The 72,089-nt window shown below is 46.5% G+C and overlaps 1 protein-coding gene across 1 annotated transcript; it reads right to left on the bottom strand.

Annotated features, from left to right (window-relative positions):
- Positions 1-10,923: 10,923 nt before the first annotated feature.
- On the bottom strand, positions 10,924-57,064 carry CENPQ (centromere protein Q). Its single transcript, XM_082266804.1, has 8 exons — positions 56,965-57,064; positions 55,198-55,258; positions 27,059-27,170; positions 25,195-25,269; positions 18,717-18,846; positions 14,744-14,857; positions 14,599-14,664; positions 10,924-11,126 (listed from the first exon to the last, which is right to left on the bottom strand). Exons 1-8 carry the CDS (start codon positions 57,019-57,021, stop codon positions 10,992-10,994), a joined length of 750 nt encoding a protein of 249 aa, XP_082122930.1. The 5' UTR covers positions 57,022-57,064; the 3' UTR covers positions 10,924-10,991.
- Between the last annotated feature and the right edge of the window lie 15,025 nt (positions 57,065-72,089).

A 72,089-nucleotide genomic window follows, 5' to 3' on the forward strand; every position in this document is an offset into this window, starting at 1 on the left:
ATATTTTAGATTACAATTTTATGATTAATGTTAAGGAATTAGATCAATTTTAGGATTCGCATCATATATGTCTTTGAATATCTCCTGTGATTATAGATTGGGAGGTGCCTACAAGTCGGATATACTTCCCTATTTTTATATAATCTAGACGGATATAGGGATTTTTTAAGGAATCGGATCAGCCTACAAGAGTTGGATTTTATATGTTTCATGTTTTTTGTTTTAATCTGGTGACCTTTTATCTGCTTTTTAGAGTATTTATTTGGTCGTTCTTAACATTGGTACATATTTATGGTGAGACCCCGTTTTTATCATGTTTTAAGAAGTCTCGCTGCGATTATGACATTGGTTGAATCGGTCTGAGTTCCTTCTGAGATCTTTTCTATTGTGCGCCAACTCACTGTGTTTTTTAGATTATTATTGGTATTTTAGTGAGAAATACTAGAGTTGGCTGCATGTAGAATCGGATTGAATCCGAATCTCAGAGTCTGAGAGGAATCCTCCCACTCGGATACACACGTGACAGCGCATTTATCACCCTATACTTTTTTCGTACTGTATATGTATATATGTCACGAGTATATATAATCAAGTTACCGTTCATTAAAGCAACTAGAGTGCTCCTTTAAAAGTTGATAAGAAGGATCGGCTTTCCCCGGAAATGGATGAATTGGATTGTGGGAGATATAGTTTGGTGTGGAAGGTGGATTGTTACATGGATGGCAGGACTATACTCCCAGGGAGCGATGGGAGAGTGAAGGATCATGGGAGAGTGGATATACCTCTGGGCGGGGCCGAGCGCGCGCTCTCTGGCTTCTGGGACTCATGGAGGATGGATCGGTCTGAGAGGTGCCGGAGGACGCAGTCAGTGATGGAGGCCTGGGGGTGCGGCCTAGATAGAGAGGAGTCCATCCTCAACGGTGCAGAGGCTGGAAATCACAGGGAGGTCACAGATCCAGTTGAGCTGAGAGCAGAGAGGGTAAAGCTGAACTGACTGACCAGAACAGCGTGAGCCGAACATTCCCAGCGATGCAGCATCGCAAGGAGACATTCTGCCTGGGGACCGGATAGTCACATGTGGACGCTGCTGCTGTAAAAGAGTGCCTGGTGACATCTGAAATTGCAAGTATAAACCTGCATCCATCATACACTGACTGCAGATAGGATTTCATAGACACCACTACATTTGGATTACAAATATCACATAGAAGAATGATAAAGAGCTCCAACTGCCGGCAAAGATTCTGCAAGGCCTTGCTAGAGCAGGAACTTCATTACTCACGATTCTTAAAAGGGACCCATTGACATAATGATAGATTCTCATTAGATAAACATGAGATATTGCCAGTTCTGATTTTAGTAGAGGTCAATACATTCATTAGTTGCCCTGACAGTTAAAGCTGATAGTTCTTTCAGTCACTCTCACTCATTGAATATATTACTTTGTTGATTAAGCATTTACTTCTGCAGTGTCGATCTTTTGAACCCTTTTTGTAGTAATTGGGGTTTAATGGAGTGACACTGCAATATCTGTTATTACAGAATCCTATTTGTTCTTATTAAGTTATTTGATTTACCTTTTATCTCAGTAAACAGTCAAACTTGTATTTTGTTGTGTCAGTGTATTTTTTGGAGAACATATCTGAAATGTCTGAACTAATAGTGCCTAGCGGGTTGGATACTTCTCAGGGTCAGGTGAGTGAAGAGGAACTTCCACTAACCAGCAGCCCCCAAGGAGGTCATGCTACACGCTGAAGAAATTGTATATTCATTTCACCATATTCTTGCTCAACCACATTTACAATGGGAGAGTCACTACATTTAATAGTGGCCCCAGGGCTGTTTCCATAATGTGCCATAAAAATCTGCCTAACATTTCATCTCTAGGGTCAATGAGAAGTAAGATTCTGGATTGACAGGAATGTGCTGTATATGTTACTGTCAATTTGTGAAGATCTATAGAATGCCTAGGGCATCTGAAGAATGAAAAAATGGGACAGAAAAATGTATTAAAGGCTTAAAAATGAACACTTCTAGTAATGCCAAAAAACAAACTGTCAAAGTATAAAATGCTTGCGTTTTTATTTTCATGTTGCATAGAAGGCCAGGACAATTACTGTATGTGTGAAATCTATAGAATGCCTAAAAAGGATGTCAAAATATGAAATGCTTACATGCATACATTTCCTAGGCATTCTATGCAATGTCAAAAGGCAAACTGGCAAAGTTCAAAATACTCGCACTAGGAATGTTTTCCTTATTTTACTTCTGCCATTTGCACTTCGGTCTTTGTTTGGCAGTGACAAATGTGTGCAGCAGACGCTAGGCCATACTGGTGTACGTTTATGAAACTGTGAATTTTTTTCTCCGTTCACTTCTCGGCAGTTCTCCGATGAAAATTATCTCCTGTGGCATCCTTTTTATGGAGCGGAGAACTTCAGTTCTCACAGGGTGGTCAGAGAAGTGTTTCCTCGGTGAACGGCCGAGATCTGTGTACAAGTGAATGGGGCCGCCTGTAATCTCGTGAGTTCTGGCCTCGGGGGTGAAATTTAGAATTGTGTAGAGAAATGTAGAAAAATACCCCCGGGACAGTGAGGGCTAGTACATTCCATGATGGATAGCCTCTGAACTGTCCCGGGTCGCACTTACCTTTTAGAAGAAATACTTACCTTGAAAATTTCTTCTCCAGCGCTGCCATCTCGGATGTGGGCAGCTGAAGCCAGCGCGTCCTCCCTGGGCATGCCCAGAAGCTGTTTAGAAGGGAATGACGCGCCTGCACTGGAAGTGACGAGCGGGGCCGGTGCAGGCGCATCGATTCCTGGGAGCGATGACGTTCAGCTCCCAGGAATCAATGCAAGGAGGAAGTGACGGCGCGGGCCGCGGCCGCATAGGGAGGCGGAGGAAGAAAGGGGGAGAATATTTTCTTCAATATCAAGGTAAGCAAACAAAAAAAAATCGTGATTATCCATTTCTTTTTCAGGTGACACTCAGCAAGCGGATGGGCCAAAGTCAATTTTGAGGCAGGAACTCCGCTTTAATGCTGAATACACGTGCGTTCGACCCCCCACTAATGTTAATAAAATAATTAGTCCCCCTACATAAATATATGTATATACTGCATACACACACACACACATATTATATATATATTCACACACAGTGCCTTGCGAAAGTATTTGGCCCCCTTGAACTTTGCAACCTTTTGCCACATTTCAGGCTTCGAACATAAAGATATAAAACTGTAATTTTTTGTGAAGAATCAACAACAAGTGGGACACAATCATGAAGTGGAACGAAATTTATTGGATATTTCAAACTTTTTTAACAAATAAAAAACTGAAAAATTGGGCATGCAAAATTATTCAGCCCCCTTAAGTTAATAATTTGGAGCGCCACCTTTTGCTGCGATTACAGCTGTAAGTCGCTTGAGGTATGTCTCTATCAGTTTTGCACATCGAGAGACTGAAATTTTTGCCCATTCCTCCTTGCAAAACAGCTCGAGCTCAGTGAGGTTGGATGGAGAGCGTTTGTGAACAGCAGTTTTCAGTTCTTTCCACAGATTCTCGATTGGATTCAGGTCTGGACTTTGACTTGCCCATTCTAACACCTGGATATGTTTATTTGTGAACCATTCCATTGTAGATTTTGCTTTATGTTTTGGATCATTGTCTTGTTGGAAGACAAATCTCCGTCCCAGTCTCAGGTCTTTTGCAGACTCCATCAGGTTTTCTTCCAGAATGGTCCTGTATTTGGCTCCATCCATCTTCCCATCAATTTTAACCATCTTCCCTGTCCCTGCTGAAGAAAAGCAGGCCCAAACCATGATGCTGCCACCACCATGTTTGACAGTGGGGATGGTGTGTTCAGGGTGATGAGCTGTGTTGCTTTTACGCCAAACATAACGTTTTGCATTGTTGCCAAAAAGTTTGATTTTGGTTTCATCTGACCAGAGCACCTTCTTCCACATGGTTGGTGTGTCTCCCAGGTGGCTTGTGGCAAACTTTAAATGCCACTTTTCATGGATATCTTTAAGAAATGGCTTTCTTCTTGCCACTCTTCCATAAAGGCCAGATTTGTGCAGTATATGACTGATTGTTGTCCTATGGACAGAGTCTCCCACCTCAGCTGTAGATCTCTGCAGCTCATCCAGAGTGATCATGGGCCTCTTGGCTGCATCTCTGATCAGTCTTCTCCATGTATGAGCTGAAAGTTTAGAGGGACGGCCAGGTCTTCGTAGATTTGCAGTGGTCTGATACTCCTTCCATTTCAATATTATCGCTTGCACAGTGCTCCTTGGGATGTTTAAAGCTTGGGAAATCTTTTTGTATCCAAATCCGGCTTTAAACTTCTCCACAACAGTATCTTGGACCTGCCTGGTGTGTTCCTTGTTCTTCATGATGCTCTCTGCGCTTTAAACGGACCTCTGAGACTATCACAGTGCAGGTGCATTTATACGGAGACTTGATTACACACAGGTGGATTCTATTTATCATTAGTCATTTAGGTCAACATTGGATCATTCAGAGATCCTCACTGAACTTCTGGAGAGAGTTTGCTGCACTGAAAGTAAAAGGGGCTGAATAATTTTGCACGCCCAATTTTTCAGTTATTTATTTGTTAACAAAGTTTGAAATCTCCAATAAATTTTGTTCCACTTCATGATTGTGTCCCACTTGTTGTTGATTCTTCACAAAAAATTACAGTTTTACATCTTTGTGTTTGAAGCCTGAAATGTGTCAAAAGATCGCAAAGTTCAAGGGGGCTGAATACTTTCGCAAGGCATTGTGTATGTATATATATATACATACATATATACATACATACATACATAGAACACTCCTAGATAGGTGCCAGGTAGGGAGTATAGTTTGCTCTGCCTGCTTATCAGGAGAGCGGTAGGTAAAACCTAGTTGCTCTGTCTGCTTAACAGGGAAGCAGGATTTCTAGTCAGGCCTGTTGCATGTGTCTATGTGTGATTCATCTGGTCTGAGGGAGTGTCCCCACTGTGTCCAATAGGAGAGCCTGTTGGACAGTGGAAGAAACCCAGCCAGTGACACACAGGCTTTGTAACTGTCCCAGTGGGTTGGCACAGACAGTGGTGCATACTGGGATAAGTGATAAAAGCCAAGGACACATGTGACAGGGTGTCTTTGGGTTGGAAGCCAAGTCCCAGGAGGAGGGTGTCGACTGTCTAACCTCCTGTTTGCTGAGGAAGGTGGTCACAGGCAGTCAGCCTAGTGAACCAGTGGTGTGGCTGAACGTAGAGGTCCAGTGAAACTGACTGTGGAGGTGAAGGCAAAGCAACTCTGGAAAAACAGTGTCTGTGAGTACAGGGGAGCTTGCCAAAGGGTCTGCCCAGGAAGGGGAACACTACAGTGACTAGAGTCTGTGGACGGGTGTCAGCACACAGGCAGTGATAGTAAAGGGGGTGCCAAGTTGTTAACCCTGAAGAGAATATTCAAGCAGGAACAGTCTATTTATCTTAACTTCTGTGGCAAGGTGAAGCAGCGGCCTTGCCGCACACTACAGATCATTGTCCTGTGCATAGTTCATAGTTGGAGTATCCCACTCATCCCTTCTCCCATCCAAGTTCTAAATAAAACACAAAAACCAAATCCCCTGGACTGATTATTGTCTGAGCCAAGAAATGATACTGCAGTTTATCTACTGTCAGTTGCTAATGGTAACCCAGGGGACCCAAGAAAATATAATTCTCAGCAGCGCTATATACATACACATATATATAACTATATATTACACACATTATATATATATATATATATATATATATATATATATATATATATATATACACACACACACACTGGGGAACATAATTATTTGATTCCCCTGCAAATATGTTTGCCCACTTACAAAGAAATGATGGGTCTTTAATTGTTACCATGGGTGATGATAAAGACAGAATATCAACCAAAAATCCAGAAAAAACTTCACTTTTTCCACATTTTGTTATGTTACAGCCTTATTCCAAAATAAATTAAATTCATTATTTTCCCCCAAATTCTACAAACAATACCCTATAATGACAATGTGAAAGAAGTTTGTTTGAAATCTTTGCAAATGTATTTAAAAAAACATATACATTAGTATTCCCAGCCTTTGCTTAATACTTTGTTTAAGCACCTTTGGCACCAATTACAGCCTTGGGTCTTTTGATGCTACAAGGTTGGCACACCTATTTTGGGCAGTTTCTCTTGTTTTTCCTTGCAGGACCTCTTAAGCGTCATCAGGTTGGATGGGGAGCATCAGTGCACAGCCATTTTCAGATTTCACCAGAGATGTTCAATTGAGTTCAAGTCTGGGCTCTCGCTGGGCAACTTAAGGACATTGACAGAGTTGTCCCGTAGACACTCCTTTGTTATCTTGGCTGTAGGCTTAGGGTCGTTGTCCTGTTAGAAGATGAACCTTTGCCCCAGACTGAGGTCCAGAGAGCTCTAGAGCCGGTTTTCATCAACTATGTCTCTGTACATTGCTGCATTCATTTTTCCTTCAATCTTGACTAGTCTTTCAGTTTCTGCCACTGAAAAACACCCCTACAGCATGATACTGCTACCACCATGCTTCACTGTAGGGATGGTTTCAGCCAGATGATGAGCAGTGCTTGGTTTCCTCCAGACATGATGCTTGCCATTTAGGCCAGAGAGTTCAATCTTGGTTTCCTTAGACCAGAGCATTTTGTTTCTCATGGTCTGAGAGTCCTTCAGGTGCCTTTTGGCAAACTCCAGGCGGGCTATCATGTACTGAGGAGTGGCTTCTGTCCAGCCACTCTACCATACAGGCCTGATTGGTGGAGTGCTGCAGAGATAGTTGTTCTTCTGGAAGGTTCTCCTCTCTCCACAGAGAAACGCTGAAGCTCAGGGAGGTGACCAAGAACCCGATGGTCACTCTGATAGACTAAGGTCCTTCTCTGAGATCACTCAATTTGGCTGGGTGGCCCGCTCTAGGACGAGTCCTGGTGGTTTCAAACTTCTTCCATTTACGGATGATGGAGGCCACTGTGCTTATTGGGACCTTAAATGCTGAAGAAATTTTTCTGTACCCTTTGCTAGATCTGTGCCTTGATACAATCCTGTCTCGGAGGTCTACAGACAATTCCTTGGACTTCATGGCTTAGTTTGTGGTCTGACATGCGCTGTTAACTGTGGAACCTTATATAGACAGGTGTGTGCCTTTCCATATCATGTCCAATCAACTGAATTTACCACAGGTGGACTCCAATCAGGTTGTAGAAAGATCTCAATGATGATCAGTGGAAACAAGATGCACCTGAGCTCAATTTTGAGTGTGTCATGGCAAAGACTGTAAATACTTATGTCTATGTGATTTTTTTTTTTTTTTTAATAAATTTGCAAAGATTTCAAACAAACTTCTTTCACATTGTCATTATGGGGTATGAATTTTGAGGAAAATAATTTAATCCATTTTGGAATAAGGTTTGTACCTTAACAAAATGTGGAAAAAGTGAAGCGTTGTGAATACTTTCAGGATGCACTGTAAGTATTTGATATCCAAGCAAAACATGACTAAAGCCCCGTACACACGCAACGAATTTCCGCCGACCGGTCGTCCGTCTTTTGTCCAGAGTGGTGTCTGTTGGTTGGAATGTGCTCTAGACTGCACACAAATTTTCCCGCACGACAGAATTCAACTTCAGAAGTGATGTCATGTGTTGGATTGCTTTGTATTTGTTCTTTCATCTCTGAGTATGCCCAGTCTTGCTCATTAGATTTTTCCCCATCGCAATCTGTACTAATGAGACGAAAATCGGACGTGTTTTGACGGTCGACAAAAATTTTATAGCCTGCACACCAGGATTTTTTCGGCCAAAAAGTCAGAGTCAGTTGTCGGAAGCACCATACTAACAAGCCGAAAATTGGCAGATCGGTCGTCGGACGAAATTTCCCGGGCCAAATTTCTACTCGTGTGTACGGGGCTTTAGTATTTGGTAGAAAATCTCTTGTTGGTAAGCACTGAGGTAAGGCATTTCTTCTACTTAGTTACCAGGTTTGCACACATCCCAGGAGGGATTTTGGTCCATTCTTCTCTACAGATCTTCTTTAACTCATTAAGGTATCTTGGCTGTCACTTGGCAACTTGAAGTTTGAGCTTCTTTCATACATTTTCTATAGGACGAAGGTCTGGAGACTGGCTAGGCCACTCTATGACCTTAATGTGCCCCTCCTTTGTTGCCTTATGTTTTAGGTCATTGTCATGCTGGAAGACCCATCTTCAGTGTTCTGGCTGAGGGAAGAAGGTTCTCATCCAATAATTTACAATACATAGCCCCATCCATTGATTAGCCCCCTCAACGCAGCAAAGTCAGCCTGTATCTTTAGCAGAGAAACAGCCCCAAAGCATAATGATTCCACCTCCGTGCTTGACTGTAGGGATGGGGTTCTTAGGGTCAGTCAGCTTTTTCTTCCTCCAAACATGGTGAGTCGAGTTCATGGCAAACAGCTCAATTTTGGTCTCATCTGACCACAGCACTTTCTCCAAATCCTTCTCTGAATCAGTAAGATGTTCATTGGCAAACTTTAGACAGGCCTGTACATGTTCCTTCTTGGAGGGGGGAGCTTGCGGGCACTGCAAGATTTCAATCCATGGTAGCGTATTGTGTTACCAATGGTTTATTTGGTGACTGTGGTCCCAACTTCCTTGAGATCATTCACAAGCTCCTCCCGTGTAGTTCTGGACTGATCCCTCGCTTTTCTCATGATCATCCTTACCCCATTAGGCGTAACGTTGCATGGAGCTCCAGAGGGCGATTGATGGTTAATTTGTATTTCTTCCATTTGCAAATAATCCCTCCAACAGTTGTCTCCTTCACAACAAGCTTCTTGCTGATGGCCTTTGTAGCCCATTCCAGACTTGTGCAGGTCTACAATCTTGTCCCTGACGTCCTTTGACATCTCTTTGGTCTTGCCCATGATGGTGAGTTTGAATGGAAGAAAGATTCTGTGGACAGTTGTCTTTTATAAACATAAGTTGTCGTTAGAAGCACCTTCTTGAATTGACAGGACTAATCTGTGTACCACATGAGCACATACTGTAGCCAGTCTGTGGGAGCCAGAATTATTATTGAGTGGTAGGGGATCAAATACTTATTTTACTCAATGAACTGCAATTCAATTTATATTGTACCATGTGTTTTTTCTGGAATTTTTTGTTGAAATTCTGTCTCTAACATTTAAATACATCTAGGATATAAATTATAGACCCTTTTAACCACTTAAGCCCCGGAGGATTTGGCTGCTAAACGACCAGGGGGTATTTTGCGATTCGGCACTATGTGACTTTAACGGATAATTGCGCGGTCGTGCGACGCTGTACCTAAACGAATTTGACGGCCTTTTTTTCCCCACAAACAGAGCTTTCTTTTGGTGGTATTTGATCACCTGTGCGATTTTTTGATCATGCGCTATAAACAAAAAAAAGAGCGTCAAGTTTGCAAAAATAACAATATTTTTCACATTTTTTATATGAAATTCCCCCCCCAAAAAAAATGTAAAAATCAAAATTTTTTAACATTTTCGGCCAATTTGTTTTATGCTACCTATGTTTGGTAAAAAAAAAAAAGCAAAAAGCGTATTTTTATTGGTTTGCGCAAAAGTTATCGCGTTTACTAACAAAGGGAAAGATTTTTGTCATTTTTGTTGTTTTTTTTTTTAACACGTAATGGCGGCGTTCTGAGATTTTTTTTTTGCGGTACTGCGACATTGCGGCGGACAGATCGGACCCTTGACTGAAATTTTTGACACTTTTGGGGTTACCAGTGACATTTCTACAGTAATCAGTGCTATACATATGCACTGTTACTGTAAAAATACACTGGTAGTGAAGGGGTTAACTTTATTTGAGAGGGAGGGGCTGTGTGTGTACCTAGGGGCGTGATTCTTACTGTGATTGGCTGTCTGTTGAGCTGTAGGGACACTGATCAATGGTTCTACATTGTAGAAACGTGTGATCAGTGTTTTTACACCGAGGAGAATGACAGGCAGCTTGTTTACACAAGCTGCCTGACTTTCTCCCTCTCCCCCGCCGATCGCCGAGTGACCGGCGGACATCGGGTCCGCCGGTCACACGCGCGGGGGGGGGGGGGTGTCTCTCGCTCCCCAGAGCCTCACAGGCTAGCGACGTAGACCTACGTTGCTCTGCCTGTGAGGGGCTGACTGCCGCAGTAAATATACTGTGAGCAGTCGGCAAGCGGTTAAAATCAATTTAAAGTGATTGTAAAAGGTAATAAAAAAAAAGTAAAATTACAAAACAGCTCTATATTTACCTGCTCTGTGCAATGGAATTGCACAGAGCGGCTGTGAACCTCCTCTTTTTGGGTCCCCCGCCGGCGCTCCTGGCCTTCCCCCTTTGTCCAAATCCCCCATAGGAAACGGCTCAAGCGTGCTCACAAACAAGCCCCGCTGCTGCCTCCATTGACACAGACAGCGGGACTCGGCCCTGCCCCCTCATCAATGGCTCCGATGCCAAAGAAAACTCAGCGAGGCCCAGAAGTAAGGGGGAACAGAAAAGCTGCAAACATGCATGGCGATAAATCGAATGAAGACTCAGGTAACTAAAAGGGGGGGATGCTGACACCTAAACGATTTTAACCTTAATTCAAGGCATGCATTAAGGTAAAAAATGTTTAGGCTTTACAACCAGTTTAAAAGAGATTAAAAGTTAAAATAAAATTAAAATAAATGAAAAAAGTAAATACACTCACATGCATATTTATATATACACAGCATGGTCTGTAAAAAAAACACATTTAACACATTTAATGCACAGTAAAACATAGCACAATGCTTAAAAGAGTATGTAAATGCACATGCATGAGTTTTTGGGTGTGGTGTGAATAAGCCCTTAAAGAAAAAGCCATTAACCTAGTTATATAGAAAAAGACACAAGTTCAACAATAACATATAAAAACATTTATTGTATATAGTTAAAAGGAAAGACAAAAAAAAAAAACACAGCTAGGATGTAGAATTAGAAATTTCATTGAAAGACTTCTCAATCAGTTTACACATGCCTCTGTAGGCTGGATTTTCTTCCATCAAGACAAGTTCTTTTAAAACAGCGTTTGGGTTCTTCAGCTTTTTTACTTTTTCCTGGAATTAAAAAGTTGGTTAAGTGGGGAGTGACAGACGGCTGAAATCCATGGCAATGGTGTTTAAAAAGCCTGTGATGGGTCCTTGCTAATATCAAAAGGTAAAAGCAGACCATGCATCATCAATTTTATCAGTATAAGCCACTTTGTTTCCTCTGCTGGAAAACATGTACAATCATTTTTTCTAGCACAATCTACTGCAGGCTGCGTGTAGACAGGTGCAGTCTGCCTTCTCCACTGCAAGTGATGCTCAATCGCAGGGTCAATGCAGAGAGAGAGGAAGTAATGAGGAACAGGGTTCCTCTATGATTTCCTAAGTCACTGTGGCAGCGATCCGATTGGCTGGTGGCCGCCCATGTGACTCTGGCAGCCATCTTAGGGGATGCAAAGTCTATTTAAAACCCTGACCCCTGGTTTTGGCGCACTTTATGTGAGTGGGTAGTGCGGAAAAGGTACCTTGTCTGTTAGGGAGAGTACTAGCGGAGGGGAAAGGTTCCTGATATGGAGGGAAAGCGAAGGGTTTAAAACCTCTCTGGACCTTTGCCTACTTGCGTTTAAAGACAGCCAGGCCACTTACTGTCCCTCTCTACAGATGCTATTAGTTCGGCTAAAACCTGTTCCCTACATTCTGTTGGAAATGTGAGTGATCCTGGCTGTGCTGCCTTCCCACCGTGTGTTGGTTAAGAAAACCAAGCACACCAGAGGAAACAAGCTGGAGCCCAGGTGGGAGCGCGCCCCGTGCAGGGTGGTGGGGCAGCCTTCCACACCTACTCCTGTCTGAGATTTGGTCTCCGAGGGGCCTTACCCCGTGAAAAAGAGGCTGCATCTGAACATGCTGAGACCTTGTTTGTTAGAAGGTGACTGCCCCAGGAGGCCCACCCATGACCAGGAGGTGTTTGATGCTGTGGATACTCCCCTGATGCATGAAACTCCAACTGACTGGTTCCTGCCTCCCCTTGTGCTCGAGCCTCTGACCTACACTCACTAAGAGACTGACAGTTCTGGTGCTGGAAGTTCTGGAGATTCCGCCACCCTATCCAGTACAATGGACTGTACTGATACGTCTGAAGATACAACTTTGGGCACAAGTGAGGGGCAAGTGGAGAATATGTGAGAACCCTCGCCACCTGTGGCCCGAGTCACTACCTGAAGATGAACCTTTGCCAGGTGACTTGGCTGAAAGCCAAGAGAAACGTCACCCTTTGTCATCTAACTGCGGGCAACTTCCTGCTAGATATTCGGACTATGTTTAAGACTTTTTATTGCTCCGCCTTAACCTGGTCTCTGTTTTCACTTATATTGCATTTTTTGCTCTTGTTGTATTGAGATGCCGAGGACAGCATCTGTTAAAGGGGGGGGGGGGGGGCAGGTGCAGTCTGCTGTCTCTACTGCAGGTGGTGCTCAACCGCAGAGGCAATGCAGAGGAAGAGCAAGTCATCAGGAGCATCTTTATGGTTTCCTGAGTCAACGATCCGATTAGATGCTGGCTGCCAATGTAACTCTGGCAGCCATCTTCGGTGAGGCAGAGTCTATTTAAGAACCTGACCCCTGGGTTTGACGTGCCTTATGAAAGTGGGTAGCATAGGGAAAGGTACTAGCAGTAGGAAAAAGTTCAAGACGAGGAGAGAAAGTGTAGGATTCACAATTTTTCTGGATCTCTGCCTACTTGGACTAAAGACTGCCAGGCTGCATTTTGCCCCTCAGACGTCAGTTCAGCTGAAACCTGCTTCCAACATGCTGTTGAAACTGTGAGTGTTTCCGGCCCAAAACATCAAGAATAAAAATGTAATACATTGTAGATTACCAGTCCATAGATGTGGTGATGACATTCTTTTTTTTTCATTTTTTTCCCCTTGTTTTAACCTGGCGATCCTGTTAGTAACACACTTCCTAGAGTGACAACACTCACCATAGTATATCCATGGAAAAGCAGCATTGTCACTAAAGGACAGGATTGCAAATACCACCTTCTCTCCATAACAGTGAGGATGGGTTCTGTAATCCTCAGAAATTGCTGGAAATAATGTATTGATAAGAATACCACACAGGCAGAGAGCACAGCAAATTATTAGCAGGATTTTGTATAAAGTATATTGGTGAATGGTGTATTTAAAGAGCATTATGATATATTAAAAAAAAAAAAAAAAGGGATGTGAAATCTCTTCTGTGACAACTTTCAAAATGCTCCTGAAGAAGCGCATGGCGCAAAATGGGCGTAGAGCAGGGTTACATGTCAGAGGTCCATTAGCCACCATTCTTTTTTTTTCTTTTCATCCAAACTAGCCACCATTCTTGATCCGAGTCTCGTGGCTTTATATGCAAGTGCATTATTCACATTCGCACCGAATGAATCTCTAAGTGATTTACTTTCAGCTTGTATTAGCTTTTTTGATGTTTTCATTAATAAATACTACACCACAAGGAGATCTTTTTTCTCTTATGTCTGGTGATTCCCACACCTGTTTTGGTTATAACAGCTGAGGAGAGTCTGTCCTATTGAAGAATAAGAAGATCAAGAAGATCTATCTGGCTTTATCCAACACGCATTAGCTGTCCTAATAAGACAGCATATCCATCTGGTGAGTTTGCACTTCTTACCTTGGTGAAGGATCACATGGTGGTGTCTGTTTAAATTAGGGATGCACCGATCTGGCTTTTTTTGGAGCCGATAGCGATACCTGGCGAGGTGAAATCGCCGATACCGATACGGAACCGATCCGGAGCTACACACAAAGCAAGCGGCTGCAGTACAGAGCAAAGCTGCTGCTTCGTGTGTGTGGCTCCTCCATTCACAGGCGGAGTGCATCTGATATCACTCCGCCTGTGAGCCAGACCTATACAGGAAGTAGCTGCTCCCATCCCATACTACTACTGCACCTAGTAAGGGATGGCTGAGCCGTTACTCAGCAAAAACCGGATCGGCCCGTGGGACGGCTGAACTTTACCAATCTCCAATCCAGCTATTTTGTCCGGATCGGGGCCGATTTCAGATCCGAATATCGGATCGGTGCATCCCTAGTTTAAATGACACTGAATATCATCACTTTGATGGATTTATTGTTCGATGGACTTTATGTTTTTTGATGGACTGGATCAATCTACATAATCTGTTATATTAAGTCACTATTTTAGCGCTGCAACCTTATTTATTCATATTCTGTTGGTGTTTGTATGTTCATACTGTTTGCAATCTGCTTTCACCCGTTAATAATTTAGGCACGGACATTTTCTCTATTTTATTTTCAAAAGTGGGCTTTCCCCTAATTTTGGGGAGATCTCAATTTACTTCCTGCTGTGCCTCTCGCTAAAGAATTATAAGAAATTTCACTGTCAGGGAAGTGGATGTAAAACAAAAAAAAAAAAAAACAATGACAGTGATTCCAAGCTTTCCCGGCATCATAAAAGTTTAGCTAGTTTCACTTTAAATATAAAAAAAACACTTAAAGAAAAAAAAAAAAAAAAAAAAAACTTACTTGGAATGGGACAGCTTTAAAAGTAGCTTTTGGAAGCTGCAAGGAGTCTGAATTGGTGACATTTCCCTGTAAAGGAACACACGTTTGTATAAGAGTCAGCACATATATCAATGACAAACTACCCAGAGGAAATGCTGGCACACACCAGGGTTTGAGCCTCTTCTGTTGCTTGCTGCGTCAAAGACTCAAACTTCTCCTCTAAAGCCTTTGTAGACTCTTCTATGGCAAAGGACTCCTCCACAGCCTTTTCAACTTCATCCTAAAGAACCAAAAAAATAATTGAGCTTACAGATTCTGATACTTCAATATCAGTCCAATGAAGGTAAACAAGGTTTTTTATATTTTTGAATGGTTTATATAACAGATATTCTCTTTTGTTTAAAATATTTACTTTACAAACTAATATTACATTTGTAGTGTGTATATATGGTAGGACACTGTTTGCAGAACATGGTATAGTAAGAAAAGCCCAGCAAAGGCACCACATGTACTGACTGCCCTTACAGAAAAATGATTCAGACAGTACAATCTCTAATGTGTGGTGTCAATCCTCAGGGTCGGTTCACACCGTGCAATTCCCATGCGTTCCTGTGTTGAGCTTTTTGACAACCTATACATTTGATTGGGCTGCAAAATGCACTGGAACGGGCAACAAGTAGTGCTTGCACTACTTTAAAAAATGCACGGCACCAAACTGCTCAGTACTGCAGTACCATGTGATTTGGTGCCCGCAAAACCCTCTACATTTGGGGTGGCGTTAACACATTGGCACCCACATGAGGATGGCAAGGGCAGTGCGTTCACCTGTGGTGCTGGAAACACGCACTAATTGTACCTTTCCCACACCACGCTCTGGTGTGAACCGACCCTTAATAAGCTATGTGTATAATCTGGTAACAAGGTGATATCGACTATCGTGCTGCGGGCGTGGGCGATAGTCACATCGCCGTAGATACGATAGTAAGGCATAGGCATTAGGCAGGGAGAAGTCGGGACTCGGGAGGACACACAGTGGTTGTAGCAGAACACAGCCCGACATCTGTCTCACACGTTCAGTCTGCCTGCCTGCAGCTAGCCTAATTCTCCTGACTGAGCGGTGAGCAGTGTGCCTGCACACCTGATTGGTTCGCTGTGCCGCTTACTCACGGCGTGATTGGTTCGCTGTGCCGGTCAAGAGAACTAGCTGCAGGGCGGCAGACTGAACGTGTGGTACTGGACGGATGTCATGTCAGGCTGTGTTCTTCTACCTCCTGCCACCACTGTGAGTCCCTGAGAAACAGAAGGGTAGAGCCGCTCAGGTGTATGTCTAAGACCTGGTGCTGGTCGGACCCGTCATCCGAAGACATAAGAAATTGGAAATATGAGACCGCACTCTGGTCACAAGTTGAAATCAAAAAGTAATTCCTTTATTCCTCAAGGTGAAGGCAGACAGACAGTGTACAGACAGACGTGCAAGGTTGACGCGTTTCACGACATTCCCAGTCGCTTACTCATAACCACACTGCCGATGTGGCAGTGTGGTTATGAGTAAGCCACTGGGAATGTTGTGAAACGCGTCAACCTTGCACGTCTGTCTGTCTGCCTTCACCTTGAGGAATAAAGGAATGACTTTTTGATTTCAACTTGTGACCAGAGTGCGGTCTCATATTTCCAATTTCTTACCACTGTGAGTCCCGACTGTGCCTAATCCACACTGACTGTCACTGTAAATCCCTACAATAACATTAACCCTGGCCTGCCCTGGCTGTATGGTGCAATCTGCAATCACAATCAGAAGAAGGCTGCGCTGCTGCAATACTTCCATGATTTCCTCTCAATATCACAATATATATCGTTGGAAAAAAAAAAATATCGCAATGTACTTTTTTTCCAATATCGTGCAGCCCTATAACAGACAATACTATACCCACAGTTGATCCAGAGGAAGGAAAACAAACACCCAGTAAAGCATAATCCAATTTGCTTAGGCGAAAACAAATTGTCTACTAAACCTCCAAGAGGCAATCAAATAGAATACCCACAGATTAAAAGTGTGGCAGTTGCATTTTTTTCATGTTGCATATTATTTGTACTACCGTTACATCTATATTTTCAGTAAAAAAAAAAAACCCATAAAAACCACTTCCCAACCACCGCCCGCCTTTTTACTGCGGCAGGGTGGCCCTCCTGCGCAAACCGACGTAGACCTACGTCGGTCGCGCGCGGGAAGCTAGGGGGTGAGCGCACCGCGTGCTCCCGCCCCCACTCGGCAGCGGGGAAGCCGATGCACGGGTCAGGCGGCTCCAATTGCCGCCTGACATCCGCGATCGTTCCCTGCTGAGAGAGAACGATCAGCTGTTGTAAACACAGCCGACCATCCTTGGAATGATCACAGAGCTCCTGTGATCCTTCTATATAGGATCACATGTCTCTATGGTCATTTCACAAGCCCCCCCCCCCCCCCCCACAGTTAGAATCACTCCTCTAGGCTCACATTTAACCCATTGATCACCCATAGGGTTAACCCCTTCCCTGCCAGTGTCATTATTACAGTAACAGTGCATATTTTTAGCACTGATTACTGTAGTAATGTCACTGGTCCCCCCAAATGTGTAAAAAAATGTCAGTTAGGGGTCCGATCTTTCCACCGCAATGTCGCAGTCCCGCAAAAAAAAAAACAAAAACGCAGATCGCCGCCATTACTAGTAAAAAAAAATAAAAATGACATAAATCGTTCCCGTAGTTAGTAGACGCGATAACTTTTGCGCAATCAAAATACACTTATTGCGATTTTTTTTCACCAAAAATATGTAGCAGAAAACAAATTGGCCTAAAATGTTAAACAATTTAGATTTTTTTTTTGAGAATGTCATAGCAGAATGTGAAAAATATTGTTTTTTTTTTTCCAAAATTGTTGCTCTTTTTTTGTTTATAGCGCAAAAAATAAAAATCACAGAGGTGATCAAATACCACCAAAAGAAAGCTCTATTTGTGGGAAAAAAGGACATCAATTTTATTTAGGTACAGCGTCGCACGACCGCGCAATTGTCTGTTAAATAACGCAGTGCCGAATCACAAAACATGGCCTGGTCATTAAGGGGGCAAATCCTTCCGGTCTTAAAGTGGTTAAAATGCTAAATTTTCTGTTAAATATAGAAGGTGATGTTGAATTGAGTAAAGAAGATACCATATGGAATATGACCAGACTCAAAACTGAGTGCGTTTGTGAAAATTGCATCAAATTATTAAAAGCATGTCTGGCAACACCCAACAGGGGGTGCTTTTAATTTTTTTTTTTTTAAATGTTATTTTATTATTAAAAAAGTGAGGTAAAAACATTTTATTGCTATTACAAGGAGGCTGGCATGCCCCATACTGTAAATAGAGGCTGGCATGCCCCATACTGTAAATAGAGGCTGGCATGCCCCATACCGTAAATAGAGGCTGGCATGCCCCATACTGTAAATGGTAACATGCAGAAGACAGGTTATTCTTGAGGAAAAATCAGAGGTCTATAAAGATCCTTAATGTCATCCCCCTGCACTCTGCCCAAACTGTGCCTGATCTGATTGTTTACCCCCTTCCAGGTTTACACTGCATAGGGCAGATCAGTGAATTGAAGACTGCGGATCTCCTGTTGCTCATTATGCTGATGTCTGTTTTGGAGGTTCTGGTCAGGACACAGGTGAACCCGGGACACATGCTGGGGGTAAAGCTCGGGTAAGAGATGAACCATGATAAAGATCTAGAAGTACTGTAAAGCTGTCCAAATCACTGGCAGCAATAAGCCAGCAAAAAAAAAAAGGGAAACGTAACAGGCAATTATGGGATGTCAACAAACTAATGGCAGCCATTGGTATTTTTTTTTTAACAGAAGGAGCTGCTATAGGTTTACATGTGTATTACCTACAGCAGTGGTCCTCAACTGCGGTCCTCAGGGCCCACTAACAGGCCAGGTTTTAAGCATTACCTTGGGGAGATGCAGACTAGAGTACTGCAATCACTGAGCAGCAAATGAGATCACCGGTGATGTAATTTAGTTATCTTGCAAACCTGGTCTATTAGTGGATCCCGAGGACCGGAGTTGAGGACCACTGACCTACAGCATCCGACTCTGGCATTCTGAAATCCACACTTACGTTGAGGGACTCCAACATCTCCTGGTTATTATCCAACTTGCGCTTTTCTTCTGCCAAGTCTTTTCTTAAGCTTTTTAGATTTTCCAGTTTGATGGATGGAAATTTCAGTTTCTTATAGTGCTGCAGCAGCCTAAAAAACATAAAAGGGAGACTATATAATCATGTTTTTTCAAGAGGCAGACAGCTAAACACATAGCAGGGGAGCTACTGGCCATTTTTGTTGAGCAATCAATAGTTTTTTTTGCATATAAGCTATATTCACAATTACATGTTATACTGGGATTTGCAAACGTGCCCTCTAGTGGAGAGCTGGATAACAGACGTCTTCTTGTTGAATAACTGCTGAGATAAAATTTAAAGCGGAGTTCCAGCCACAAAATTGACATAGTCGATTTTGGGCCATCCGCTTGCTATAGCTCACCTGAAACAGAAATGGATAGTTACGATTGTTTTTTTTTTTTTTACTTACCTTGTAATTGCAGAAAAACATACTCACCTTTTTTCCACTTCCTCCCTCTGCGGCCACGGCCCGCGCCGTCACTTCCTGGCTTGCATGGATTCCTGGGAGCTGAACGTCATCGCTCCCAGGAATCAATGCGCCTGCACCGGCCCCAACGTCAGTTCCGGTGCAGGCGCCGTCATACCTTGCTAAACAGCTTCTGGGCATGCCCAGAAGCTGTGCAGGGATGATGATGCAGACCCGGAAGTGATGGCGGGGCCGGTGCAGTGCATCGTGGGACCGAAGAGGACGGAAGAGGATGCAGAAGAGGATCGCGCTGGCTTCAAGCTGCCCACACCTGAGATGGCAGCGCTGGAGAAGAAATTTTTAAAGTAAGTATTTCTTCTAAAAGGTAAGTGCGAACCGGGACAGATCAGAGGCTATCCATTGTGGAATGTACTAGCCCTGACTGTCCCAGGGGTATGTATGTTGACATTTTTTTTTTTGTGGCTGGAACTCCGCTTTAAGAATAAGTCCAATCAAAAACGAACGCTAAACCTGCTCTGTGCCACATTCTAAACCTAACCTAACCCTGAAAAGCAAAAATCGCTGTACTTGCCTATTCTGCAGCCGATCCGGTCTCCAGCGATGGAAGCTGTGTGCAGGAGAGGACCGACAAAGGCTGTGAAATGAATGGGAAGTGACATCACCCATAGAGTTACTATGGGGCTTCCGTTGTCGAGTGCCTCTCCTGCCCCCGCCCCCATGTTGAAGCCGCCGCTGCCAGCTCAGTGTGGGACCAGACCGGATCGGCTGCAGAATAGGCAAGTGCAATGATTTTTGCTTTACAGAGTTAGATAGATTAGGGTTAGAATGTGGCACAGAGCAGGTTTAACGTTTGTTAGGTTTTGCCTGGACTTCTCCTTTAAAGCACAGGTGTCAAACACAAGGCCCGCGGGCCGAATCCGGCCCTCCAGGTCATTTTATGTGGCCCTTGCACCTCTCCTGTAGCTGCAGGAGAGCTCCAGTCCTCCTCCAGACTTTATACTTTCTGCTTTCCAGCAATGCCTCCAGCTTCTTCCCAGCAGCACTTCATGGTAAGGGAGGTGCACTGTGATGTAAGGGAGGGTGGGGGACTCAACTTTTGATGGTGGAGAAGTTCTTGACGTCTTATGTAAGGGTAGGGGATGCTCTTGACATCTAGTTTTACAGATACAACCGGCCCTTTTGAGGGCAATCATAATGCTGATGCGGCCCGCGATTAAATTGAGTTTGACACCCCTATAAAGTATCAGTACACCAAAAACTGACAGGGTCTTAGCTCTCAGGATCACAATTGCTAAGAACTGTGTGCGGGGCTTCCAGCTCTGCACACCTACTGTACGCATTATAAGGGGTTTCCACCATCTCTGCTAGATTTTTATTTTACATTGTGGAGAAGAAGCATCCAAACTTTCCAGTTGGACTGGAAGAGAACTGGGAACTATGAAAGGGAGGAGATCTTGAGTTGGGTGTATTCAAGACATAAAAAGCCATGAGCTGGCTCAGTGGATTAGAATCCACATATTACTAAAATATCACTTTTGGGTAGATCCTTTAACTCCACTATCCTTTTTTATTTTGGATAAAATGAGAAAAACCTTAAAGTAGAACTAAGGTCTTCCGATCTGTAGCAAAGTTCTACAAATATCTGTTGAGTTGAAGTCCACCTAATGCAGCTTCCTGTAATGGTGTGGCAACAGTGCAGCACTGTTCCTGAATTCAAAGTTGTGTTCCTCTCCCATGTAGGCTGTGCCTGCTTGCCCTACAGTGGGTGAAATGGGGGGCGGCGGGCTATCAGCAATCTCTTTTGTGATATGCAAGTCTGTGCTTGTCAATCAGCACCTAGATGGTTGCCTTGTTTAATCTGGAAAACAGAGGGTCCACCACCAGTGGCACAGTCCACTTCTTAAAAAGGAATTCCTCATAGAGGTAACGCCTGGTAAAGCACTTAGGGACCCCACAGGGATGCTTGGTTGTCCCCACTCTTTAGCGACAATTCTGTCAAAATAGGCAGGGAAAGGAAACACCTTTGCCGCTCTGGATGGCTTGTGAGTGCCAAAGGGCACCTGCACCTCCGTCGCAGCTTCAGCTGGGTCCTCCATCTTCAGGGTCTCACACACATACAATCAGTGCATCCACCAGCGCCATTTCCTGCATGGTTGCAGACATGGAGGAATCATCCTCACTATCAGAGGATTCCAGGTGCATGGTTGCAGACCCAGCAGGGTGACCCATGTCCGCGGTGGCCAAATAAGATTCAGGATCGGATGAGACCGATGGGGCAGGGGTGCTTTTTGCTAGCCCGTTGCCAGCAAGCCACCTTCACCCAGGACACAAGGGACTCCAGGACCGCCAACAGTGCATGGATGGATGGATGGATGGATGGATAATTGGGACCCGGAGAGCCCCGCAGTCTCAGAGAGGAGATCAGGTGGGGAAATGTGCTCAAAGACTTCATGAGTCACCGAGAGGACCCCACAAAAAAAAAAAGTGTAAAACACTGCTAAGGGACAACCCCCACCATGCTGGCAGCACCACCTGGTCGCCAGGCACAAAGTACAATGCGATCCTCAGCAGAGAGGGAGAGGACCTCACTAGACTTACCACCCACAGAAACAGGTACCTGCAGCCACCAAAAGAATCTGCACTACACGTGCGGCAATCAGGAAGTAAAATAATCCAGGAGTCAGCACCAGGGAATGAGGAGGGGCTCCCACCACCGAAATCGCCGCCCACAGGGCTCCACTGTCATGGCCGCTGGTTTTCCCAACAGACAATCCACAACAAAATGTCCACCGGACTACACAAACATGGCCGCCGTGTATAGAACACACAGGCTACAACAAAATTGCGGCACCACGAGGCTTACAGGGACCCAGGAGGGAGACCACCCCCTGGCCCCCATCGCCAGTTAGCACCCTGCCCCCATCCCAGGAAAGTGGCTAGACCACCCACAAATAGCCCCAGCGTGGAGGAGGGAATGCCTGCGGGAAGGAGGGGAACCCGGTGGTCCGACCGTCCCAAGGAGGGCCCCACGTCCACCCCAAATACCCTCCAGGGGGAGGTGACATCTGCTCACCATACTAGAAAACAGGCGGGCACCGCTCCAGACAGAATCCCTCTCCATCGAGAACAGGGGCCGTCGGCCAGGAGGAACTCTGAGACCCGGTCATATGCGACCTCACGAGGCGTTTAATTTGCAGGCCAGCCCCCATCCAGTGGGGCTATGTCACGACCCCCCTATATGTCACGACCCCCCTATTGCGAAGCCGAGGTCTGTGTGCGCTCGCTGGCCAGACTGAGGTAACCACTGGATCTAGATTATCCAGCCCGTCGCCCAGTCCGGCAGTTGATTGTAGATCTCACAGGACAAAATCCAGGAGGAAAAAAATGTTCCTATCTAAAAAATTTTGCCAGGACCAAAGATCCCAGCAAGGAACTAGGTCCTTAGTCCTGATTAGGCAGAAAGTGGCTATAGCAGAGAGAGGGAATATACCCCTTGGGACTGCCCATGAATATAGCCAGAATTATTTTCTGCCTAGTGTCCTACTCCTGTAGGGGGCGGTATAACCCAATGGTTATGAATATCAGGAGCTGTGTCCGTCAATGAAAAAAAGAGAAATGTACGTTTGTTGCCGTTGTGTGGGTGTGCAGTTTTAAAGTGTGACATGTTTGGTATCTATTTACTGGGTGGGACATCTTTTATAGCTTACAAAAAAATTGGGTTATGTAATGAGTTTTTTTTTCATTCTTGCATTCAAATTTTAAAAAAGTCTATTTTTTTTCCTAAAAACTGAGTTTGAAAAACTGCTGCGAAAGTACCGGGTGACATTAAAAAATGGCAAAACCCACTAATTTATTCTCTAGGGCCTCTGCTTTAAAAAAAATGTATGTTTGGTGGTTCCAACTAATTTTCTGCCAAAAAAATAAAAAATTGATTTTCACATGTAAACAAAAAGTGCCTAGTCTTTAGGTGGTAAGTACTGTATATAATAGGCTGTTATTACAGTAGTTTATTTGAGTCTGTTTGATCACTGACAGGCGTGTACTGAGAGAAAGTATTGATAAACTGAGAACACTTAAGGCCCATTCACACAGCAATAGACACCTGCCAGACACTAAACCACAGTGATTTAGTGTCCAGCAGTTGTCTGTTCTGGCTGCAGGGAGCCGGCGGTAGGGGATGGTATGGTGTGCTATTGTGCTGGTGTGGTATTTCAAACAGCTCCCTTTATTTTTCTTTCCCAAACAATTTTTTTTTGAAGTACACAAAAGTGACACTTCATTCATGTCACTGTACAGCAGTGTGGTGTGGTGCGGTGCACAGCTGTACAGTGAAATGCGATCCCGCACAGTGCACTAAGATGCAGCATGTCTGTATTTTATTGCAGATCACTGCAGCACAGATCCGGGATGGATGTTGTGAATAAGACACAAAGAAAACAACTGTTCTGTGTGTCCTAGCGGTGACAGGTGTGCTTCCAACACGGAAAGACGTTGGTTATTACATGATGTGTGAAATAAGCCTTAATCCAGAGCTTCTGTCACTGCAGGGATTCCCAACTCCTCCCATCCAAGTATTTCTGCAGTCCTAATGCCATACTCTTCAAGACATCACCTCTAACTAAGAAAAGGCTAGGCAACGTCTCTGCACTTTATAAGAACCGTTACTTGCAAACAATGGCAGGTCTGAGAGAGTTGTACAACACACAAAGAGTGATAAAGAGCTGCAATCCCACCAAAAGGCTCCCTGTACAGTTAAGACTCCCTAGCAATGGAAACCGCTTTAACCACTTGCCGACCAGTCACTGGGACTGTACTACGGCAAAGTGGCTCGATTCCGTCCAGCGATGTAGACCTACGTCGCTGGACTCCTCCCCTTGTAGGCGGCGCTCGCGCGCCGCCGGAGGCGCGCTCCCGCTGTTTTCAGTCACAGCGGGAGTCGGGCCAGGGGAGGAGCGGCGGCGATCGCCGCTGCTCTTCCCCGATCGTCGGGGAATCGAGTGTGGAGATCCGCCTGCTTGTGTAAACAAAGCGGGTGGATCTCCTAAGTGACAAACAGTGACAGACTGCAGGGTTCTGCATTGCTGAACATGCGATCTGTCCCTGTGTCACTCAGTCACCTCCCCCCACACACGTCAGTAAGCACCAGGCATACATTAACCCCTCCCTCTCCAATAAAATTAACCTCTTCCCTGCCAGTGTCATTTTTACAGTAACAGTGCATATTTATAGCACCGATTACTGTAGAAATGTCACTGGTACCCCCAAAAGTGTCAAAAATGTCAGTCAAGGGTCCGATCTGTCCGCCGCAATGTCGCAGTCCCGCAAAAAAAAAAAAAAAAAAAAAAAAAATCGCAGATCGCCGCCATTACTCGTTAAAAAAACACCAAAAATGACAGAAATCTTTCCCTTAGTTAACGCAGTAACTTTTGCGCAAACCAATCAAAATACGCTTAGTGTGATTTTTTTTACCAAACATATGTAGCAGAAAACAAATTGGCCAAAAATTTAAAAAAATATTTGATTTTTACATTTTGTTTGGGGGGAATTTTCATATAAAATTTTTTTTTAAAAATTGTTATTTTTTTCAAAATAAACGCTCTTTTTTTATTTATAGCGCAAAAAGTAAAAATCGCACAGGTGATCAAATACCACCAAAAGAAAGCTCTGTTTGTGGGAAAAAAAGGACGTAAATTTGGTTTGGGTACGGCGTCGCACGACCGCGCAATTGTCAGTTAAATTCGTACAGCGCCGAATCGCAAAAAGTGGCCTGGACGTAAGACAGCAAAATCCTCCGGTGGTAAAGTGGTTAAAGTACAGTAAAGCAAGCAATATTGCACTCATAGGGGGTGATTTATGAAAATGGAGTGTAAAATCTGTTTTATTGTCAAAGCCTAATTGAACAAGCTGGTTGGCTACTGCTGCACTCGAGTGCATCAGTTTTAGTAAATCTCACCCATAGAGTCTCTTTAACTACAATACTAGAGGGCTTACCTTTTCTTAAGACCAGCGAGTTCAGCTTGAACATTCTCAAAATCAGCAATTTTTTTTTTTTCGCTTAAGACTGACCTGTTAAAATACAAACAAATAAGCGATGTAAATAAAGTGAAAATTAGGGTATAAGGAAGGGATACAGAAGGCGGGGAAGCTTACAGTCTATCAGGGTTTAACCACTTCCCTACTTGGCACTGATGAGGCTGCACTGATGGGCACTGATGAGGCGGCACTGATAATCAGTGTTGATGTCCCTTTAACACAAGCCGGTTATTGTTTCTCTTTTTATCTCCAGGAAAGAAATGCCCATAACAGACTTCTGTTTAATTATGTGATCAGCTGTCATTGGTCACAGCTGATCTTGTGATAAAGGGCCGCTGTGAAACTTCAGAAGCAGTATTCAACATATGGCATACAAGAAGTCAGTCACTTTTGACTGGACTGGCCCTTTAACCACTTAAGCCCCGGAAGATTTTACCCCCTTCCTGACCAGGGCCTATTTTGCAATTCGGCACTGCGTGACTTTAACGGACAATTGCGCGGTCGTGCAACGCTGTACCTAAATGAAATTGACATCCTTTTTTTCCAATAAACAGAGCTTTCTTTTGGTGGTATTTGATTGCCTGTGCAATTTTTTGATCATGCGCTATAAACAAAAAAAAGCGACAATTTTGCAAAAATAACAATATTTTTCACATTTTTTTATATGAAAATTCCCCAAATAAAAAATGTAAAAATCAAATTTTTTTAACATTTTAGGCCAATTTTCTTTTTTACCATGTTTGGTAAAAAAAAAAAAAAAAAAAAAAAATCGCAAAAAGCGTATTTTGACTGGTTTGCGCAAAAGTTATTGCGTTTACTAACTAAGGGAAAGATTTTTGTCATTTTTATTGTTTGTTTTTTTTAATGAGTAATGGCGGCGATCTGCAATTTTTTTTGCAGGACTGTGACATTGCGGCGGACAGATCGGACCCTTGACTGACATTTTTGACACTTTTGGGGGTACCAGTGACATTACTACAGTAATTAGTGCTATGCATATGCACTGTTACTGTAAAAATTACACTGGCAATGAAGGGGTTAACTTTATTTGAGAGGGAGGGGTTAAGTGTGTCCCTAGGGGCGTGCTTCTAACTGTGATTGGATGTGGCTGTGTGTGTAACAGCAGAGATCTACGGTCCTACATAGCAGGACCGTATGATCTGTGCTGTTACACAGGGGAGAATGACAGGTGGCTTTGTTTACATTAGCCGCCTGTCTTTCTCCCGCTGTCCCGGAGGATCGCAAGTGAGCGGCAGAAATCGGGTCCGCCGCTCACTCGCGCCCGGGGGGGGGGGGGGGTCCGTGAGCGAGCGGGAGCGTGCCTCCGGCGGCGCTCGCTCCCTAGAGCCTCACAGGCTAGTGACGTACACATACGTCACTTTGCCTGTGAGGGGCTGACTACCACCGTATATAGTCGTGCGGCAGTCGGCAAGTGGTTAAATAGTCATTTTGAGATCTGGTATCATTAAAATAAGCTCCTCATGAGTGTAATACTACTGGAGTTATTACTGACCTTCTGAAAGAGGGTCTGCATGAAAGTCAGGCAAATAGTATTCCCAGTAGTAAAGGCATCAGAGTAAGGGCAACTGCGATTTTCAGCAAACAGATAGGGGGGGAAAAGGGTGATCTGGTCAGTGCAAAAAGTGTGCCATTTGGATAGTTTTCTCCAAGTTAAGCCAGCACTGAAGTGGTTCACAGGCTCTTAAATTTAAGCAGTACCTAAAGACTAAAAATTTTGGATGGCTAGACCGTGCCTACTTGTCAAACCATCCTCTCATGTCTTTCCCCCTTCGATGAAAAACAGTAATACATAATTACTTACAGCTCAGCAACATTCATCAAGTTCTCAACATACTGCACTGTATCTGGTGAGATCGGCTTTTGAACTTTCTCTTTTGGCACGTTGACCGTTTTGCTCTCCCCTCTTTCAAGACCTGTGTGAGATATACTTAAAATTAACACACTAAGTATACCGTGTAGCTACAGTGGCCACTTCAAGAGTCACTTAACAAGAAAAGCTTTAAGCAAATGCAGTTTGGAAAATCCTCAGTTTTTTGTATTTACCGTATATACTCGAGTATAAGCCGAGGCCCCTAATTTTACCACAAAAAAATGGGAAAAATGATTGACTCGAGTATAAGCCTAGGGCGGGGAATGCAGCAGCTACAGGACCCAACTGGACCACCACGAGACCCAAAACAGGGGCTGCGGACCTGGTACAGGAGATGCAGGGCTGTGGGAATGGGACAGGAGGATGCAGGGCTGCGAGCATGGTACAGTAGAATGCAGGGCTCGGGGCATGGTACAGAAGAATGCAAGGCTGTAGGCTCGGTACAGGAGAATGCAAGGCTGCAGGCATGGTACAGGAGAATGCAAGGCTGCAGGCATGGTACAGGAGAATGCAAGGCTGCAGGCATGGTACAGGAGAATGCAGGGCTGTGGGCATGGTACAGGAGAATGCAGGGCTGCGGGCATGGTACAGTAGAATGCAGGGCTGCAGGCATGGTACAGTAGAATGCAGTGCTGCGGGCATGGTACAGGTGTACCATGCCCACAGCAATGCATCTCCTGTAGTATGCCCGCAACCCCGCATAATGGCAGGTAGTGCGGCTGTGGAGGAGTCTCACTTACCGAGGCGCCGTAGATTTAAAAATGGCACCGCCCGGCGCCAACACATCACCACGCATGCACCGCTGCCGCTCGGGAAAGCCCGTACACGTTCAGCTATTCCCGGGAATAGCCGAACGTGTACAGGCTTTCCTGAGCGGTGGTGGCGCATGCGCGGTGTGCATGTCAGGCCGGCCGCAGACATTGTAAGCCGAGGGGGACTTTTTGAGCACAAAAAATGTGCTGAAAAACTCGGCTTATACTCAAGTATATATGGTACTTAGGCAAGTCAAAGCTGCAAATAACTGAATTTTTGTAAAATCTTACCTGTAAAATTCCTTTCTCTGAGTCCTCCGACAGTCGCCGCCTCCTCTAAGTCATCACTGTTGGGTATTGACTTCCTCTCCGCAGGAGTAGCTAGGCATATAGACTTAGTCAAAAACAAATGGCATTTGCATATACACACCCATGGGGGCTGTCCCATCTGGTCAATACCCCCTGCAGTGATCACTCCCAACTCAGTTTGGTAGCATAGCAGTAGGTAATAGGAACCCCCAAAGAGGGGCGGGGGCGGCGACTGTCGGAGGACTCAGAGAAAGGAATTTTACAGGTAAGATTTTACAAAAATTCAGTTTTCTCTTACGTCCTCAGACAGTCGCCGCCTCCTCTAAGTCATCACTGTTGGGATGTCCCAAAGCAGTATAGACATGAGGGGTGGGAGACGCAACCGTAGAAAAGGCAACGCAGTACCCAAATCAAAGAAAAGAATCTTACATGTACCGTAAGAGAACCTACTGGGCAACAGAAAAAAACAATGCTCAACAGGAGCAACAGCCCAGGAAAGCAAATACCAACAGCCAGGGACCCAGAAAAAATTCAAGGGTCCTTCATGGCACTGCCGCACTGAGAACCTTGCGGCCAAAGGAAGCATCAGCTGATGCCAGAACATCTACTTTGTAGAATTTGGAAAAGGTGTGCACCGACGACCAAGTCGCAGCCTTGCACACCTGGGCCACCGAGGCCCAATGCCAATAGGCCCAGGTCGTACTCAACGATCTGGTAGAGTGCGCTTTAACAGGGAAGGGTGGAACCCGTTCCTTCAAAGCATAAGCCTGCTCAATGGTCTGTCTGATCCATTTGGCAATAGTTGCTGCAGACGCAGCCATGCCCTTCCGAGATCCCTCAGGAAGGACAAATAGGGAATCCGTCTTCCAAAAAGGATTCCGTAGACGACAGGTAAACCCTGATCGCCCTGACAACATCCAAGGAATGCAAAGCAATCTCCCTCGGATGCTTAGGCTTCATACAAAGCGAAGGCAGGACAATGTCCTCATTAAGGTGGAACTCAGCGATCACCTTGGGAAGAAAGGACGGGGGTGGTCGCAAAACCACCTTATCCTTTTGAATTATCAAGTAAGGGGAGTGGCAAGACAACGCCGCCAGCTCCGACACTCTGCGAGCCGAAGTGATCGCCACTAAAAAAGCAACCTTGTTTGACAGCAGAGGCAACGATATCTCCCTGATGTTTTCAAAGGCAGCACGCTGTAACACGGACAGAACCAAGTTCAAGTCCCATGGAGGTAAAGGCTCCTTCCTGGGAGGAGCCAAATGTCGCACACCTTGAAGGACGGTGCGAATCAAGGAATGAGACGCCACAGGGCGTTGGAAAAGGATAGCCAGTGCAGACACCTGACCAGGCGCTGGTCCACTCCAGACTGGAAGAATGCCAACACTCTCGACACCGAGTAAGAGCGAGGGAAGAACCCCCTGGACTCACACCAGGCGAAATAAGCTTTCCATGTACGGTAATAGATTTTACCAGAGGAGGTTTTCCTAGCCTTGAGTAGAGTAGGGATAACCTCAGGGGAGAGACCCTTGTTCCTCAGGACCTGGGTCTCAACAGCCAGGCCGTTAAAGCCAGCGACTGTAAAGCAGGATGGAAGATCGGTCCCTGAGACAGTAGATCTTCCCGCATTGGCAGTCGCCACGGAGGCGCCACTGCCAGGTGAACAACGTCGGCGTACCAGGACCGGCGGGGACAGTCTGGCGCCACCAGAATCACTAGGTGCGGCTCCGAGGTTAACCTGTGGAGGAACCTGGACAGCAACTGAATCGGAGGAAAGGCATACATCAAACGATACTGATGCCAAGGGGCCACTAACGCATCCGAGGCGTCCGCCAGCGGATGGCGCGTTCTTGCCACGAACCTTTCCATCTTTCGGTTTAGCCGAGATGTGAACAGATCCACATCCGGGGATCCTCACTTCGCACACAGCATTTGGAAGACCTCCGGGTGTAGGGACCATTCCCCCTGGTCCAGGGTCTGGAGGCTCACATAGTCGGCCTGCCAATTCTCCACACCCGGAATGTGAACCGCGGAGATCGCCGGGACATGAGTCTCGGCCCAAGACAGAATGTCGGTCACCTCCCGGGCCGCCCGAGCACTCCTGGTGCCCCCTTGGTGGTTGATGTAAGCCACCGCGGTAGCATTGTCCGTCTGTACCCGGACAGGACGACCCCGAAGACGGTCCGACCACTGGAAGAGACAGAGTTTTATCGCTCGCAATTCCAGCACATTTATCGGGAGGGAGGATTCCTCCTCCGACCAAGTGCCCTGGGCAGACAGGTTGCCCAGGACCCCACCCCAGCCCGACAGGCTGGCATCCGTGGTAATCACCGTCCACACCAACGGACGGAAGGACTTGCCCTCCGCCACCGACGGGGACTGGAGCCACCACAGAAGAGCCAATCTGGTCTGACGACTCAATGAGACACTCAGGTCCAGAGACTGAGGCAGTCTGTCCCACCTGGCCAGGATCTCCGCCTGGAGAGCCCGCGTGTGAAACTGAGCAAAGGGTATCGCCTCGAAGGCCGACACCATTAACCCCAGGCCCCGCATACAGGCCCTGAGTGATGAGGACGGGTTGTCCCTGAGGGACCTGAGCTCGTCCTGCAAGGTCCGGAGCTTTTCCTCCGGCAAGAACACCCTTGCCTGAGCAGAGTCCAGAATCATTCCCAGATAGGGAAGACGAAACGATGGAGACAACGTCGATTTCTGAACGTTGATGGTCCATCCGAACTCCTGGAGCGTCTGTACCGTGGTGGACAGATCGCGCACTAGGTCCTGGCTGACACGCTATCTCAGAAGTAGATCGTCCAGGTACCCCAAGACCGCAATGCCCTGAGCCCTCAGCAGGCCCAGAACCGACCCCAACACTTTGGTAAAAACCCTTGGTGCCGAAGCAAGACCGAAAGGTAACGCCACAAACTGGTAGTGGTCCTCTGCGATAGCAAACCAAAGGTACCGCTGATGACCCACGAAAATGGGGATGTGCAGGTACGCATCCTTGAGATCTATCGAAGCCAGGAATTCCCCTGGGCTCAGAGAGGCCACCACCGAGCGGAGAGACTCCATACGGAATTTCCGAACGCGCACAAAGCGGTTCAGCGCTTTTAGGTCCAGAATAGGACGCACTTTGCTCTCCTTTCTGGGCACAGTGAACAGATTGGAATAAAACCCCCGAAACCTGTCCCAATGAGGCACCGGGACAATCACCCCCTGAGCCAGAAGGTCCTGAACCGCTCGGTGCAGGTCCTGCAGACGCCCCGGGGCAAATGAAGATTTGAGGGAAAGAATCTGTCCGCCGGCCGGGAAAGGAATTCGATCTTGTACCCTGATCGAATGATTTCCTGAACCCACCTGTCCGAGATCCGGAGCAGCCAAGGTTGGAGGAAACCGCGCAAACGTCCCCCCACCCCTGAAACTGGTGAGGGCGCCCCTTCAGGCAGAGGCGAATTGGCCCGCCGAGCCGGCATTGCCGGACTTCTGCTTACCCGCCCAGGGCTTCTTCTGGCCGCCCTGGGTCTTGAAGGGCTTGCCCTTGGATTGGTTCCGAAAGGCACGAAAGGACCCCTGATTTGATCTAGGGGCAGAACCCCGCTTGCCCCGAAAGGACTTGTTCTTCGGGTTCTGGGGCAGCATGGTGCTCTTGCCCCCCGTGACACCTTTTACCAGGGTATCCAACGCCTCGCCAAAAAGGCGAGAACCAGCATAGGGAAAATAAGCAACTGTTTTCCGCGAGGACTGGTCAGCCGACCAGCTCTTCAGCCATATCAGTCGCCGGTTTAGTACCGAGACACTAGACAGGCGTGCTACTAAGGGGGCCTCATTTAAGGCCGCATCACACAGATACATGATTCCTTGGTGGATTTGATCCACCATCTCCAGCCGGGCAGGCAGAACATCATCAGACACGAGGTTGCACCGAAGCACCTTAGTCCAATCAGCAACCGCCTGAGCCACCAACACGGACGCGAAAATGGGTTTGAGCAAGGAGCCCGCCACCGTATAGGAACGGCGGGCCAGAGACTCCAACCGTCGGTCCGTGGGATCCCGGAAACCCGGGGAATCCTCCGTAGGAACCAAGGTAGCCTTGTTTAACACGGCCACAGTGTGATCCACCTGTGGGGGCACACACCATCGCGATTCCGTAGCCGGTGCAAAGGGATAAAGCAATTTGAACTGACTAGGCACCACGAATGGACGTTTTAAAGTGCGCCACATTTCATTAACCGTGTAATGAAACTCAGCAGGACAGGGAAAAACCTGCGCCGACTTGTGGGTCCTGTGCGTCCCAAATGAGGACACAACGCCCGGAGGACTGGGCTCATCCTCCAAATGTTTCCTTAACAGAAACAATTAATTCATCCATGGTCGCCCGCTCTTCAGGCGACCCCGGGGAGGAGTTATCAACCCCCTCCACCTCTGCCTCCCCCTCAGACCCCAGCGGGTCCACGGATGAGCGGGACCCTGAAAAGGGCACGCTCGCAGCAGCAGCAGCCATATCACCATCTGAATCAGAGGAGATAGATAATCTGGGCCTCTTTCTCGCAGCACGTTCAGCCATCAGCATTTCCATATTTGACACCAAAGTTGCCACTACAGCGGCCAAATCAGGTCTCAGAGGGGCAACAGGAGAACTGGAGACCCCCACTAGAGCTGGGGGGGGGAATTTGCTATCCTGAGAATCCATTGCCCAATGTGAGAAAAAAAGAACAGTGCAAGATTTTGTACTGCCCCTTTAAGATCGCTGCGGAGTGCGCAGCCCACCGCTACAGCTACAGTGACAAAAGACCCCCAAACAGGAGAAGAAAAAACTGAGCTAGAAGCGACAATACAGAAGAATATTGAGAGCGATAACCTGCAGAGCTCCGCAGAGTGTTGCCACCGATGTCTGTTCCAGAGGAAGAGGAAGCGCTACTGAAAGTAGGCTGAACTTATAGGCTGCTTGACCCAGGGAAAGTTGCTGCCCCATAGGATTGCATGGAAGGCTCCGCCAAAATGGCCGCTGAACATGCGGTTGAAACGATCGTTCGTCTACCGCAAAATGGCAGCGGATGGCGCCAAAACAGCATGTAGAATAGCCCATAGAGAAGCCAACATGCCCGCCCATAGTTAAAATGGCGGACCGTGCGGTTTTCCCCCGCAGCGGTCGCCACAAACAAACAGTCTGCACCCCCAAGCACCAAAGTGAAACAGGAAAGGGGACCCCCAAAAACACACAGCGCCGCAGCGCATGTACAAGCGATCCCCACAGGGAGCGCATCAGGGAGTCACACAGGCACAGACATGGGGACACACAGCAACACAGACTGCCACCCCACACAGAGGCCCCACACAAAAGTACTTACCTGTACCAGATGGCGTGGGGAAGCCTCTCAGAACGGAAAACTGCTGTCCTCATCTGACAGGGAGTGCCGTGAGCCAGGGACATTGCACTGCAGCATCGCAGATGCATCCAGTGAGGTAGCCACCTCACGGCTGCATCCCTGCAGCGAGCAGGGATGGGTCGTTCATAATGCCAGGGCGAACCATAGATGAACGCTCAATGGCAGGCTGGGGGTCCATCTGACCCTCTGTGCCCTGGAGAACCAGGGCGGTCAGTCCGAATCCCAGCACCGCATGAATCCATCTTCTTCCGAAGAGTCGACTAAAACTAAAGCTGACAAAATAAACAGCTAATAAAGTAAGAAAAAAACTGACATTTTCAAAGAAAATCAAAGAAAAGATTAGATAGGCTGAGACTGTAGCCCCAGCACAGGGAAGCCTTACTACTCCTGACGCTAGGCAGATTAAAACTGAGTTGGGAGTGATCACTGCATGGGGGTATTCACCAGATGGGACAGCCCCCATGGGTGTGTATATGCAAATGCCATTTGTTTTTGACTAAGTCTATATGCCTAGCTACTCCTGCGGAGTGGAAGTCAATACCCAACAGTGATGACTTAGAGGAGGCGGCGAAACCCCCTTCTAGGCAGGGCTTCAGTTTTTGTAGCAAGCCATGAACCACAAACAAAGAGGGGTGAGATCCCGGTGTCCTGTGATGTACCCAAAGTAAAGGTTTTTACAGGTAAAGCAAAAATCCCATAATCATACATCCCTTGAGACATATTGATTATAATAAGGATGTCCCGAAGCCCTGAATATAGGGGGGAGGGCAACACAAAGTAGGAAACAAAGACCGGGCAAAAAAACCTGATGACGAACAGCTAAGATTTTTAAGTTTTGAGGTAAATCTTCCTAGTCACCTTCCTAGCCTTCAGCAAGGTAGGAATAACAGAATCAAATACTTCCATGTCTTTCATGGCATTAAAGCCACTAAAGGATGGAAGATCAGACCTTACAACAGATGCTATAAGCCATGATTAAGCACCAGTGTTAGCTGCTGCTGTCTTTTGTGTTCTCTGATGCTGTATGGATTTTAATACATCAATAAAAAATGTGTTGCAATTGGGAGTGCGGCCGTCCAAGAACTATTTATTTCTTCACCAGTTGCTCACAATGTTGGAGTACCAGGTTCTCCTGGGAAAGGCTGGAGTGTATAGGATCACCAGAATTCCTTCCACTCAAATCCTGCAAAGCAGACGAAGTAGAAGCCATGGTCTCACCAGAGCATCCACTGCAAAACATTTGAGGATCCCTGGTCCTGGAGAGGAACCAGAAATATGGACAGCAGACAGGACAGGGACATGAAGTTCCACCCAGGAAAGGATGAGGTCCACTTCCTCCTGCCCGACTTCTGGTGACTTCTTGATGACTTATGTACACTAGGGCTGAACGATAGTCGATATGATATCGACTATCGTTCAGTGGCTGTAGGCGATATTTATATCGCCGAGGTCACGATATTTGCATAGGCAGGGGGAGGGACTCGGAGGAGGACAGGAGGACTCGCAGACTTCCGTGTTAGGCAGGGACTCGGAGGAGAACTCACACATCCAATCCACTGCAGGCTGAAGCCCGCCCCACACGTTCAGTGAGTCTCACTCTCCGCCCTAGTTTTTTCAATGGCACATTCAGGCAACCAATCACGCCGTGTGCAGCTGCACAGCTAACCAATCACGCGTGCCTGCACACCTGATTGGTTCGCTGTGCCGCTACTCACGGCGTGATTGGCTCCCTGAATGTGCCATTGAGAAAACTAGGGCGGAGAGTGAGACTCACTGAACGTGTGGGGCGGGCTGCAGCCTGCACGAGTGAGTAATGTAATGTATGCGGCTGTGCTCCTTTCTAATCCACTGCTCCAGCCTCCTACCACCACTGCCAGTAGCAGTATATATGGGAATTACAATAAATAATCTATATTGACATGGTGTGTATACATACATGTATGTATGTATATGTAGAGGAAAATAAATTATTAATATATAAATCACCTCTGAATTATTAATAATTTATTTTCCTCTACATATACATACATACATCTACTTTTCCCTTTTTGTATACACTCCATGTCAATATAGATTATTTATTGTATTTCACATATATACTGGCAGCACCAATCCCTTCCTCTTCCTTTTTATAATCTATTATATAACCCCTTCCAGGGTTATATTCTGAAGTGGGCTGCAGCCAACCTCCTTTATATTTCTCCATATAAAGGACGGGTCCCACAATATCGCAATATATATCGTTGGAAAAAAAATATCGCAATATATTTTTTTTCCAATATCGTGCAGGCCTAATGTACACCACCACCATGGATTTGTCCTTCTGAACCCTTACAGGATGGACCTTCAGCTGCATCAATCAATGCAGCAGGGTTAGATAAAGGGTCTTGAGCAAGTCTTCATTATTTCTCAGAGCAAGACATTTGTTGGAAGGAGGATCACTCTCGAGTTGGGACTAAAGTCAACTTCTGCAAATTCAGGACACATCCAAACCTCCAGGCTCCAGGGCATTCCAGGAAGCATCTTGCCATTGATTGACTGCCTATTTTTGCAACTCATTTGTGAGTATTCTTGCCTGCTTTTGATCAATAAACTATTTATACAGTACTTCACTATGATCTCTATTTTAATGCGGCTGAGCCTGTTAAGGCACCATTATCCGTCATCTGAAGAGAGCACATTGTTTGGATGATATTGTCATCAGATACCCAGGACCCTGTACTCACCTCACAATAGACACATTCGACCCAACAGAGGGTTTTTATTTTTGGTGAGTAGGGGTGCAAGAGGGGAGTGAAGCACTTTGGCACTGATGAGCACTTTATTCACCACAAGGAAATTAAAGGAACCCCAACACAGTTTGAGCACCTTTGCTCTGGTTGTTGGACAATATATGGACGTTTTTATTGAATTATTGTAATATTGATGAAATTTGGAACACTTTTTGGATTTTTGCATATTTATCGTATATATTTTTGCACTTTGATTCTTATATGGATTGTATGCATTTGGCATTTTATTTTTAGAATTTTGGTTACTTTATATTTAGTATATACATCATATATTTATCTAGCAAGCACTGTTATTATTTATTTATTTAGTCCCACATCCCCTTTGGGTGAACAGCAGATGCTTTTTGTTTCTTCTTACACCATCCAAGCGCGGGTTTTCCAATACAACCTAATCATTCAAAAGCAGGACCAAAAAAAACTTTAAACAGAGCTTTAAATAAGTCCTCCAGCAGTTTCATCCACTGGTTTTGGTAGCTTCTTAATGAGATAGGAGAACCACCGGACCAACCAAAGGCATACTCCATTTTTTTGTGAAGTTACTCTTCATGAGGTATTGCTGAGCGAACCTCTCAGGCAGAACAAACACCTTGTCAGGGTGAGCTTGAATTATATGTGCAAAACATCCTTTGAAAAGGAGGATCTACATGAAAAGATTGAGAATGTAATGGCAGAAGCCATGATCCAAAACCTGTGATCTTTTCACGATTCAGCATGCAACCAAGATGGCCCAAGCTGAAAAAACAGGGACCAGGGAAAGCAGATGAGAATTCTTCCCTAGACACATAGGAACTAGAAATACCAGATAGGCGTAGGGAGTCAGAACTGTGACCGCATTGCACATGCAGGCACTCGGCCAAGCCAGTCTAGAATGAATGGGCAGAGGAAAACAAAACCCCAAAATTTTTTCCACCTCTTGCATTTGGTGTCCTGACATTCCTCGACTGCCACTAAGTTCCACTACTGCTATGTAGCGCTCAGGGCAGCGCAGGAGGTCATATAGTAAGAAGCACACCCAATTCAAAATACAATTTTTGGAGCCATAATTTTTTCCTTGTCCTGCACCAGGGTGGGATCATTAGTGAAGGATAATGGTACCAGCAGGCACTACCCCAGGGCAATCATGATTCCATGCCACAGATAACCTGGGGGGTTCAGTAATACCATGGCAAGGCAATACATCATTATGCAGGGTTCTATTCTGCAAAGTCCGTTGCTGACCCACAATATTACTGGCTGCCCTCGTATGTCCAGTGTGGGGGTCTAAGTACCATTCCTCGGAGCATAACAAAGCCATAGGAGATGGACCTGGAAAAAAAATTTGATTTTTTTTCCTACAGCTTACCTGTAAAATCCTTCATCACGGGACACAGAGCAGCCATAAAAATTACTATCTGGGTATTACGCCACCTATAGGTTAATGGACACTGGCAGCCAAAAAGACAGGAAGTCCCATAAAGGAAGTACCTCAGTTTTGTAGCAAGCAATAAACATCCCAGACAAGAGGGGAGGGACCTCTGTGTCCCATGATGTACTCCAAGAAAAAGATTTTACAGGTAAGCTGTAGGAAAAATCAAATTTTCTTTATCGTACATCACAGGACACAGAGCAGCCATAATGATTACTATCTGGGACGTCCCAAAGCAATGTAATTGAGGGGAGGGGGACTAAGCACGAAAAAAAAACGCCATCAAATCGAAAAGATCTACATAGCTGCCTGCAGCACACTGCAGCCAAATGCAGAATCCTCTTGGGTCCTAACATCCACCTGATAGTATTTAGTGAACATATGTACTGAAGGCAAAGTAGCAGTCCTGCAAATCTGAGTCATAGAAGATTGATGGCGAACTGCTCAAAAAGCACCTACTCTTCTGGTAGAGTGTGCCTTTACCAGAAAAGGTGGCACCTTCCCCTTTAAATCATACGCCTGGATAATGACCTGGCGAATCCACTGAGATATTATAGACCTAGATGCTGCCTGCCCTTTGCTGGGCCCTTCTGGCAGCACAAACAATCTGAGCGGACATCTTCAAATAGACCTTAAATGCATGTACTACATCGAGAGAATGTAACAACTTTTCCTCTGCTGTTTGAGGATTTGGAAAGAAGGAAGGCAGTATAATATCCTGATTCAAAATGAAAAGCGGACACCACCTTGGGCAAAAACCCTGGGTGTGGATGTAGAATCACCCTATCTTGATGCAAGATCAAGAATGGCTCCTTACAAGAAAGAGCTCTGATACTCTTCTAGCTGAAGTAACTGCAGCCAAAAAGACGAACTTTCTGGTCAAAAGAACCAGCGGAATATGCAGAATGGGCTCAGAAGGCTGTTTCTGTAGAACCGCCAGGACCAAATTTAAATCCCAAGGACAGAAAGGTGGCCTAACTGGCAGAAGCATACGTAGCACCCCTTGTATAAAGGCTCGGACCAAGGAATGCAAAGCAATCGGTCTTTGAAAAAAGACTGACAAGGCTGAAATTTGACCTTTATTAGTGCCTAAGGCTAGTTTCATATCTACCCCTACTTGCAAGAAGGCTAGATTTCTCCCGATTATATATTTAGGGGGATGACACTTACTGGCCTCACACCAAGAAATGTAATAAATGCCCCTAGAGACTGGTTTCCTAGTGTTTATCACGGTAGAGACTGCTTGACCAGATATACCTCGCTCCCTCAAAACTCAGGCTTTAATAGAAAAACTGTCAAATTTAGAGATTGTAAAGCAGGGTGGAATATCAGACCCTGAGAGAACAGGAACGGATGCAGTAGGAGATCCCATGGCCTTCCCACTGCCAACCTTAGAATTTGCACATACCAAGTCCTCCTGGGCCAAGCTGGAGCCACCAGGATTACTGGTTTCCCTTCTTCCTGAATCCTGCACGGAAGTCATGGCAGCAGCTGAACTGGGGTAAAGGCATAGATCAGGGAGAACTTCTTCCAGGGAGTCACCAAGGCATCCACTCCAACTGTGAGCGGATCCCTGGTCCTGGACACAAATTTCTGCAACTTGTTTTTGAACCTGGATGCCAACAGATCTACGTCTGGGACACCCCAGCGTTGACAAATTAATGAAAAGATCTCGGGATGCAAGGACAATTCCCCCTGGAAGCATCTGCTGGCGACTCAAAGTCTGCCTGCCAGTTCTCTATTCCTGAAATGAAAACCGCCGACAGGCATGGAACAATTTCTCCGCCCAGGATAGGATGTGACCCCCCTCCTTCTAGGCTGACTGACTCTTGGTGCCCCCCTGATGGTTGATATAGGCTATAGCCATGGCATTGTCGGATTGTACCCTGATGGGGCCACCCAAAGTCTGGGAGTCTATTACCTAATGCTCGACAAACTGCTCGGATTTCCAGGATATTGATTTGGAAGCTCCTTTCTAACCAGGACCATTTACCTTGGACAGTGGCTTCCTCCAGAACTGCTCCCCAGCCAGAGAGACTGGCATCTGTAGTCACTACCTTCCAGACTACTGGAAGAAAGGATTTTCTCCAAATTCCTGGCTACCAACCACCACCCTAGACTCTGACGTACCTTTGGTACTAGAGACATATACGACAATCTAGGACCTGGATCTTTTTGCTTCAGGCTGACAGAATGTTGTAAAGGTCTGGCATTTAATTGAGCATAAGGAATTGCTTCGAAGGAGGACATCATCTTCCCTAGAAACCTCATACAAAGACATACAGAAGGATACTTTTTCCCCTCTTAGGATGTGAACCAGATTCTTCAGAGTTATGACTTTTCTTGGTGGCAAAAACACCCTTGTCTGTACGGTGTCCAAAAGGAAACCCACTCTAGACTCTGAACAGGCTTCAAAGCTGACTTTGACAAATTCTGAATTCAACCCAGACGTTCTAAGGACTAAATAAAAAGAAACAACTGCGCTAATCCAGCAAAAATTGTGTGTAAGCAGCGACTTCAAGTGTGACTAGCACCCCAAAAACGAATAATAACAAATCGCGCTAAAAATGATCGAACAATATTAAAATTGTATCAAACATAAAATGAATAGTCCATAAAGTCCATAAGCCGGATGTTATAAAGATGACTTGTGGAATAACCGTATGAATGGGAGGCTTACCAGAAACCAATAGACACGTGCCAAATGAGGTCACAGACTCCAGAGATACAACAAGGACGGTAGACAGTGGATCTCGCAGTCCAAATAAATCCTCCTCAGTGTTGTGGTTATATATGGGATAAAAATGGAAATGCCATAGCGTAAAACCAAAAACAAATGTGGGGTAATACAAGAAAAGATAGCACTATATAAAAATGTAAAACACCAAAAGTGCCAAAAATAATGTTAAAGGGGTGAAAAAGTGTGAACCTCCACCATGAAATCTGATAGGTACTTCTTACCAAAACTGAAAATGTAAATATCAAACTGAATATGCTGTGAACAGATCCCTCCACCGATAGGAATGCAGCTTACCAGATAGCTCTATCCAAAACGCCCATAGGAAATGTGAGAATCACAAGCATGCTAAACTGTGTCACCGTAACTCCTAAATACCTTACCAGATGATGATAAAGGGTGGGCGAATAACAATGGCTGGCGTATACAGGAATAGAAGACCCATATGACCGCAAACAGTGGCTCAGGATACGGTGGATAATAAGAGTAACAAATAAAAAGCACTTTTACAGGTTACATCAGCCAGCTCTCCACTCTCTGCAGCGGCTGTGGTAGCGTGACGTCACGGGCTCGGCTCCTCCCCCTAGATGCGTAGCGCCCTCTGATTGGGCTTCCTCAGTCTTAGTTCTAAGGACTGAACTGCCCAGAACACATTCTGGCTTGGAGTAGAAGCCAAAAGGTCTATAAGTATTAGATCGTCCAGGTATCCTACCACAGCTATCCCTTGAGGCCTTAGAATAGCCAATTCTGGAGCTAGGGTTTTTGTGAACACTCGTGGAGCCGTGGCTAGCCACAGGGCAAGGCCACAAACTGACAATGACACATCTCTGGCTTGGGGACTACGAGAAAAGGTTTGCGTAAAAACCCCTGAATTTTTAGTCGTCCGGAACTTCTGTAATCACTGCTTGAGACATCAGATGGTCCAGAGCCAGAAAGAAGGATCTTCTTTTTAGAGGATCTGTAGGTATGTTTGACCTTACAAACCGAGGATTAGGAAACACCCAAAATTCTAGTTTGTATTCCTGCGAGGCAAACCCAGTTGTCCTGAATCAATTCAACCCAGGCCTCCAAGAACTGTAGCAGCCTTCCTCCCACCCGACTGAGTGGGGTGTTCCTTCACAAGGTAGATTTAGAGCTAGGCTTGGTAGGCCTCTGGACCCAGGGTTTCTTCCGCCCTTGACCTGAAGGCTTTGCTCTAGATCCAGACAGCTGAGGCCGTCAAAACTGCCTGGGATTTGAAGTACTGGGAATCTGAGTGTTCGACATCTTAAAAGAAGAAAGTTTACTTCTCTTAACTGGTAGACCCCCTTCTCCCCCAAAATCTTTTGGATATATTTGTCTAGATTGTCACCAAATAGGCGCTGTCCATGAAAGAGAAAGCCAGGTAGCAATATTTTTTATACGGTAATTCCGCAGACCAACTTTTTAGCCACAGGATTCTGCGCATATGAACTGGCAGAAGAGCAAATGGTGACATTTTCTGTATGGAGTCCTCAAGAGTGGAGTCCTCAAGAGCATCTCCTGCAAAACACAAAGCCCGAGGTAAATTTGCTAAATCTTCAGCAGACTCTCCCTGAGAATGAACACTCCTGGACACCCATTTATTACAGTCTTTCAAAGATTGACAAACTCCTATAGCTGCCACTGCCGGTTGTATTGCAAGACCCTGCAATAGCAAAGGAAGCTTTTAGTGCCGGTTCACACACTATTGCGATCACAGACATCGCATATGATTCGGAGCGCACTGATATCACATGCGATGGCTGAATTCGCACCGCAATTGCAGTGAACTCGCACAGGACCCTTTTTATGGTCCGCAGCAGAATCAGATCGCATGGTGGTTCACACCAGTGCGATCCGATTCATGTGCGAACTGTCAGATTGCACTGCCATATGCGATCTGATCTGGGGGTGTCGTTAATTTTGAATTACCGACACCCCCAGCCTATCACATATGGCAGTGTGAACTGCCTGTGCTGCAGATGCGATGCGGGAACACGCAGTGTATTCGCAGTGTTCCCGCATCGCAATAGTGTGAACCATCACTTAGTAAAGATTCCAATTTCTTATCAGCTGGATCTTTACAAACCTAGGCATTATCTACAGGACAGGTTAACTTTCTGTTTACAGAAGAAATAGCAGCATCCACTGTAGGCATAGTCCATTTTCTTGTGAATTTTTCCTCCATAGGATACAACAAAAAAAAAACCTTTTGGAAGGAATAAAAATCCTATCAGGATGATCCCAATCAGCATATACTAATTGCTCTAAAAGCGGATGTAAGGGAAAAGCCTGAGAATTTTGAGGAGGGCGTAACGAGCCTAATGAGGAAAAAGAGACTTCAGACATCTTTAAGGGAGGTAATTTAAATCCAGACCGGACCATTTTAGTGAGAGACTGAATTAACAATCTCTGGGATTGAGAGGCCAAGAATGGCTCCAAAGACCCTGAATCCCCAGAAGTGGAATTCTCTGCTTGGCCTTCTTCTAAGCCATTTATAGCTACTTCTTCCAAATCATCTGCCCCAGCATGAACTAAAACGGGGGGGGGGGGGGGGGGGGGTTCAGGTGAGGGAGATCCATCACGTTTCCTCCCTCCTTGTGACACTGAAGGAATCATGCCAGCAATTTTTCCCTCAAGGCCGGCTTAAGCTGATGCCAAATCGTCCTTAGTGACGTAGGCGGAGACAAAAGCACTAGATGTGCCTACAATGCTTGACAACCATAGTGGCTCAGATCGGCCATTTCGCCCCTGGCCTCTCTGGGGAGGTTAACACAGAGGATGCATGGCTAGGATCTTCCAATCCTGACTGCGGCACACTTGTGCCCAGTGGCGGCCGGTGTATATGGGTCGCAGGGTCGCAGGGTCGCCCCCCCCATCCATGTGTCCATGTCCCTAATCTGCATGCAGGGCGCCGGATGCATGGAGCTTAATGGGGATTTTTTTTTTTAACATCACCTGATTAGAGCCAGAGGCTCTAATAGGGCGATGCAAAGGGTGGAGCCGGGGCGCAGAGCAGTGTGTCCCGACTCCACCCATTTTGTGACAATAGCGAATGAAAATTTGCTATTGCCACACGATCCTCCTCCTGGCCATAAGGAAGCGCGTCCGATACGCGCTTCCTGATTGGCCGCAAGGCAAACCCCTTGCCATTGGCCGAGGAGGAGGCGGGACCGGAAGTACTCGTGGAGACGCGCCGGGGGACAGAGTGAGGAAAACCGCCGCCGGGACTGAAGAGGAAGCCGCCGCCAGGTAAGTGCATTGGTCTCGGGGGGAGCCCACACTGCATTGAGGGAGGCACGCTGTGGCGCTCTGCAATGATTGGGGACAATGCTGTGGCGCTCTGCAATGATTTGGGACAATGCTGTGGCGCTCTGCAATGATTGGGGACAATGCTGTGGCGCTCTGCATTGATTGGGGACAATGCTGTGGCGCTCTGCATTGATTGGGGACAATGCTGTGGCGCTCTGCATTGATTGGGGACAATGCTGTGGCGCTCTGCATTGATTGGGGACAATGCTGTGGCGCTCTGCATTGATTGGGGACAATGCTGTGGCGCTCTGCATTGATTGGGGGGCAATGCTGTGGCGCTCTGCATTGATTGGGGGGCAATGCTGTTGCGCTCTGCATTGATTGGGGGCACGCTGGTCAATCATTTATCTGTTTGCGCCCCCCCCAAAAAATTTTGAGCACCAGCCGCCACTGCTTGTGCCCCTTCCTGCTGTGCCCCCCCCCCCTACTCCTTTTCCGGGAAGATATTGCTCCAGACAAGAAAACTTGAGGTACTTACATCAGTATACTCAAAGCTTGTGTCAAGCTGTAACAGTTTATTACACAAACAACACAGTTATCCCAAAGTAACAGAACCTGTCAGAGCCTGTAAACATCCACCCACAGTGACTCACGCACACAACTGCAGTTTCTTTGTGTCCCATCCAGCTTCTGACAGAAGCTCACACCGCTGGGAACACTCCTCAAATACCGCCTGCCATCTCCGCCCCTACTGTGCATGTGCGGCGTGCTATGTCCACATGCCTCATGCATGCCCGTTCCCGGCTCCACGCGCATGTAAATGGGTTTACCTTGCGCATGCGATCTCCTGCCAAAGGGATGGCCACCAAAGGTGCTCCCTGAACCTAGAGTCACAGAGGGTAATCGGATGAACAAAGTCCCACTGCCCGCCAAGCATCGGGGGGGGTTTAGAGCAGAAAAATGTAAGGCATCCAAGGTACTCATGCCACAGCTGAATACACATACTGCCTCTAATGGAGACATAGAACATGGCACCCGGTATCTGTTAAATTAGAAGGTAACAGTGCATCACAATTAAAGTGAACTTACCCTCCCCACCGCAGGATTCTGCCTATAACTAGAATCCAATCTTCACCCATCACGGCGGGTTCTGTCACTTGTCGACCTTCAAGGACCAGGTCCCCCTAATTTTTGGGGCCACTCCCTTGGAGCTGTAGGTCATCCTGACGAAACGCCTTTGAAGTTAGTCTTACCAAGGGTCCGGATCCCAAGGTCCATCGCCCAAGAGGGTCAGATTACAGCAGTGGTTCTCAACTCCGGGCCTCGGGACCCACTAACAGGCCAGGTTTGCAAGATAACTGAAATACATCACAGGTGATATGTTTTGCTACTGTCATGGTCTTACCTTCTTGCTGTTCTCCTTCGTTTGACATGTGCTGGCGGCCATCTTGGTTTCTGGGTTTCTTGTAGCCTCCCACCCTGCGGCTCCTCCTTCCCACTGGGAGGAGCTGGATGCCTAGCTCATATATATATAGGAGGTCTGTGGCTTCAGTTCCCTGCTTGGTCCTCCTGTGTTCACATGCTACTAAGACTGCTGCTACTTCTGGTTCCTGTTCCTGGCTTCGTCTGACTACCCTGTTGGTTCCTGATCCTGGCTTCGTCTGACTACCCTGTTGGTTCCTGATCCTGGCTTCGTCTGACTACCCTGCTGGTTCCTGACCCCTGGCTTCGCAAAGACTCTGCATCGGTTTCGCCATCCGTTTGGACTTTTGCTTTATAGCTTGTTTTTCAATAAAGCTGTCTTATTTTCACTTATCTGTTGTTGTACGTCTGGTTCATGGTTCCGTGACATTAGGACCAAGCCATGAATTCTGACGGTACAGGGCCATCCTCGCTACCCACGCTGGTTGCCAGACTTGATCAGCAGGATCACCTGTTGGGTCGGTTCGCCGTGGCGTTGCAAACCCTGCTTGAACGCACGGTACCACAGGCCACGAATTCTGACGGTACAGGGCCATCCTCACTACCCACGCTGGTTGCCAGACTTGATCAGCAGGATCACCTGTTGGGTCAGTTCGCCGTGGCGTTGCAAACCCTGCTTGAACGCACGGTTCATTTCGCTCCCGTTGCCGATGGGTCGGTTGTCGCTCCTGGGTCCGCTCCTACTGCCGCTCCGGTTGTTGCGCCAGAGTCTACCCCGACACCTGTTGTTGCGCCCGTTTCGGGGTATGTCCGGTTCTGCCCGCCTTCCACAGCGCTTTGGGGGAGAGCCAACTCAGTGCCGAGGTTTCCTTAACCAGGTGGGCATTTATTTCGAGTTGCTGCCACATGCCTTTCCTACTGAGAGATCAAAGGTGGGCTTCTTAATCTCGCTGCTCTCGGACAAGGCCTTGGCCTGGGCCAGCCCTTTATGGGAGAACAACAATCCGGTGGTTGCCGAGTTTTCCGGTTTTGTTGCTTCTCTTCGGAAGGTATTCGATGTGCCGGCTCGTGCTGCCTCTGCTGCGAAGCTCCTTATGTCCATCAGACAGGGTTCACGATCCGTAGCTGAATACGCCATTGAGTTTCGTACCCTGGCAGCAGAGGTGGGCTGGAATAATGAGGCTCTGGTCGCTGCTTTCTCTCATGGTCTCTCGGATGCCTTGAAGGATGAGGTTGCAGCTAAGGACCTACCAGTGGAGCTCGAGTCTCTTATTTCTTTCCTGATTTTGATTGACACCAGACTCAGGGAGAGACCTTCCTTTAAGGAGAGTCTGCGGAGGCCTCCTAACAGATTGGCGCCTACCTTTGTTGTCCCACCCGTGCCTCCCTCTCCTCCCACGCCTCCTGGGGATGACTTGTCTGGGGGTGAACCCATGCAGCTGGGGTTTGCTCGCCTGTCCGAGGGGGAGAGGGTACTCCGGAGACGCGAGGGCCGATGCATGTACTGTGGGATCGGTGGGCATTTTCGGTTGGCATGTCCGAACCGTCCAGGGAAACGCTCGCACCTGAGATCCTGTCGGGGGCAGATCTTGGGTGGAGTCTCCTCGTCCCCGGTTTCCCGTGTTGACAAACCACTGATCACTGTTGTCCTTTCCTGGGTCGGGGGCTCGGTGACGACCCAGGCGTTGGTGGACTCTGGTGCTGGTGGTTTGTTCATTGATAGTGTGTTCGCTGCCGCCAATTCCATTCCTCTGCAGGCTCGAGGTTCTCCTCTGGCTCTTGAGGCGATAGACGGCAGACCCCTTCTGCCGCCACACGTGACTCATGAGACCCTTCCAGTGGGGTTAGCCATTGGTGCCGTCCACAGAGAGTCGGTCTGCTTCCAGGTTATTTCGTCTCCACACTACTCGGTGGTCTTGGGGTACCCCTGGCTCCAGAAGCATAATCCGATTTTCGATTGGAGATCGGCCGAGATCCTCTCGTGGTCACCGCAGTGTGGGACTAGTTGCATCCATGGGCCTGTCAAGTTGCTGTGTACTTCCTCGGACTCTCTGTTGCCCCCTGAATACGAGGAGTACCGGGATGTATTCGATAAGGTGCGCGCGGTTGCCCTACCTCCGCACCGCCCATACGATTGTGCCATCGAGTTACAATCTGGTGCCGTTCCTCCTCGTGGCAAAGTCTATCCACTGTCGGTAGCGGAGAATGAGGCCATGGAGGAGTACGTGAGGGAGGCGCTTTCACGTGGACACATTCGCAAATCCTCGTCCCCGGCAGGGGCTGGATTTTTCTTTGTGAAAAAGAAGGGCGGTGAGTTGAGGCCTTGCATCGATTACAGGGGTCTCAATCGCATCACGATCAAGAACGCTTACCCGATACCCTTGATTTCCGAGCTGTTCGATCGCCTTAAAGGGGCCACGGTCTTTACCAAACTCGACCTGAGGGCGGCATATAACCTCGTAAGGATCAAGGCGGGCGATGAGTGGAAGACCGCGTTTAACACCAGGACCGGTCATTATGAATCCTTGGTTATGCCCTTTGGGCTGTGCAATGCGCCCGCAGTCTTTCAGGAATTCATCAACGATGTTTTCCGTGACCTGTTGCAGCAGTGTGTGGTGGTCTACCTGGATGACATCTTGGTATATTCTGAGTCCATGGAGACCCACATTCTGGATGTCAAACGAGTGTTGCAACGGTTACGAGAGAACAAGCTGTTCGGTAAGCTTGAGAAATGCGAATTTCACCGATCCCAGGTAACCTTCTTAGGTTACATCATTTCCGCTGAGGGGTTCTCCATGGATCCTGAGAAGGTTTCGGCTGTCTTACAGTGGCCCCAGCCCAGTGGTCTTCGCTCCCTGCAGCGCTTTTTGGGCTTCGCCAATTATTATCGGAAGTTCATCAGGGACTTTTCCATGCTAGCCAAGCCTCTCACGGATCTGACCAGGAGGGGCAGTAATTCCCAGGTCTGGCCGCCCGAGGCCATCCGAGCTTTTGAGGCTCTAAAGTCCGCCTTTGTGTCGGCTCCGATTCTGTCGCATCCCAACCCTGGGTTGCCCTTTGTCCTCGAGGTGGACGCGTCTGAGACGGGAGTAGGCGCCCTTCTGTCTCAGCGTAGAACACCAGAGGGTCCTCTGCTTCCTTGTGGGTTTTACTCCCGGAAACTGTCTTCCGCGGAGTGCAACTACCAGATTGGTGACAGGGAATTATTGGCCATCGTGCAGGCTCTTAAAGAATGGAGGCACTTGCTCGAGGGTTCGGTGGTTCCGGTCCTCATCCTGACGGACCACAAGAATCTGACCTACCTCTCTGAGGCCAAGAGATTGACACCACGTCAGGCCAGATGGGCTCTGTTCTTGTCACGTTTTAATTACGTGGTCTCCTACCTACCCGGTTCCAAGAACATCAGGGCTGATGCCTTATCACGGCAGTACTCCGACCTGTCCAGGGAGGAGTCGATTCCGACTTCGGTCATACCTCCGAATCAGATCCTGGCCGCCATTCGCACCAGCCTGACCTCTCCCCTGGGTGAGCAGATTTTGGCGGCTCAATCTGGTGCTCCCTCTGGGAGACCCAACGGCAGATGTTTTGTGCCTGAGGAGTTGCGCACTCGGTTGTTGCGAACCTACCATAACTCCAAGACCGCGGGGCATCCTGGAAAGAATCAGCTGTCCTGGGCTGTTTCACGTCTGTTCTGGTGGCCTTCCCTACGTTCCGACATCGCCGCATATGTAGCGGCATGCTCCGTTTGTGCCCAGAGTAAGTCCCCTCTGCACCTTCCGTTGGGCCTTCTGCAACCCTTAGCCACCGGGGAGCGCCCATGGTCACACCTGGGGATGGATTTCATTGTGGACCTCCCTGCATCCCGAGGCCATACGGTCATTCTCATGATTGTGGATCGGTTTTCCAAAATGTGTCACTGTGTTCCTCTCAAGAAGTTACCCTCTGCACAGGAGTTGGCCACGATTTTTGCCAGGGAGGTCTTCCGGTTGCACGGTTTGCCCAAGGAGATTGTGTCGGATCGGGGGAGTCAGTTTGTGTCCAGGTTCTGGCGCGCCTTTTGCTCCCAGTTGGGGATTCATCTCTCCTTCTCCTCGGCCTACCACCCTCAGTCCAATGGGGCCGCAGAACGATCCAATCAGGCCTTGGAGCAATTCCTTCGTTGCTATGTCTCCGATCACCAAGACAATTGGGTTGACCTCCTGCCTTGGGCTGAGTTTGCCAGGAACACGGCGGTGAACTCTTCCTCTGGGACGTCTCCCTTCATGGCCAACTATGGGTTCCAACCTGCCGTGTTACCGGAGGTATTCTCTCCCCAGGATATTCCGGCTGTGGAGGATCACCTTTCCGTCCTACGTGCTTCTTGGGTACAGATCCAGAAGTCCCTTGAGGTCTCTGCGCAGCGCCAGAGACTCCAGGCTGATCGCAGACGAGCGCCTGCTCCTTCCTACCAGGCCGGAGACCGTGTATGGTTGTCCACCCGCAACCTCAACCTTCGAGTGCCCACTCCCAAGCTGGCGCCTCGCTTTGTTGGTCCCTTCCGAGTGCTTCGCAGGGTAAACCCGGTAGCCTATGCCCTTGCGCTTCCTCCTGGCATGCGGATCTCCAACGTGTTTCATGTCTCCCTGTTGAAGCCTCTGGTGTGTAATCGTTTCACTTCCTCGGTTCCTCTGCCTCGTCCGGTCCGAGTGGGCAATCGTGAGGAGTATGAGGTGAGCAATATCCTGGACTCACGCCTGGTCCGCGGTCGGGTGCAGTTTTTGGTTCATTGGCGTGGTTATGGTCCAGAGGAGCGTTCCTGGGTTCCCTCCGCAGATGTCCATGCTCCTGCCTTGCTCCGAGCCTTCCACGCACGCTTCCCTCAGAAACCGTTCTTTACTCCGCGGAGGAGGGGCCCTTGAGGGGGAGGTACTGTCATGGTCTTACCTTCTTGCTGTTCTCCTTCGTTTGACATGTGCTGGCGGCCATCTTGGTTTCTGGGTTTCTTGTAGCCTCCCACCCTGCGGCTCCTCCTTCCCACTGGGAGGAGCTGGATGCCTAGCTCATATATATAGGAGGTCTGTGGCTTCAGTTCCCTGCTTGGTCCTCCTGTGTTCACATGCTACTAAGACTGCTGCTACTTCTGGTTCCTGTTCCTGGCTTCGTCTGACTACCCTGTTGGTTCCTGTTCCTGGCTTCGTCTGACTACCCTGTTGGTTCCTGATCCTGGCTTCGTCTGACTACCCTGTTGGTTCCTGATCCTGGCTTCGTCTGACTACCCTGTTGGTTCCTGATCCTGGCTTCGTCTGACTACCCTGCTGGTTCCTGACCCCTGGCTTCGCAAAGACTCTGCATCGGTTTCGCCATCCGTTTGGACTTTTGCTTTATAGCTTGTTTTTCAATAAAGCTGTCTTATTTTCACTTATCTGTTGTTGTACGTCTGGTTCATGGTTCCGTGACAGCTACTCAGTGATTTCAGTATTCTAGTCTGCATCTCCCCAAGGTGATACTTAAAATCTGGCCTGTTAGTGGGTCCTGAGGACCGGAGTTGAGAACTACTGCATTACAGGCAATACCTCACTTCCCTTTAACGAGGCTCAGGTATCATCCTTTTAGTCTTCCACTTTCGGATGGATCGGATTGCCAATCCCCTTGGATCCGGAGATCTTAACCAAGATTGTAGCATAATCATTTTTCTTCTTCTTCAAAAATATGGAGAGCTTCTCCAACCATGACCATCACCTTTAAGACACTGGTGAAAAAACTGAGGTACTTCCTGTATGGAAGGTGGGGGTTATATAGAGGGGGACTTCCTGTCTTTTTGGTTGCCAGTGTCCATTCACCTATAGATGGCGCATAACCCAGATAGTAATTATTATGGCTGCTCTGTGTCCTGTCCTGTGATGTATGATAAAGAAAGCCAGTCTGCACAGACATGACCATCACCTAACAGACTGGCAAAAAAACTGAAACCATCTCATGTATGATTTTAAGACAAGCAACATTCTTTTCTTTATGTATCACACAGACACAGTTAGTATTAAACGGAGCAATTAAAGTTGACCTTGGAGTAAAAAGAAAGGTAAACTTAAAGTGGTTGTAAACATGAAATATGAACAAAGCACATCCCTCTATAGTGAGTAGGAGGGAGTTCCAGCACACAACCTGTGATAGACAGTCTCAGCTCCGTCCCTGTGTGTAGTGTGAAGGGGGCGTATCTCTTCTCCCCAATTATCTCTCAGAGCTCTCCTCACTAAGGTCTGCAGTGTGTAATTTTTAGCTCTCCAACCCTTTATCTGACAGCTCAGACAAGCTTTATAAATGCAGCACTTTGAATGGATGTGGAAAAGGAACAGTATTAGTAGGAGGAATTGTTTAATCTCTGTGCATCACCTGAGGCCAGTCCCTTCATTTGATATTTTAAAGTTGTAAACCCTTACAAATAGCCGAGTCCCCTCCCTAATATTAAAGCGGAGTTCCACCTAAAAAAAAAAAAAAAAAAAAATACATAAAAATACCCCCGGGACAGTCAGGGCTAGTGCATTCCACAATGGATAGCCTCTGAACTGTCCCGGGTTGCACTTACCTGCAAGAAGAAATACTTACCTTGAAAATGTCTTGTCCAGCGCTGCCATCTCAGGTGTGGGCAGCTTGAAGCCAGCATGATCCTCTTCTGTGTCCTCTTCCGCCTTCTTCGGTCACACGATGCACTGCACCAGCCCCGCCGTCACTTCCGGGGCTGCAGCGTCATCCCAGCACAGCTTCTGGGCATGCCCAGAAGCTGTTTAGCAAGGTATGACGGCGCCTGCACCGGAACTGACGTCGGGGCCGGTGCAGGCGCATTGATTCCTGGGAGCGATGACGTTCAGCTCTAAGGAATCATTGCAAGCCAGGAAGTGACGATGGCCCGTGGCCGCAGAGGGAGGAAGAGGAAGTAAGGTAAGTATATTATCTTCTAAACAAGGTAAGTAAAAAAAAAAAAAAATTATCCATTTGTTTTTCAGGTGACCCCGGGCATGAAGATGGACTGAAGTCACATTTTAGGGTGGAACTCCACGTTAAGTAGCAGCATAAAATAAAAAAAGTAAGGAAAAAAGTTAATAAATATTTTTACCTTACACCAACTTCTGTGCTGCAGTGTGACATCTCTATGTCAAGAACAATATAAAGGTGACAGAAAGGAGTGACATTACGGATGGGATGAGCATGGATTTAGAATCTGTGTGGGTTGAACTCCATAGGGAAGGAGAAAAAGGGGAAAGTAATTGTGGGGGTTTGCTATAGGCCACCTAACCAAGGGGAGGAGGTAGAGCTGGAATTTTTAGCACTAATGGGTAAAGTGGCAAAATTGGGATCAGTCATCGTATTGGGGGACTTCAATTACCCCGACATTGACTGGGAAGAGGGGACTGCACACTCACAGAAGGCCCGCCTATTCACGGAAACCTTACTGGATAATTACATGTCACAGTTGGTGGATTCCCCCACCAGAGAAAACGCAGTCCTGGATCTATTGCTCACTAATGACCCAGACATAATCTCGGAGGTAGGAGTCCGGGACAACCTGGGCTCTAGCGATCACAGGATGATCACATTTAGTGTAAATAACAACATAACAAGACAAGTGGGGAACATAAGAACCCTAAACTTCAGAAGGGCAAACTTTCCAAAATTGTACTCAATGATGGAAAGGGTAAACTGGGACCAAACCCTGGGATCCCTGACCACAGAGGAAAAATGGGAATGCTTTAGGAACATATTAGGCAAAGGCATCTTGCAGTGCATTCCTATGGGAAATAAATTTAGAAGAGACAAAGCCAAACCTGGCTGGCTAAACTGTAGCGTCATAAAACTTATTAGGGGGAAAAAATTGGCCTTCAAGAAGTATAAATCAGAGGGCACAGTATCGGCTTTCGAGCAATACAAGGAGGCAAATAAGAAAAGTAAACAAGAAATCAAGATGGCTAAAATCAACTTTGAGAGACAAATAGCGGAGGATAGTAAAAAAAACCCAAAGAAATTCTTTAAATATATCAACAGCAAAAAAACTAAGGCAGAGCATATTGCACACATAATTAACAATGATGGGAGGATGGTTACAGAGGACACTGAAAAAGCAACCGTGCTAAATGCTTTTTTCTCGTCAGTCTTTACACAGGAAAAGGAGGGGTACACTGACCATGACTGTATGGTTAGTAGTAATAAACAGGACTTGCCACCATGGCTAACAGAGGGGGAAATCAGGGAAAGGCTGGATAAACTTAACACAAACAAATCACCAGGACCGGATGGCATACATCCGAGAGTACTCAAGGAACTCAGTAAAGTTATATCGAGACCACTGTTCCTGATCTTTGCTGACAGTATTAGGACAGGAGATGTACCAGGGGATTGGAAGAAAGCTAACGTGATTCCAATATTCAAAAAGGGCCAGAGGCATATCCCGGGAAATTATAGGCCTGTCAGTTTGACATCAGTAGTATGTAAACTTCTGGAGGGGATGATAAGGGACTATATTGTAGAGTTTGCTAAGGACAACAACATCATCAGCAGTAATCAGCACGGGTTTACAAATGGGCGTTCTTGTCAAACCAATCTCCTTACATTCTACGAGGAGGTGAGCTGTGAGCTAGATAGGGGGAGACCAGTGGATGTGGTGTACTTGGATTTCGCTAAGGCGTTTGATACAGTTCCCCACAAGCGCTTAATTTATAAAATAAGGTCTGCAGGTATCGATAGCAGGGTTTGCTCTTGGATACGGAACTGGCTAAAAAGGCGGGTCCAAAGGGTAGTAATAAACAGCGCATACTCAGACTGGTCTGAGGTGGTAAGCGGGGTCCCCCAAGGCTCAGTCCTGGGACCAACCTTGTTCAATTTATTCATAAACAACATTGAGGTCGGGATCAGTAGTTCGATATCAGTTTTTGCAGATGACACAAAATTGGCCAGGGCAATAACTTCACAACATGAAGCAGATATCCTGCAGAATGACCTGGACAAAATAACAGAGTGGGCAACGACATGGCAAATGAGGTTTAACGTGGAGAAGTGTAAGGTTTTGCACTTGGGGACTAAAAACATAAAATCACAATACACATTAGGAGGGGAGCCCTTGGGGGAATCAAAAATGGAGAAGGATCTGGGAGTATTGGTTGATGATAGATTAGGAAACAGCATGCAATGTCAAGCGGCAGCTTCCAAAGCCAACAGAATATTAGCATGCATAAAGAAAGGGATGCATTCCAGAGATAAGACTATAATCCTTCCACTTTATAAAACTCTGGTCCGACCGCATCTGGAGTATTCCGTCCAGTTCTGGTCGCCAGTCCTCAGGAGGGATGTGTTGGAGCTGGAGAGAGTCCAGAGAAGGGCAACTAAACTAATTAGGGGATTGGAGGACCTTGACTATGAAGAGCGTCTACAATCGCTCGATTTATTCTCCCTGGAGAAGAGACGTCTGAGGGGGGACATGATAGCAATTTATAAATATCTTAATGGGGATCCCAGCTTAGAAAAAAAGCTGTTCATTCGAAGGGATTGCATGAGGACTCGAGGGCATACAATGCGATTAGAGGAGAAGCGTTTTAACCTCAGGCAACGCGGGGGGTTCTTTACTGTTAGGGCAACAAGATTGTGGAATTCTCTACCACAAGAGGTGGTTTCGGCGGGTAGTATGGTGGCTTTCAAAAGACTCTTAGACTTACATCTCAAGGATCAGAACATTCAGGGGTATGGGAGATGATTACAGCCACACATGCCTACACAGGTTGAACTGGATGGACTATTGTCTTTGTTCAACCTCACCTACTATGTAACTATGTAACCCATCCGGTGAGATCCCAGCACAGCTCAGAAGCACCTTCTCGCTAGATCTGGGAAGTAAGGAAGCCAGGGGTAGGGTGAGAATATTAACGGACTTCTTCCCTACAGTTTTCTTTTCTTGTATGCTACTTTTTTTTTTAATACTGGTGGGGGCCATGATATAGTCAGACCTTAAATTTTTACTGCAAGGTCAGCATGAAAGACAATACAGAACGTACGTTGTTTTTTGCTGCCACTTTGCTCCTGATCCCCCGAAGGTTTCTTCTTCCGCTTTGTTGCCTGTAAACACAAGATAATTAGTATGATAAAGGTGACATTATCCCATTAGAAACTCTAGAATTTATTGTGTGAATAGTTCAAGCGAAACTTCACCGAAGAGAAGTTCAGCTTTTCTACCTCCCCCCTCTTTAACTTTTGGCACTTTATTTTTTTTTGGTAGGGGCTTGTACCTGGTTTTGACAGATACCAGTTCTCACGTCTGTTCGGATCGCCATTACTATCCGAGCGGGAGTTCGCTCCCTGTTCTCCCCCCAATCACAGGTACCAGAAAGCTGTGGGTCCATTCACAAAGCACAGCATGGTTGTGGAAGTATTCTGCCCAGCAGCTCCACTGGTCAGCACACTGGATCCTCTGCAGCACAGCTCAACCCCTGGTCCCTAGGCCGACTGCCTGGACCACCTTCCTCACTTCAGCAGGAGGAGAGACAGCCGTCCACCTCATCCTGGGACTTTGCTCCCGCCAAAAGACACCCTTTCACATGCCCCCTCAGGATTTATTTCCAATCCCAGGATGCATTGCAGCAATGCCCACCCACTGGGACAGTCATAAACCCTGGTGTGCTATTGGCTAGGTTTCCTCCACTGTCCAACACGATCCCTCATTGGATACAGTGGGGAGACTGCCCAGACTTAACAGGTCCCACCTGGAAGCACGTGACAGGCTAACAACAGATCAGACCCTCCTGATAAGCAGAACAGGGCCACACATATGCTTTGCCTAGCACCTACCTAGGAGGGTGCTACACGATAAAACACAGGTCACCACACGATGAGTGAACAGGGTCTAAAGCATGGGTGTCCAACCTTTTGGCTTCTCTGGGCCACACTGAGTGTAGAGAAATTTTCTCGGGCCGCATATAAAATATATACTACAGTTAAGGTATATAAGTAATAAAACGCCGCCGCGCCCTTCCCTTTCATATCACTCCACCTGTGACTGAGCTGGAACTATACAAGAAGCAGCGGCTCTGTCACTGACTGCAGACATCCTAAGTCTCCCGCGGCAGACGGGAGATCGCACAGCACTTGCAACCTAGTGCGTGCCTATCCAATGCAGCCTACACAGTGCCCATCCAATGCAGCCTCACAAGTGCATGCACATCCAATGCAGCCTGATCAATGCCCATCCAATGCAGCCTGATTAGTGCCCATCCAATGCAGCCTCACAAGTGCATGCACATCCAATGCAGCCTGATCAGTGCCCATCCAATGCAGCCTCACCAGTGCATGCCCATCCAATGCAGCCTGATTAGTGCCCATCCAATGCAGCCTCACCAGTGCATGCCCATCCAATGCAGCCTCACCATTGCGTGCCCATCCACTGCAGTCTGCAATGAAGAGAGGAGAGCCGCTGGATTACACAGAGCGGGGATCTCCCGCTTACCCGGTGACCGCGCTGTCATACAAAGTCCTGCCTCCTGGACCGGCTCCTATGATAGACGTCACCAATGTGCTGTCTATCATTGACAGAGGCTCCGAGGCAGCCTCTGCCTACAGTTGGAAGCAGCTGTGGCCGTGCCCCCAACTCGACTTCCTTCCTCCCCAGCAAAAAAATAATAATTGTCAGGGGGCAGTGGGCCGCATTGCCTGTGGTTCTGGGCCGCATGTGGCCCTCGGGCCGCAGGTTGGACATGCCTGGTCTAAAGAGAAGGTCTTGAGGTGATGAAGTGTTTTAAGTTGTTATAACTGATCAGAATAAGACTTACCTTTTTATCACTCCCCACATTAAAAGTCACCCCTCGATCGACTTTCTTTCGTGGCATTGCTGTCCCTCATCGGGCTGGAGCCTAAGAAAAATAAACACCTATATTATAAATAACTATATATATATATATATATATATATATATATATATATATATATATATATATATAGTTGGTATAAATGAACATACAGTAGCCAATATTGAAAAAAAACGAAAAAGTGCACCCACATTTTTTTTTTGTTTTATTTTTTACTTTCCCCCTTCATACGGAAATGTTCCTTCGGACTGGACCATAAAGAAAAAGCGTCTGAAGAAAATAGGTCTTTGTTGCCCATGGCAACTATTCTAGCATTCTATTTCAGGTGCAGCGTGGAGGAAACCAGGGGCATGGTCTGCACGGTTTTCATCTGCAAAAAGGATTATTTTTTTCTTTGACACGCCTTTAAGATCCCTTTCAAGCACTTTGGCGCTTTAAAAAAAAAAAAAAAAGCGCCTGAAAAGCTAAAAAAAAAAAACTATTACCATTGAAATCAATGAATGCTTTCACACTGGGGCGGTGCGCCGGTAAAACAAATCCTGCAAGCAGCATCCTAAAAGTAAAAAAAAGTGCCTCAAAAATGCTCCTTTCCATTGAAATGAAAGGGAAGCAACCGAAAAGCGCTTCAAAAGTGCCTCAAGATGATTCTTAACCACTTGCCGACTGCCTAACGCCGATCTACGTCGGCAGTCAGCCCCTCACAGGCAAAGTGACGTAGGGCTACGTCACTAGCTTGTGAGGGTCTAGGGAGCGAGCGCGCACCCCCGGAGGCGCGCTCCCGCGTGGTCACGGACCCCCCCGCGCGTGTGACCAGCGGACCCGATGTCCGCCAGTCACTCGGCGATCGGCGGGGGAGAGGGAGAATGTCAGGCAGCTTGTGTAAACAAGCCACCTGTCATTCTCCTCGCTGTAAAGACACTGATCACATGGATCTACTATGTAGATCCGTTGATCAGTGTCCTTACAGCTCAAGCCACAGCCAATCACAGTAGAAAGCACGCCCCTAGGGACACACACAGCCCCTCCCTCCCAAATAAAGTTAACCCCTTCACAACCAGTGTATTTTTACAGTAACAGTGCATATGTATAGCACTGATTACTGTAGAAATGTCACTGGTAACCCCAAAAGTGTCACAAATGTCAGTCAAGGGTCCGATCTGTCCGCCCCAATGTCGCAGTACCGCAAAAAAGAAAAAAAAAAATCGCAGATCGCCGCCATTACGCGTTAAAAAAAAAAACAACAAAAATGACAAAAATCTTTCCCTTTGTTAGTAAACGCAATAACTTTTGCGCAAACCAATCAAAATACGCTTTTTGCGATTTTTTTTACCAAACATATGTAGCATAAAACAAATTGGCCGAAAATTTTAAAAAAATTTTGATTTTTACTTTTTTTTGGGGGGGAATTTCATATAAAAAAAATGTGAAAAATATTGTTATTTTTGCAAAATTTACGCTCTTTTTTGTTTATAGCGCGTGATCAAAAAAAAAAAAAATCGCACAGGTGATCAAATACCACCAAAAGAAAGCTCTGTTTGTGGGAAAAAAAAAGGACGTCAAATTCGTTTAGGTACAGCGTCGCACGACCGCGCAATTGTCCGTTAAAGTCACGCAGTGCCGAATCGCAAAATACCCCCTGGTCAGGAAGGGGGTAAAATCTTCCGGGGCTTAAGTGGTTAATCACTTACGGACCGCCCACCATGTATTTACATTATACATTTACATTATTTTGACGTTCAATACCGGGGGTTATGGCGGCATACAGCTGCCATAACCCTGGTATTTTTTTTAAACAGCGGGCGGTCCGCTTTAACATAAGGGTGGACCCAGCGGCAGATTCGCCTCAGGATCACCTTTATGAGCGGCAGGAGAGGTGCCCCCCCCCCCCCGGTCATTTTCCTGCTTACCGGACCCATCGGGTAGTGGGGAAAACGATTTGGTCCACTGTCCTCTCAAGCAGGAAGTCGAGTGAGGGCAAGATGGCCCTCACTCTACTCTATGACCTTGGAAGACCGCAGCGACGTCATATGTCCCTTCCTAGCAACGGCTATTTTTTTTCATCAATAAAAGAATATGACTTTTTTTTTTTTTTTTTTCTTTTTTGGTGTAGATGTGAAGTCTTTTTGATCCCAGATTTCACATTAAAGAGGTCCTGTCATGCTTATTTCTAATACAAGGGATGTTTACATTATAACATTTGTAATAGGAATAAAAGAGATCAAAAGTGATTTTTTAAAAGGACAGTGTAAAAAGAAAAAATAAAAGATAAAAAAATAAATAAATTAAAGCAATCCATCCCAGTTAGAACGCGTGCAAAAGCGGACGCATACGCAAGTCGTGACCACATATGTAAAACGGTGTTCAGACCACACGTGAGGTATCGCCGCGATCATTAGAGCGAGAGCCATATTTTGAACATAGACCTCCTCTGTAACTCTAAACTGGTAACCTGTAGAAATTTTTAAAGTGTCGCCTTTAAGGATTTTTAGGTACCAATGTTTGTCGCCATTCCACAAGCGTATGCAATTTTGAAGCATGACATGTTGGGTATCTATATACTCGGTGTAACATTATCTTTCACATTATAGAAGATAATTGGGCTAACTTTACCGTTTTATTTTTTAATTAAAAAAAAGTGTATTTTTTGCAAACAAAATTGCGTTTGTAAGACCGCTGTGCAAATACGGTGTGATAAAAAATGTTGCAACGATCTCCATTTTATTCTCTAGGGTCTCTGCTAAAAAAAAAAAAAAAAAGTTTATACTGTTTGGGGGTTCTAAGGAATTTTCTAGCAAAAGAAAAAACTGATTTTAAACTTGTACAACAGCAAGTGTCAGAAAAAGGCCCGGTCCAGAAGTGGTTAAAGCAGTTAATAAAACTTGTGTTTTAAAAAAAAAAACACCTCAAAAGCACCCAGAGTTTTATGGGCAGTTTTCTAAGACCCCTTTCAAACTGAGGCGCTTTAATGCGTTTTCGCGCTAAAAAAAGCACCTGAAAAGCTCACGAAAACCAATTTTCATTACAATCTATTAATGCTTTCACACTGGGGTAGTGCGCTGGTTGGGCGGTGAACAAAAGCTCCTACAAGCAGCATCTTTGGAGCATGTTTGGTTAACTTAAAAAAGCACCCCCCACCCCTCCATTGAAATGGATGGGAAGGGTCTGACAAGCGCTTCAGAAATGCCTCAAAATGGTTCTTTTGAGTCGCGTGGCCTTCAAAAAAGCGCACCGCTAACGCCTAAAAAGCGCTTGAAAACTTCAAACTTTGGTACTTAAAAATCTCCATAGGCGACGCTTTAAAAAGGTTTACAGGTTACCAGGTTTAGAGTTACAGAGGAGTTTTCCGGCTAGAATTATTGTTCTCACTCAAACAATTGCGGCAATACCTCACGTGTGGTTTGAACGCCGTTTACCTATGCGGGCATGACGTATGTATGCGTTCACTTCTGCATATGAGCACTAGGGGAAGGGGGTGCTTTTATTTATGTTTTTTTATTATTTATTTTACTTTTATATTCTTTATTTTGACACTTTCCTTTAAATGCTTTATTTTTTAATCACTTTTATTCCTATTACAAGGGATGTAAACATCCCTTGTAACAAGAACATGGCATGAAAGGTCCTTTTTATGGAGAGATGTGGGGTCTATAAGCATGAAAGGTCCTCTTTATGGAGAGATGTGGGGTCTATCTATAAGCATGAAAGGTCCTCTTTATGGAGAGATGTGGGGTCTATCTATAAGCATGAAAGGTCCTCTTTATGGAGAGATGTGGGGTCTATCTATAAGCATGAAAGGTCCTCTTTATGGAGAGATGTGGGGGTCTATCTATAAGCATGAAAGGTCCTCTTTATGGAGAGATGTGGGGGTCTATCTATAAGCATGAAAGGTCCTCTTTATGGAGAGATGTGGGGGTCTATCTATAAGCATGAAAGGTCCTCTTTATGGAGAGATGTGGGGGTCTATCTATAAGCATGAAAGGTCCTCTTTATGGAGAGATGTGGGGGTCTATCTATAAGCATGAAAGGTCCTCTTTATGGAGAGATGTGGGGGTCTATCTATAAGCATGAAAGGTCCTCTTTATGGAGAGATGTGGGGGTCTATCTATAAGCATGAAAGGTCCTCTTTATGGAGAGATGTGGGGGTCTATCTATAAGCATGAAAGGTCCTCTTTATGGAGAGATGTGGGGGTCTATCTATAAGCATGAAAGGTCCTCTTTATGGAGAGATGTGGGGGTCTATCTATAAGCATGAAAGGTCCTCTTTATGGAGAGATGTGGGGTCTATCTATAAGCATGAAAGGTCCTCTTTATGGAGAGATGTGGGGTCTATCTATAAGCATGAAAGGTCCTCTTTATGGAGAGATGTGGGGTCTATCTATAAGCATGAAAGGTCCTCTTTATGGAGAGATGTGGGGTCTATCTATAAGCATGAAAGGTCCTCTTTATGGAGAGATGTGGGGGTCTATAAGCATGAAAGGTCATCTTTATGGAGAGATGTGGGGTCTATAAACATGAAAGGTCCTCTTTATGAAGAGATGTGGGGTCTATAAACATGAAAGGTCCTCTTTATGGATAGATGTGGGGTCTATCTATAAGCATGAAAGGTCCTCTTTATGGAGAGATGTGGGGTCTAGAAGCATGAAAGGTCCTCTTTATGGAGAGATGTGGGGTCTATAAGCATGAAAGGTCCTCTTTATGGAGAGATGTGGGGTCTATAAGCATGAAAGGTCCTCTTTATGGAGAGATGTGGGGTCTATAAACATGAAAGGTCCTTTTTATGGAGAGATGTGGGGTCTATCTATAAGCATGAAAGGTCCTCTTTATGGAGAGATGTGGGGTCTATAAGCCTGAAAGGTCCTCTTATGGAGAGATGTGGGGGTCTATAAGCCTGAAAGGTCCTCTTTATGGAGAGATGTGGGGTCTATCTATAAGCATGAAAGGTCCTCTTTATGGAGAGATGTGGGGTCTATAAGCATGAAAGGTCCTCTTTATGGAGAGATGTGGGTCTATAAGCATGAAAGGTCCTTTTTATGGAGAGATGTGGGGTCTATAAGCATGAAAGGTCCTTTTTATGGAGAGATGTGGGGTCTATAAGCATGAAAGGCCCTCTTTATGGAGAGATGTGGGGGTCTATAAGCATGAAAGGTCCTCTTTATGGAGAGATGTGGGGGTCTATAAGCATGAAAGGTCCTCTTTATGGAAAGATGTGGGGTCTATAAGCATGAAAGGTCCTCTTTATGGAGAAATGTGGGGATCTATAAGCATGAAAGGTCCTCTTTATGGAGAGATGTGGGGATCTATAAGCATGAAAGGTCCTCTTTATGGAGAGATGTGGGGTCTATAAGCATGAAAGGTCCTCTTTATGGAGAGATGTGGGGTCTATAAGCATGAAAGGTCCTCTTTATGGAGAGATGTGGGGTCTATAAGCATGAAAGGTCCTCTTTATGGAGAGATGTGGGGTCTATAAGCATGAAAGGTCCTCTTTATGGAGAGATGTGGGGTCTATAAGCATGAAAGGTCCTCTTTATGGAGAGATGTGGGGTCTATCTATAAGCATGAAAGGTCCTCTTTATGGAGAGATGTGGGGTCTATCTATAAGCATGAAAGGTCCTCTTTATGGAGAGATGTGGGGTCTATAAGCATGAAAGGTCCTCTTTATGGAGAGATGTGGGGTCTATCTATAAGCATGAAAGGTCCTCTTTATGGAGAGATGTGGGGTCTATAAGCATGAAAGGTCCTCTTTATGGAGAGATGCGGGGTCTATAAGCATGAAAGGTCCTCTTTATGGAGAGATGTGGGGGTCTATAAGCATGAAAGGTCCTCTTTATGGAGAGATGTGGGGTCTATAAGCATGAAAGGTCCTCTTTATGGAGAGATGTGGGGTTTATAAGCATGAAAGGTCCTCTTTATGGAGAGATGTGGGGTCTATCTATAAGCATGAAAGGTCCTCTTTATGGAGAGATGTGGGGTCTATAAGCATGAAAGGTCCTCTTTATGGAGAGGTGTGGGTCTATAAGCATGAAAGGTCCTTTTTATGGAGAGATGTGGGGTCTATAAGCATGAAAGGTCCTCTTTATGGAGAGATGTGGGGGTCTATAAGCATGAAAGATCCTCTTTATGGAGAGATGTGGTGGTCTATAAGCATGAAAGGTCCTCTTTATGGAGAGATGTGGGGGTCTATAAGCATGAAAGGTCCTCTTTATGGAGAGATGTGGGGTCTATAAGCATGAAAGGTCCTCTTTATGAAGAGATGTGGGGTCTATAAACATGAAAGGTCCTCTTTATGGATAGATGTGGGGTCTATCTATAAGCATGAAAGGTCCTCTTTATGGAGAGATGTGGGGTCTATCTATAAGCATGAAATGTCCTCTTTATGGAGAGATGTGGGGTCTATCTATAAGCATGAAAGGTCCTCTTTATGGAGAGATGTGGGGTCTATCTATAAGCATGAAATGTCCTCTTTATGGAGAGATGTGGGGTCTATCTATAAGCATGAAAGGTCCTCTTTATGGAGAGATGTGGGGTCTATAAGCATGAAAGGTCCTCTTTATGGAGAGATGTGGGGTCTATCTATAAGCATGAAAGGTCCTCTTTATAGAGAGATGTGGGGTCTATCTATAAGCATGAAATGTCCTCTTTATGGAGAGATGTGGGGTCTATCTATAAGCATGAAAGGTCCTCTTTATGGAGAGATGTGGGGTCTATCTATAAGCATGAAATGTCCTCTTTATGGAGAGATGTGGGGTCTATCTATAAGCATGAAAGGTCCTCTTTATGGAGAGATGTGGGGTCTATAAGCATGAAAGGTCCTCTTTATGGAGAGATGTGGGGTCTATAAGTCCCCACATCTCTCCTCTAGGCTGTAAAGCCTGGAATCAAAAAAAGAAAAAACAATCTCGGACTCTCTAGCCAAAAACACGGGAGTGTTTACAATACGCACGACCATCTGGTTCTCGGTCTGCTCTATGGTAAACTTTCCCGGCTCACCGTTTGCACGGGCATGCCGGTAGAAGCACCGGATGGCGGCAGGACATATGTAGCATTTTGGACAACGCATCACATTCTCAACGTCAGCCCCTCGCCAACAGACAATGAATGGCACAGCATCACATCAACAAGCGTAATGCATGCGACTACAGTGCAATAGAGAGAATGGGCCCTGAGGTGTCACAGCACAGAATTAATGAAGACACTTGTTCCAAAGTAGAGCTGCATGATTCTGGATAAAATGAGAATCACGATTTTTTGCTTAGAACAAAGATTCTCAGCGTAACATCCTCTCTCACATTATACAAAAAATTGGGCTAACTTTACTGTTTATTTATTTATTTTTTTAATTCATTAAAGTGTATTTTTTTCTCAAAAAACTGCGTTTGAAAAACGTCTGCGCAAATACAGTGTGACCTAAAAGATTGCAATGATCGCCATTTTATTCTCTAGGGCAGGGCTTCCCAAACTTTTTTGGGCCGAGACCCACTTCTGAATACAGTTATTTTTCTGGACCCACTTGCTTGTAATTGAATATTGTAAAGCGCTACAGAATTTGTTGGCGCTATATAAATGCAAATAATAATAATGCATATTTTAAAGGGAGGGGGATGTTAGGGCATAAAATTGGCACAACATGGTAATATGCTTCAGGGCCATAGAATTGGCACAAAAAAAAAATGCATTAGATTTGCAGAACATTGCATAGAAATGGTTACTCACTGAATGTAGATTCTGACATGTAGAAGTGCTGTGTCCCGCTCTTTCGTCCACCAGGCACCACACGTGATGCAAGTGATGCAAGGGCTGTGGGCATGGTGCCGGAGATGCAGGGCTGTGGGCATGGTGCAGGGTTACGGGCATGGTGCATGAGATGCAGGGCTGTAGGCATAGTGCAGGACTGTGGTCATAGTGCAGGATTGTGGGCATGGTGCAGGAGATACAGGGGCTGTGGGCATAATGCAGGAGATGCAGGGCTGTGGGCATGGTGCAGGAGATACAGGGGCTGTGGGCATAATGCAGTAGATGCAGAGCTGTGGGCATGGTGCTGGAGATGCAGGGCTGTGGGCATGGTGCAGGAGATGCAGGGCTGTGGGCATGGTGCAGGAGATGCAAGGCTGTGGGCATGGTGCAGGACTGTGGGCATGGTGCAGGAGATACAAGGGCTGTGGGCATAATGCAGGGCTGTGAGCATGGTGCAGGAGATGCAGGATTATGGGCATGGTGCCGGAGATGCGGGGCTGTGGGCATGTTGCAGGGTTACGGGCATGGTGCATGAGATGCAGGGCTGTAGGCACAGTGCAGGACTGTGGTCATAGTGCAGGATTGTAGGCATGGTGCAGGAGATACAGGGGCTGTGGGCATAATGCAGGAGATGCAGGGCTGTGGGCATGGTGCAGGAGATACAGGGGCTGTGGGCATAATGCAGGAGATGCAGGGCTGTGGGCATGGTGCAGGGCTACGGGCATGGTGCAGGAGATGCAAGGCTGTGGGCATGGTGCAGGAAATACAAGGGCTGTGGGCATAATGCAGGGCTGTGAGCATGGTGCAGGAGATTCAGGACTGTGGGCATGGTGCCGGAGATGCAGGGCTACGGGCATGGTGAAGGAGATGCAGGACTGTGGGCATGGTGCAGGAGATGCAGGGCTGTGGGCATGGTGCAGGAGATGCAGGGCTGTGGGCATGGTGCAGGAGATACAAGGGCTGTGGGCATAATGCAGGACTGTGGCCATGGTGAAGGCTGTGATCATGGTGCAGGAGATTCAGGACTGTGGGCATGGTGCCTGAGATGCAGGGCTGTGGGCATGGTGCATGGGCATGGTGCAGGGCTACGGGCATGGTGCAGGAGATGCAGGGCTGCGGGCATGGTGCAGGAGATGCAGGGCTGCGGGCATGGTGCAGGAGATGCAGGGCTGCGAGCTCGGTGCAGGAGATGCAGGGCTGCGGGCATGGTGCAGGAGATGCAGGGCTGCGGGCATGGTGCAGGAGATGCAGAGGCTGCGCAGGGGTCTTAGTTACCCATCCCTGAGACACCATAAATAAAAATGGCGCCACACGTCATTGCCCATGCGCTGTCTGCCAGAGAATGGCCGGGTGGCGGCGGCGCATGCGCCGTGTACATATCAGGCCGGCCGCCGTTGATGTTTGGTCAGCCCCAGGGCAGGGGTAGGTGCTGGCCTACCGGGAAACGTCCCGGTATCCCAGTTCGGCCCCGTTTATGATTTATGTATTAATACCTGTACATTGTATCTTATAGACCCAAGTACTTTGTTCCGATCTATCCCTTGAAGAAGGAATTTTCTATGTTCCGACACATGTTGGATATTGAATACTTTATCCTGACACCCTCCTGGTCCCCCTGGTTGAACTCATTGTACACCTGTCCTCATACAGTTGGCCTATTATGTTGTTTTATTACACCTACTATGTGGAATTGTCACTTTTATTTATGTGAAATAAATATTATGTTTTTATTACATTGATACTCTACTTACTGTCTGCCTTTAAAGTCCCACCTGGGTGTTGTTTCCTTCCTTTTTCGATGTCCTAAATATCAGGGAAGCGGCAGATAGTCCTTGGGACATCAATACACCAAGCTCTGTGTATATTTTTTGTCTATTCAGGTCATACAAGTGTGAAAGGAGCCTTAGGATGGATTCAGATGTACATCTAAATCCTTCGCACCTCAGAAGAGTGATCTGTGTTCAGATCCCTTTTCATAGGCCATCAACAGGCAACGAGGAAGCAGTGTGATGCCTCCTCACTGTTGGTTTTAACCTCATTTTTGCCAACATACACATTGCAATAGCATACATTGTACGCAGTTAGCTGCGCTTCCCCCGTTCGCTTGAATGGGTCGTGTTTGTGACATGTTGGACACTTCTTGCCACAGACATGAAGCAATCACTACCACTGCATTACCCACTTCAGCCCCGGAAGGTTTTACCCCCTCAATGACCAGGCCATTTTTTGCGATTTGGCACTGCGTTAACGGAAAATTGCGCGGCCGTGCGACACTGTACCCAAATACAATTGATGTTCTTTTTTTCCCCACAAACAGAGCTTCCTTTTGGTGGGATTTGATCAACTCTGCGGTTTTTAGATTTTGCGCTTTAAACAAAAAAAGGAGCGACCATTTTGAAAATAAATATATTTTTTACTTTCTGCTATAAAACATTCCCAATAAAAATTTTTTTAAAAATTTAATTTTTTTATCAGTTTAGGCCAATTTGTATTCTGCTTCATATTTTTGGTAAAAAAAAAAAAATCCCAAAAAGAGTATTTTAATTGGTTTGCGCAAAAGTTATAGCGTTTACAAAACTACGGGATAGATTTTTTTGTTAATTTTTTTTTTTTCTTAACCACTTTACCACTAGAGCATTTTGCTGTCTTACGTCTGGGCCACTTTTTGCGATTCGGCGCTGTGCGACTTTGCGGCGGACTGATCGGACCCCTAAGCGACATTTTTGACACTTTTTGGGGACCAGTGACATTACTACAGTAATCAGTGCTAAATAATATGCACTGTATAAGTGACACTGGCAGGGAAGGGGTTAATACTGGGGGTGATCAAAGGACTTAACCACTTAAGCCCCGGAAGATTTTACCCCCATTCCGACCAGGGGGTATTTTGCGATTCGGCACTGCGTGACTTTAACTGACAATTGCGCGGTCGTGCGACGCCGTACCCAAACAAAATTTACATCCTTTTTTCCCCACAAACAGAGCTTTCTTTTGGTGGTATTTGATCACCTGTGCGATTTTTACTTTTTGCGCTATAAACAAAAAAAGAGCGTTTATTTTGAGAAAATAACAATATTTTTCACATTTTTTTATATGAAATTCCCCCCAAAAAAGATGTAAAAACCAATTTTTTTTAAAATTTTTGGCCAATTTGTTTTCTGCTACATATGTTTGGTAAAAAAAAATCACAATAAGCGTATTTTGATTGGTTTGCGCAAAAGTTATTGCGTTTACTAACAAAGGGAAAGATTTTTGTCATTTTTGGTGTTTTTTTTTTTAACGCGTAATGGCGGCGATCTGCGATTTTTTTTGTGGGACTGTGACATTGCGGTGGACAGATCGGACCCTTGACTGACATTTTTGACACTTTTGGGGGTACCAGTGACATTACTGCAGTAATCAGTGCTAAATAATATGCACTGTATAAATGACACTGGCAGGGAAGGGGTTAATACTGGGGGTGATCAAAGGACTTAAATGTGCTTACTGAATGTGTGGGGGATGGGTTCTGCGACAGGCACAGAGAGATCGTAGTTTCAGCTGTTGATCTCTCCCTGCCTGTCTGAAAAGATCCGCCTGCTTTGTTTACAAAAGCAGGCGGGTCTTCTCTTGGTTTCCCGGACGGTCGTGGGAGGGCAGCAGCAATCGCCGCCGAAACCACATGCATTCCAGTCACGTGATTGGACGCAGCCAAGCCTCCCTGCCGCAGTAATATTACGGTGGGGGGTCGGCAAGGGGTTAAAACACCCCTGTCCGCTGCAATTTGCAGCTTAAAAGTGGCAGTAAAAATGTGGCTCAATGGTACTTTTTTTTTTTAACCACCCCCTACCTTGTCTACAGCTGAGGTTTAGGTATGGATTTCTCTATCGCTCATTGACAGACGTAGTCTTCTTGATTCTCAAGAGCTGGGTTATGTTGTCTCCGCAGGAGTAGGACTAGGCAGAATGACAAAACGTTCTGGCTCCACCCTAGGGGGCAGTCCCTGAGGGTATATCCTCCCTCTCTCTGCTACAGGGAATCAGTTTTTTTCTGTCTAGTCAGGAGTAAGGACCTAAGCTCCTTGCTGGGATCTTTTGGTCCTGGCAAGACTTTTTTTCTTTAAGAAAAAGACATTTTTTAGGTAGTTTTCTCCAGTGTTTTTTTCCTGTGAGATCTTCAAGCAAAAATGCCGGACTGGGCGACACTTGTGGTCACCCCAGCCGGCCGACGAGCGCGTGCAGACCAGGCATTGCGCTTGGTCGGCCGCGACATATTCAAGTAAGTATGCGGGGCCGGGCGACGGGCTGGATGTGAGATCCAGTGGTCACCCCGGTTTCTGCCTAAAAGGCGCGTGCAGACCAGTGCGCTGAGTCGGCCGCGACGGAGTCCCAGTAAAGGGACTGACTTTGCGAGTTAAAGCTCGCTTGGACGCCAGGACCAGAGAGTCGAGGCGTCCACAAACACCCACCCCGGTGGAGAGGGTATTATGAAGAGAGGGTGCCTGTCGGTTCGGTATGGTGAGTAAACGTTCCCTTTTTTTCCTCATTTATGAGGCAGTATATATTATGGGCCCCTCCATATATGGTCAGTATATATCTGACACTTACAAGTCCCCCTTGTAATACAGCATGTGTTTGTGGGAAGTGGACTTGGTTCAAGAGCTAACACTCTACCCAGCAGGCTGTAACATTACAGCAGACATAGGAGGTATAATCCTACCTTATGTGCAGTGTATCTCTGTAGATCCATATGTCACCTCTCAGCAGAGTGCAGGTGGATGTGCTGGGAAGACGATATCGGCGGTCCGCCGCCATTTTGCCGTAGACCGAATACATATATGTCCTCAGGTCACGCCGGCCGCCATGTTTTTGGAGTCTTATGTCTCTTCTATGGGGGCGGCCATGTTTTGTGAGCCCAGCTTCCTCGTGGAGGGCTGGGAACGCCGGAAGGCGTACACAGGGGGCGGAGCCACGCCTTCTGCCCGGGAAAAAGCAAACAGCTCCTTCCAGTCTGTGTAAGACAGACGCTGGCTGCAGTTTGTTGGAAACTGCACTGCATCGGTTGGTGAGCCTTGGGGGTCCCTCTCTCTCTCTGGGATCGAGAAGCAGGTACTCTGAGGGGCGCTATTGCGCTAGGGGGAGACACAAAAAAAAAAAAAAAAAAAAAAAAAAAAAGTTTTTTTGTTTATTGCTGGCAAAGTGCCCTGTATTAACATGGACCCTGCCACTCATGTATCTCCTCCGGATCCCCTCGAGGGGTCTGCGGGATCCTCCAGCACACCATTGACAATTGAATCTTTGTCAGCTATTATGGAAACTTTTGTGTCCCGGGTGGAAGTGGCTTGTCAGGGACAGGGCGCAAGAAAGCGACCCCCGCCTAACCCCTTATTATCTGAAACCTCGGATTCAGACTCTGAGCCTATTTCTGCAGTTGCAGGTACTTCATCTGGTATTGGTGTCTCGGGTCCTGTCTCTTCAGACAGTGAGGAGGATGTTTCGGCATCTGCCATAGCCCGAGAGGAAGCGTTGGTAAACGCACTCATTGTATCTGTTCAAGAGACTTTAAGATTACAGGGTATTCCATCAGAAATAACTGAAACTGAGATCCCTTTTGGGACTAAAAAGCGCATCAAAGTGGCAAAGGTTTTTCCATTGCCCAAATGTTTTGGCAATCCAATCGATGAAGAATGGCGTCTGCCAAAACGCACTTTTAATATTTCCAAACGCATTGACAGGCGTTATCCGTTTGAGGAAACCCTTATTAAGAAATGGACAGAACCACCTGTGGTGGATTCACCTATTGCTAGATTGAATAAAGCCACGGTTATTCCTTTAGAAGACGCTCCGTCTTTTAAAGATCCAGTGGATCGCAAGATAGAAGCTATGTCTCGCACCATGTTTTCCTTGATTGGATCAGCTTTCAGGCCAATAATTGCTATTGGTCTGGTTTCGCAGGCTGTAACTGAATGGACCAAGTGGTTACGCCGGGACTTAGAAGAAGTCCCTCAGGCGGTATCAGATTTGTTGGAACAAATGATACAGGGGTTACAGTTTGTGTGTGATGCGGCGTTAGACGCCACTCCATTAATGGCGCGAGCATCAGTCTCAGCAGTGGTTCTCAGGCGTACACTGTGGCTAAAAGGTTGGATAGCCGACCAAGGTTCCAAAAAAGCATTGGCTAATATCCCCTTTTCAGGAGAGCGTCTATTTGGAGCCAACTTAGATGAGATCATTAAGGATCTCACCGGTGGAAAAAGCACCTTTTTACCGCAAAATTTTAAAGGTAAAGGAACTCGTCAAAGACGAGGGCCTTCTTTTTCTACTCACAAGAGGTTTTTTCGTCCAGCGGGTGAAAAAACTAAGTCCTCCAAAGCTCCTGCAGGAGGCGTCAGGGGTCGGTGGTCGGGCAAGCAAAAGCCCGCCCCCTCCAGACCTGAAGATAAACCATCCAAAGCCTGAAGGTGCGCCCCCACCCATAACTGGGGTGGGGGGACGTCTTCGCCGGTTCCCGGATCCATGGCTTTCCAGAATCCCGGACAAGTGGGTTTGCGAAGTCATAAAGTCAGGGTAAAAGATCGAGTTTTGATCTCTCCCACCGGCGCGATTCTTCCCTTCCAATATCCGACTATCTCCGGATCGTCTAGAAGATCTGCGGAGAGCAGTCACAGATCTACTACAACAAGGAGTGGTAGTCCACGTTCCTTGGACAGAACGGTTTCAAGGGTTTTATTCAAACCTGTTTACAATACCCAGGAAAGAGGGCAAAGTGCGTCCAATTCTGGACTTAAGAGCGCTCAATTCTTTCGTCAACATAAGAAGATTCAGAATGGAGTCCATTCGCACGGTAGCAGCCTTCCTGCATCCAGGGGATGTCCTAGCGTCCATAGACATCAAGGACGCCTATCTTCACATTCCCATTTTCGCAGGACATCAGCGTTTTCTACGCTTTTCCGTAGAGGAAAACCACTATCAGTTTGTGGCGTTACCTTTCGTTCTCGCCACGGCTCCGCGGGTCTTCACAAAGGTGTTGGCCCCTATGTTGGCACTTCTGCGCCAAAGAGGTATATCGATTCTAGGTTACCTAGACGATTTTCTGCTTCATGCAGAATCTCCTCAGACCTTGCTACAAAACATAGAAATTACTATGATTTCTTTACAGGAATTCGGGTGGCTGGTGAACCAGCAAAAGTCATTTCTGGTTCCCACCCAGAGGCTCGAATATCTGGGTCTAATTCTAGACACAGTCAGGACGAGAGTTTTCCTTCCGGTAGGGAAACTTCGAAAGATTCAATCTGCAGTCCAGTTGTTACTGTCCAACAGCTGGTCTTCCCTTCGGACTTGCATGAGGGTTCTGGGGTTGATGGTGGCTTCATTCGAAGC

Source organism: Pelophylax lessonae, assembly GCF_965119305.1.
Source record: "Pelophylax lessonae genome assembly, chromosome: 9".
Lineage (NCBI taxonomy): Eukaryota > Metazoa > Chordata > Amphibia > Anura > Ranidae > Pelophylax > Pelophylax lessonae.

Bases quoted from the DNA above. Each gene is read 5' to 3' on its own strand.
- CENPQ (XM_082266804.1), bottom strand. From the start codon at position 57,021: ATGCCACGAAAGAAAGTCGATCGAGGGGTGACTTTTAATGTGGGGAGT. The intron at 25,270-27,058 runs GTAAGTAATTAT...GTATTTTAACAG, and splicing joins TTGATGAATGTTGCTGAGCT to GTCAGTCTTAAGCGAAAAAA. The intron at 14,858-18,716 runs GTAAGTGTGGAT...TTGGTTCTTTAG, and splicing joins AGATGTTGGAGTCCCTCAAC to GATGAAGTTGAAAAGGCTGT.